General features: G+C 36.3%; 1 long non-coding RNA gene across 1 annotated transcript; it reads left to right on the forward strand.

Moving 5' to 3' along the window:
- Positions 1 to 31,769: 31,769 nt before the first annotated feature.
- Positions 31,770 to 45,713, forward strand: LOC309646676. The gene is made up of 2 exons (XR_014255509.1): positions 31,770 to 32,481; positions 32,541 to 45,713. It is a non-coding gene; the product is annotated as an uncharacterized lncRNA (long non-coding RNA).
- Positions 45,714 to 64,180: the final 18,467 nt, after the last annotated feature.

The raw sequence follows: 64,180 nt of genomic DNA on the forward strand, positions 1-64,180 counted from the left end.
TGTCTCTCCTTATCTTCAGCAATACGTCTTGACTTATAGTCTGATTTTTAAGATATGAATTTTCTATACCACATTTCTTTTAGTTTTATGTGTGTATAATGTTCTTTTACTTTAATACTTTCTGTGACCTCATTTTTAAAGTATGTCTCTTGTATCTGTATCTGTATCTGTATCTGTATCTCTGTCTCTATCATCTATATTTATATGTTGTTTTTTGTGTGTTTATACTGCTTAATAAATAAAGGGAAAGATTTCTCAGAGGAAATTACTGAGTTTTACTTATTTTTAATTAAAAAATTTTTTATTGAAATATAGTTGATTTACAATGTTTTGTTAGTTTCAGGTGTATAGCAAAGTGATTCAGTCATACACACACACACACACACACACACACACACACAATTATTTTTAGTAGTGTGTATATTTTAATCCCAAACTCTTAATTTAACCCTCCCCCCCCACCCCCATCCCCTCTGGTAAACATAAATTTCTTTTCTATGTCTGTTAGGCTGTTTCTGCTTTGTAAATATGTCCATTTGTATCATATTTTAGATTCCCCATATAAAATATGTTATCATATGCTACCTGTTTTTCTCTGTCTGATTTATTTCACTTAGTATGATAATCTCTAGGTCCATCCATGTTGCTAAAAATGACATTACTTCATTCTTCTTTATGACTGAGTAATATTCCATTGTGTATTATACCACATCTTCTTTACCCATTCATCTGTCAATGGACACTTAGGTTGCTTCCATGTCTTGACTATTATAAATAGTGCTGCTATGAACATTGGGGTGCATGTATCTTTTCAGATTAGAGTTTTAAAATAACCCATGTGGCACCCTAACACCTGCTTATTGCTCTGTAATCTCAACCACCATGATGACTCTTCCATTTTGGAAAGTATAGATAGGAAAGGAAGAGAAAATGGGGAGGAAAGTGAGTATGAGAAGAAAAAGCAAGATAAGAAGTGAAAGGAAGATGGGAAGAAAATGTGCCATTATTTTTTAAACACTGTTCTTCCTCTACTCTCTCTGCTTTCCTTCTGTAACTCCAATTACACATATTTGATCTTCCTATGAAGCCTTTGTTTCTCACCCTTTTTTATTCCATCTTTTTGTCTTCTCATGCTTCTTCTGGATATGTTCTGACATGTTTTCTAGTTCATTAAATTTCTCTCCTGTTATGTGTCATTTCGTATTAACCTTAGCCACTTTCTTAGTTTTAATTCTGTATTTTCAGTTTTTTTCCAAAGCCATATCTTCTTACAACACATAATTCTTCTTTTCCAAATATTTTTATATTAATTTCCTTTTATTTTACCTGACGAATAATTATAGCAATAGCCTTTAAATGATAATAACCAATACTTAATACAAAAATAATTTTGCATCTCAATTCTTTAGGTGTTTCTTCCCTTAAGCTAATGACTATGCCTAAATAGTGTCAAAACACCAGAGCAATTTGTCCACTTGGTTAAATCTGATTAAGAAAAAAAAAGAAAAGACATAGAAAAACAGAAAAAGGATTTAAGCTTTTCTTAAAAGAATACCAATATTTTCTTAGTCTGTAGATACCACATTATTATCCCTTCTAGAATAGATAGATAGCAATTACTTTGCCCCAAATTGCATCTTCTATATTTTCCAAGAAATGCTTCTACTCTGAGTCTCCCCACAGTCTGGAGGCCAGGAAGTTCAAGCAGATCCTACTTCTTTGGTATCAATTAGCTATTTAAGTGTTCATGCCTGCCTGAAGGTGGGCCAATCAGAGCTCTTCTCTGAGGTTTTAAAACTTTGGATTGGAGAGACGTTTCCTTTAATCTCAAGATTGAATCTCCAATTCTGAATAGGATGGAGATATACTCTGGCCTGGGGAAGAAGCTGATTCATAGCAGATACAGAGAAAACCAATAAACAGAAACGGAATCACCTAGAGGACTCCCTGTCCATCCTTTTGTTACCTGAGTCAATAAATCCTTCTTTACCTAAGTTTGGTTTCTGTCAGTCACAACCAGAAGAGTTCTGACTAAGCATTCTCTTTTTCTTTTCCTGAGGGCTGAAAGTTATAGGGTCGAATTTATAGTTTGAACCATTATGGCTTAATCCAAAGATCTTTCATATTTCAAAAGTGTGTCTAAATTTCACATCTATTACTTCAATAGAAGCAGCTTAGTATATTGGAAAGAACACAGGGAAGAAGTTTGAAGGTCCAGAAAGTTAATTTTCCTCTCTGAGCCTCTGATTTCTCACCTACATAATGGAGAGAATATTTGCGTATCACACAATGTGTGGCAAGGACTAATTGAATTGATACAACTGAAAAAAAAAAAAAATCCTAGAAACCACTAGATCCCAAAAGGAAGACAAGACACAGAAGACATTTTTTTTCAAAGAGAAAACAGCTTTAGAGAATCTAATAAATCCAATGTAGGATGGTGCTATGAACACAGCCAGTACTTACCTCAGTTGCACGCTGTGGGCTTCTCTGTGGGTTTCCAAAGCCCTTAGCTAAACCCTTAGCGCTCTTAGCTCTTGTGAATAGGAAAAGGTTGGAAATGAGAGAGGAGTTAATTTCCCTGGTGGCAACTCTCAAGCCATGAGGATGTGAGCAGGTGTATACATGCCCCATCTCCTTGTCCTTCTGTGAGATAAATCTGAGACAGGTTCTACACGGTTCCTCAGTGAGTCCCCAGTAGGATTGGAGCCCTGGTTATCCTAAGTGGTAACCAGCTAAATAAGACACACTTTATTGCCTTTTTCCCCTTCCTATGTTACTCTCCCTGCTCCCTTACTTCTGCTTGCTCCAATCTTGTCTCAAATAAGCTACTTGCAATTCAGATGACATCATCTCAGATGCTACTTCCAGGGGACTCAGGGACAAGATAACATAGTAAATGTTTAATTGCCTGAATCAACCAAAAGGAGAAAAGGCAATGACAATACTAATATTTGTTAATACTAATATTTGAGAACTCATTGGTCCCCCAGATATGACTATGAACCCCCAGGAAACAAAGGATTTTAGTTTGATAAACTCAATTATATTAAACTGGAATAATCAAAAATTTCTATTTGGTTTTAGAATGAAGATTGACATATATAAATACACATGTAAACAAACCCATACACACATTATCACACAGTCAGTGGGAAGTATTTCCAGATCATTCTTGTTTGTGGTATTAGTTCTTTGATCCTAGAGGGTAGCAGCAAGGAAGAAGTCTATTCACCTCAGATAAATTTATAAATTAGGTGAGTAGATGGACAGTTAAGAGAGGGACTATTTTTTGTCTGTTTATAAATAAAATATTTCTAATTTTATTAAAATACCATTACTAGACATACTAGAATTAAACAAGGAAGGAGGTCTGTATCTTTCTTTCAAGAAGTCAGCTCCTTTTTTCCACTGAGCACAAAACTATCCACTGTCTCCTCTTACTATCCTGCTTTAAAATAAACTATCAAATATTTTATGAAATAGAATCAATTCTGATGTCCATTCGGGATGAGTCTGCCATAATGTAAGTCTGATTGTGCTGTCAGAGAAAATAAAATATTTTCCAAAGGAAAACTACTTATAGTTTGTGTGGAAGGGTACTATTTTCTAATTACTAATAAATATTTTTCCCCTTACATTCCTTTTCCTCTTTGACCTTTCCCCCCTCAAGCAGGTAGGCTGTTTCATGGGGAAAATCTAGAACAACAAGTAGAAAAAATATCTCTTTCTTTTGCTCCTCAGAGGACTATGCTTATCATTCTGCTTATAAATAAAGTGATGTTTCTAACTTTTATTAAATGTTATAGAAGACAGTGAAATGGTATTAAACATATTTATACTTGAACTAAACATAGGAGGTTCAGATCTACTTTTAGAGAAGCCAGCTCTTTTTTTCCATTAAACCCTAAACTAAATGTATTGTATCCACTTCCTCTCCTCAGAGGAACAAAAGTTACTCATAATATTGATGAAACGTGTAAGAGAAAATATGAGCAAGAACAGCCCTCCCACCTCACACATCACCTAGGAAAGGTTCCCTGAGTGTGTGAGAGAGAAAAGGGTCAGGCGGAGCGATGAGTGCACTGTGAGTGGTGCAGGGTGAAAGGTCCCTCATCTTGCTTCCAGGACTGAGCCCCAGTGGGCAGGAAAACAAAACCCACTTAGCCTTGGGGGCCCCGAGAGGGGAAAACACATGTGTCTCCTTTCCTAGTTAAACCTCTGAGAAAGGGCAAGACCCCAGAAAACTGAATTGACTGAGCAGCCTACCTGAGCAGACAGGACCTTAAAAGAGACTAGCTATGATTTTCACACTCTGTGGGAAGAAAAATTGACAATGTATGTGCACCTAACAGGAACACGGAAGAAATGGCAAGAGTTGCTGGCTCTGATGGGGTTCTGTTGAGAAAAACCAGGAAAAGCTCAGGGATATGCAGGGGCCAATAGCTGAGACTCAAATGAGATGATGGCCATCTCTGTGGATTCCAGTGTCCACAGCAAACAACAGGCCAGATGCCTCCTCTCCACCTCCTCTCCGCCCCCAGTACCTTGGCACTATGTATGCTCTCTGGAGCTTCTGTTCAACTTAGAGGGAAAATGGAGGGGCCACTGAATTGGCTGAGATTAAATTTTCACCTCTCTGGAAAAGTTAGGACACAAAATAGAAATTAAGTTAGATTATAGAAAATAAAGGATTTTTCAGTATTCTTGAATGTGCATGAATATATTCAATATGATGTACACTCTAATCACAGTTGTATTTTTCATAGAAATTTTGTTTGGTTAAAGGATATATTTCTTCTTTCTTCTAGATTAAAAAAATAATTAAACAAGCTCCTTACAAAGAACATTAATGTGACTTTTTATTTTTTAAACTATTGTCAAACCAGAAAAAAAAAATGCAGAAAACCCAATCATGTTGAAGGTTTAAAAGAAACTGAACATTGCTTACTTTATTTGACTTTTGCCTCCCTTATCTGGGAACATGCTGTAATCATGACTGTTCTTTTTCTGTACACGTAGGCCTCAAACTCACATATTGTCTCCATATTACTAAAAGCTTTTGGTCTGATTCATTAATGTCACACTACAGAAAGATAGCTGTATTTTTGCTTGACTCTCACATACCACTGGACAGGCTCCCACTCAGAACTGGAAAGCTGGCTGGGTAGTTATTGTGCTCTGCAAAAAGAATTATTACAAGGAAATATTTGTTCAACAGGAAGGGAAAAATGAAACTCACAGATTTCAGCACAACATGAATTGATTTACTTCAGACAGTGAAAAATCTCCTGTTATGTAATTAAGAGCCTTCTCATTTAAATTCCTTTACACTTTAAGAAGTGAATTTTCTTTCATTAAGAAAATTAGAATAGTCTATCTCTCACTCCTCTATAACTATAACAAATTATGATAATTGTGCTTAAGAAATGTCAGCCCTGATTTATCCCCATATGGTGCCCCTCTCCCACTTCCATTTCCACTCACACATTCAGTTTGTAAATTGCTTTCTCAGGTACTCTAATGTGAATCAGTTGCATTGAAGCCCACAGCTGGCCTCTCTGTATCCTTGGTCTTTGCAATGTAACTTTGCAGATTCTTCCATCAAGAGGTAAGTCTATTTCTTTACCCATGAGTCTGGGCTGGCCTTGTGACTTGCTTTGGCCAATAGAATGTGGCAGAAGTGACACTGTACCACTTCTGAGCTTAGACCTCAGGGGTCATGCGTGCTTATGTTTTTTCTCCTGAAACCATACCACCACACCACTGACATGTGAATAAACCTGGATCACATTGAAGGTTAGGGCTTCAACATATGAATTTTAGAGGAACCCAGTTTAGTCTATAAAAGTGTCTCAAGAGGTCATACAGTTCAACCCCTAAGTAAGATGTGTCTACATGTAGATTTTCCTAACAAAGGGGATCAAAAAACCTATTTAAAATATTACTGGAATTGATGATTCGACAACCATTGTGGTAATAATTCATTTCTGTTAGTCAGCAGGTTCTTGCTTATGTATACTTATAAAGTTTCAATTTGTTAAAATTAACTCTTTTAATTCAATTCAACACTTGTACTCACCTCTGTACAATTAAGAAATGAATGATTAGTGTGTTATCAAAATTTCATTTCTTGAAGGAAGAATGGTCATATCATTGCTTCCTCTCCTCACTGTGTTTATTGATGTTTATGATTGCCAGCACTTTATCTAAAACCACTGGTAATACCAGTTAGAGTCTCTAGAAGTTCTTTCTTCTAGGCACCATTTGAAATTTTCTTAAATTAAATAACTGATTATACAAAGCATGCTGTTTCCATGGTACCCACAGAATACAATTCAGAACTACATAAACCTCTTCTTCCACAGGAGGAAAATGCACATACAAAAAAATTTTCTTTAGGATAAGAACCAAAAGTATGTTAATTTTAGTTGAAGTAATTGATCTTTACATTGGTATAGAAGCTGATCTATAGTGTATATATATATATATATATATATATATATATATATATACACATACACATATACACACATATATATGCACAAAATATCTCTGTATAGATATAGTATAGTCATCTTTGTATAATGGCTCTAGTCACTTTCTTAAGAGTACATTGTACTGATCTATGCCAGTTTTATAACATTCTTGGATTAATTTCATTGATTCACTTACTCTCTGAATTAACTAGTGAGATCCTATGATTTGTTAGGTTCTACTCTAAATTCCAGGTTTACGGTGGCAACAAAATGAGACAAAGACCCTGCTCCTGAATCTTACTATCTAGTGGGAAGAGGACAAGACAAAAATGAATGTAAAATACACTGTCTATATGTTCTGAAGGAAAATAACTCAAGATAAGTGTAGAGTGAAGGGGGACTATTTTAATAGAAGGGTCGGGGCTAGTCTCTCTGAGGATATGTGATTTGAGTAGAGATCTAACTGAACTAAGAGAACAAGTTATACATATTTTCTGGTGGAAGAAGGATGCAAGCAGAAGAAACAGCAAATGGCAAGGCCTAAAATAGTCACAACTTTGTTTTAAATCTTCTAGCTCAAGTAGTATTTCCTACTCCTTTATTGTTTTTTAAATCTTTAATTAGAGTTTTTTATTTTTATTTTTTATGTTATTTACTTATTGTTTTTTAAAGTGAAGTTCAAAATGTAGCAAGGGAAAGTTTTGCATAAAAAGACTGAAGAATGTTCTCCCTGGAGATTTCTAAGGTTAGGGTGCTTAAGTATTGAAAGGATTTGTCTGGCTTTTTCAGGCCCATAACATTGTCCCGGAGCTGAATTAAGTGATCTACTGGTCATGCACTGTTCCTCTGTCTATCATTAATTCATTAAATATTTATTGGCACCTAAGATATTTCAGGCACTGTGTTAGAAGCTGAGGGTACTCATTGACAAGTAAACCAGGGTCCCTGCCACCACAAAACTGTTTATTCCTACTTAAGGTCAGTTGTCATAGTGATAAGGACCTAGATTCTGGAGTCAGACTGTGAGGATTTATATTCTAGCTCTGCCATTTACCAAATTTAGACGTCACACAGTTTATGTTTATTTATGCTTCAAATTTCTGTTTGAAAAATAGGGATTTCACAAGCATTTATTGAGATATTTCTAGGTATTATAGGTGCTTTGGGATACAAGAGTCAATAAAAAAGACAAAAATGAAATAGTATTTAATTAATTGGAATGTTTAAGGATTATGTAAGATAATATATACGCTGCCTGAGGCACAGTAACTACTAAATAAATGTTAGACATAAATTTCTTATATTGGTAAATATAAAGCTCTAATTAAAGGTAGTTGAATTGAATTGAGTTATTCTATAGAGCAGGAAGCAACCTGGGTTACAGTCTGAAAACACAAAGGATGTTGTTAAAGTTATGGATAATCAAATCGAAATAGCTTAATGAAGAGAAATGAAAACACCTACATGTCTGAGGTCTATTTCTACCTTTTGAGGTTGACCCTGAGCAGCAGCCGTGCCCGTCCCCATTCTTCTCCCTGTCTGTGGCAAAGCTGCAAGTTGCTTGCCCAGTATCCATCCTCCTGCTTTCCTTTTCATTCCCAATTTTGTTTAGGTTATCATGCTTCATCTAAACAAATGTACTACAGTTCCCAGCATTCCTAGCAGCCAGGGATGGTCAATAAGATGAGATTAGAGGTGACGGTGTGAAGCTTCTAAGAAGGGTCTTTAAAAGAAGGAAGGACTCAGCTTGAACATGCCTTTTACCCTTCAGTGTTCACCCCTTCTCTTCTCCAGAACACAAATTCAATGCTGGATATGAAGCAGCCGTCTTATGATAATAAGGTAACCATCTAAAACAAGAACTCGGGGATGGTGAAATGGAAGGCTAGAGTGACCTTGGTTCCCCAGTGGCATTGTTGAGTTGTCAAATCTGCCCTAGATTTCCTACTCACATCCTCTTGTTATATATGCAAAACATACCTAAACTTGTTTAAGTCAATGTTACATTTGGGGGGGAAGTAAGGGGTAGTTTCAGTTATTCATACCTGAATGCATCTTATAACCAATATAAGGTTTCTGGATGCCACCACCTACTAGAAAGCTTGATGGACCTTCATGGTGGTGACTTTGGTTTTCTGGTATTCTTAGATATGTGGGCACTTGCCCACATTACAAACCCTGCTTTACTGACAAAATAAAACCTGTGGCTCTGTTTCTATCCTCAAATTCAGTCTTGTCATCCCTTATAGACCTTTTCCTCTGACAATTACATGGACCCCATTTTTCATTAACTTGAACCCTAGGTGTAAGCCTAATATGAGGGATGGCCAAACCTCTTCTCATGAGGGGTGGAAAAGCCTTTCCTCCTAAGGGATGCCCAGCATAGTGATGGATATTCAGTGGGTGCTCCAAGAACACACATAGCTGAGGCTGCCGACGTCATTCACACCAGAAACACCTTTCTGCCACTCTTTAGTGGCATCTGTGTGTCATTCAAATTAGCACTGTGGCTTCCTCACACCTGTGCATTTCCCAGTTTCAAGACGTCTTGGTTATCAAACCAGAAAAATCAGCTGGTTTTTTGCATAAATGAGTAAAACAGTTTTCATCTTCCAGTAGTTAAAAGAGAAACAATCTAGATGATTTTTTTTTATCCATACCTTTATTTTAGCTGTTTTAAAAAATGGATCTTTTATGTCTAGCTACATGAAAAAATTCTTTTGGTTGATTTTCTTCAAAGGTTTCCTCTCCCCACGCTTTTCTTTCTTTCATTTCTAAAATGTAACTTGAGAAGTACACATGGGCAAAAATATATTTTTACATACATTTGGTTGGAAATCAAATGCTGGGGGGAAAAGCACAGCCATATTTCAAATTTGGACTCAACTCGAGCATCATAGACTGGGAATATACCACTTCATTTACATTGGCTTGTTGTCTACAGGTGCCATTCTTAATTATCCATCACTCCTGGAAAAGATTTGTCAGAAATCCTGAGGCATCATCATTTCCCCTAACTTCTTCCAGCTCCTGTGCCTCAGTGTGCCAGCCAGCCTTTCCTCCTTTATCTTCTTTACTAGTACAGCATCCTTTAGGCATTTCTTATCAATTGCAGGGCTGAAGTCAGCACTTCCCTAGAGTGGCAATCTTAGGATTCCTTCCAAGGAGTTGCAGGAAAAACTGAAATAGTTATGGGCAGAGAATCAGTGCATACTGCATTTCTCCAGGTCAGCTGAAAAACTGCCCTTGAACCTTCACATTTCCTTTTGGGCTAATCAGTAAGTTTTCTTTCAGAGCTGAATGCATATGTACACTGTGATTATCCATAGATGTCTACTTAAGTAGTGTGTTGTAGTGGAATGGCACAGTCTTGGAGACACAAGACTCTGAATCCTACCAGTTCTTATTAACATGACTTCAAACAAATAGACCAAGTCCCAGAAGTCTGTTCCTCATCCGTGGAATGGGGTTAACAAGGCCTGCTCTATCTTATAGGATTGTTGGGAGGTTTGACAATGGGATGATATATAGGAGTATTTTGTACACTATAAAGCACTATAAGAATGTAATTATAAAATCTCATCATGGAACCAGAACTCATCACCTCTTTCTATAGGTATGCCTCATAGAAGGGAAATACTGAGATCTCCAACTTAGGATGGTTTGACTTACAATTTTTCAACTTCATGAAGGCTTAAAAGCAATATGCATTCAGTAGAAGAGGTACTTCATATTGTGAATTTTGATCTTTTTCCTGGTCTAGCAATATGCCCAGGTACTCTGTCTCACTGCAGCAAGTGAGCCTCAGCTCCCAGTCAGGCACATGGTCACAAGGGGAAACAACTTATAGATACACTTGCCACTGTTCTGTACCCATACAGCCATTCTGTTTCTCATTTTCAATACAGTAGTCAATAAATTAGATCAGATATTCAACACATTATAAAATAGGCTTTGTGTTAGGTAACTTCGTCCAACTGCAGGCTAATATAAATATTCTGAGCACTCTTAAGGTAGGCTAGGGGAAGCTATGTTTGGTAGGTTAGTTGTAATTAAATTCATTTTCAACTTACCATATTTTCAACTTAGGTTGAAAGATGGGTTTATTAGGACATAACACCACTGTAAGTTGAGGAAAATCTGTAATTTTACTTTCATGCCAGGTTCTTATAAATACCACCCATTGCTGCCAGGCCAGGGCAAACCTCAACCCTTCCCACCCTTCAGTCCTGAGGTATGGCACAGTGATAATGAGTTAGACCTGGGGGCTCAGATCCTGATTTGTTTTCTTACTGATCGTGGGATCTTGGATGAGCTACTTGACATTTCCAAGCCTCAGTTACCTCATCTGTAAAACTGGGATATGGATTGTATCACTACTTAAGCTTGATTTAGGGATCATACATGAGAAGCTCAGTAAAGAGGTTAGTACTGTGCCTGGTATACAATGAATTATGAATTTAGCTATTATTATTAATTTGCTATTATCATAGCCAAAATTATATCATATGATACTGAGAAGATGACTAATATGTTATTTTTCTTCCCTGTAAATGGCTAACAGTTTGCAGCAGGCCTGTGGTACTTTCTCTAAGAGCTCATGCCAACATTGGCAGCTGGGTAGGTTTTTTGTTCTTTAAATCTTTTTTGTTATTTAGCTTGAAGCCATTTTAATTTGAATTTGATCTCTTGGCCTCTACTGTCTCCACATTTCCCATTCTGACAGAAATAAGAACGATCAGTATTTCATAGATAATGTAAATTCATTTTCTGCCCAATGTCTGGCATTTTACATTTTAATTTATGCATTTATTTATATGAATAGTCTGATAAAGAAGAAATAATAAAATCACATTTAATTATACATTTATTTAACTTTAATTCTGGGGAAGAGGATAAAAAGATGTCAAGTATATATTATGTTCTGGAAAATCTCATGTATGTGGTCATGGTACTTATGGATTTATGATTCGGATTAATGTATCTGAATCATAAATCAGATTAATCAGGTTAGTGAAATTAACCCCACTAAGCTTTCAGAAACTATATCTAAAAACACTATATTTCCTAAAATACAACTGAGAAAATAGTTTTTAGATGATGAAGCTCAACACCTAAAAATCTTAGGGTGAAAAATCAGTTAAGAGAACTGAAATGGAGAGAAAGATTCATCAGAGAATCTATTTTTGTGGGAATTTCTGAGTGCACTTGTTGAAGGCTTATGTTTATTTTTTGCTGATATATTGATAGGGAAGCTATTGAGGGCCTGATGTGGATGGGCACAATGGGAATTTTTAGACCAAAGAATTTGGGGAGGGTGAAAGCTAATGAGAAAATAAATGTATTTATTGATAAAAGACTTGCTCATGCATGAGCTTAGAATGGGCTGACTAATAGGACAGGGCTCACATCTACATGTCTTCATTCCTGCTGTACTTGGAAGCACACACTCTACTGGGATGTCTAGTCCATCAACATGTGTCACACACAGGACCTCTAGGGTATTGTTTAATAATAATACTATTCACCCATCCCATTAAAAATTTCTGAATATTACTTTTGAATTTCATTCTAATCAACTGCTCCCTCTATTTCCACCCATGTCCAGTCTTTCTCTCCTCCTATCTGTGTTGGAGATCCCCAAACCACATCCAGCTTCGATGATTTACTAGGAGGGCTTGCAGGACTCGGGATATAATGGTACTCACAGCTAAGATTTATTACAATGCAAAATCAGCAAAGGGAAAAGGTACATGATGAAAGGTCCACATGAAACCAGGTAGTATTTATTTGCCTGGTGACCTCACCACAGTTCGGGATCAGACTCTTAGCCTTATGTGCTCAGAAACTAGCCTCAGCTATGTCTCAGTTCAATAAGAATGATTGGACACAAAGATGCTAACTCACACTAAGAGACCTCACAGAGGCCATTTTGTCAATTTAAAATGAGAAAAATCTGTGAGACCGACTTGACATTCACATTTGTCTAATAACTACATTTGCTCCCTGTAGAGAAACTATGCTGAAAGCCAGCTTATCAGAGAGATGCTTGATAAGCATGGAATCAGAACAAGGGGATTTATATACATTATATAATTTCAATATTTTATGACATTAGGCTCCCTTAACTGGACATAACAATCTCAGCAACAGGGATGTACCTTCAGGCAGAGCAGATAAACCTGTAAGCCTGATAAAACTCATCCTGGATACTATTTGTACAAGAATTACCAACATTTGCCTGCCTCTTTTTTCTCTATATATGACTCTATTTTTCTCTATATATTTAAGTGGCTGATCTACCCTGTGTCTAACTGGCACATCCTTTCTGATTTTATTATACTTAAATAAGATCGTAGTCTAAATTTTACTGGCCTGGAGACCAGTCTATTTCTTAAGATGCAATTTGCAAATCTCTGCTTTGATAGATTGTGTTGATTTCTGAGGGCAAAAATCAATCAATTTTCTTATTCTTATTTTGTTTTTGAGGTGATGAGAAGACCTTGGCATTGTAACTGCTTGTTTATTTTACACATTTGATTTACCCAGAAATGTGTAATCTCTTAGGTGTCAGGGACTTTGACTTATTAATTCTGGTGTCTCAATACCCAGCCCAGAATTTGATCACAAAAAAATATGTTGCATAAATGAAAGTTAAGAATTTTCTTTGGTAGTAAAGTGATGTTCACTTTATTTGATATTTTAAACTACCTTTAAATAAAAGTGTTATTTGGAATCTGTAGTAATTTTAACATTTTAGAATTTGTGATTTTTTTGGTGTTCTTTTTAGAAAGTGATATTCAATCAATTAATAATATATTGAGATAGAGGGGGGAAAAAGGTAGTTAAAAGCAAGGTTATTACCTTGTAATTCATTACATTAAAATACTCATATGTTGAAATTATACAGTATATTGTGATAAATAATATTTAGCTTATCAACAATATAGTATATATAATTATTTAGTGTATATAATTATTTATTAATTGCTGAAATTTGAAATAACCAGATGTATATGATATCAATGGGCCCCTAACTTTGACTTATTTTGGTTACCAAGGTTTCTGAAGGCCAGAAACATTTTTTGACAAAGGAGGTAGATTGATTATTCTAAAGAAAAGCTATCATTTTTATAAAGTTTAACTGGTTTATATGTAACAACTTTATTCCAGAATGTTCAGGTACTTGGGGCTGTAATTTGCAACCAGTTTATCTTGCAGTTTATATCAAAAGGTTGAGCTTGTCAGGTATTCATAAGGTTCCCTGTGTTTTATTGAGATCTTGTTTTTATAGTCAGAGCAGCCATGTTACTGCAGGTGTAATAGAACCATGGGCTAAAAAGTACCATATATATACAACAGAGTTATTATATGTCTTACCATCCACAAAGTAGTGGACTAAGTAAGCGTAGAAATGGGCAATGAAAACATGTGCTTACTAAATTGGGACATGATAAGAGAATGAATGGCTGGCTTGCAAGATTAAACAAATGTGTGTTAAAGCTCAATATATGTGAAAGTAAAGTGGATTTATTGTTTGTAGACTTTTTGATGATGGCCATTCTGACCAGTGTGAGGTGATACCTCACAGTAGTTTTGATTTGCATTTCTCTAATAATTAGTGATGGTAAGCATTTTTTCATGTGCTTTTTAACCATCTGTATGTTTTCTTTGGAGAAATGTCTGTTTAGATCTTCCACCCATTTTTTGATTGGATTTTTTGTTTTTTTGATATTGAGCTGCATGAGCTGTTTGTATATTTTGGAGATTAATCCCTTGTCAGTTGCTTCGTTTGCAAATGTTTTCTCTCATTCTGAGGGTTGTCGTTTTGTTTTGTTTATAGTTTCCTTTGCTGTGCAAAAGCTTTTAAGTTTAATTAGGTCTCATTTGTTTATTTTTGTTTTTATTTTCATTACTCTAGGAGGTGGATCAAAAAAGACCTTGCTGCGATTTATGTCAGAGAGTGTTCTGCCTATGTTTTCCTCTAAGAGTTTTATAATAAATGAACTTATCTACAAAACAGAAATAGAGTTACAGATGTAGAAAATAAACTTATGGTTACCAGGGGGTGAGGCAGGGGAGGGATAAATTGACAGATTGGGATTGACACATACACACTACTATATATAAAATAGATAACTAATAAGGACCTACTGTATAGCACAGGGAACTCTACTCAATACTCTGTAATGACCTATATGGGAAAAGAATCTAAAAAAGAATGGATATATGTATATGTATAACAGATTCACTTTGCTGTACACCTGAAACTAACACAACATTGTAAATCAACTATACTCCAATAAAAATTTAAAAACAACAACAACAACAACAAAAAGAAAGTAAAGAGGATTGCCATTGGATAGATTGTTGAGACATTTTGGAGAAGATAAGGAAGAGGGGTTGGGGGTGTGATACAAGAGCTTACATAAACCTCCTTTTTACTTTAAGTTTTTTTCTTTCTTTCTGGCTGATCATATAGTGCTGAGAACTGTATTGCATTTACAAGTTCCAGAGGAAGGATCAATTGCCAAACATGACACTGTGATACCATTTCTAAATACAACTATTCAAATCTGTAGAGGGATGGTGGCATGAGTGTTTCTTTCTCACCTGTCTAAGCTGGAATTAATGGTGTTTCCCTCTTTCCTACCTACTGGATGAAAGGGTCCTATAAGCATTACTTTCCCAACTTTATGAGTGGAACTGATGATGGATGAAGCATTGACTAGATTTAGATTGCTGCCAGTGTCATGGGTCATTCCCCTTGTTGAACCTGCTTGTCCTACCCCATGGCAGAGTACCTGGGTTAGAATTAACGACAAATGGAAAGAAGGGGAAATAATTGTTGATGGAAAGCGAGTCACAAATGGATAAACTACAATGAAAAGCTAACATTACCTTGTTATCTTGTGAGAGGCTGAGAGCAAGAGAATGAAATCATCTCTTAGCTGTATTTACACATGTACAAGGCAGATTACGTAATTTGCAGAGCACAGTACAAATTAAAGCTCAGAGCTCCTTGTTAAAAAGTAATAAGGATTTCCAGTCAGCCCAGCATTAAACCAAATGTGAGTCTCTTCCAAGCCCAGGGCCCTGAGTGACTACACAGTTTGTAAGTTCAGGAAGCTGGTTCTGAATCCTATAAGAGTGAAGCTATTTGCCTGCCAAAACACACTGCTTTAGCTGAAGCTGAAGGTCCAGGATGGGTCCTAGTAGATTTAAAAAGCATTTATGTGAAGTCCGTTATGTGATGGGTCTCATTGACATTTGTTAAGGCCTCCTGGATGAGCACTTGGAATAACTCTTATGTTGCTTTGTCTTTTGTTTTCCATTTCATGAGTTATATATAAACATTTTACAGAGGACTGTCTTCAGAAGGTAACGTGTGAATCGTTGCCTCCCGAATGCATGCAAAAAACTTCGTCCAGTAACAAAGCCACGGGCCACATGTAGCTGTTAACCTAAGTAATAATCTGTTGAAAAAGGTGTCTGGAATCAGTGGACATAAAACATCATGTTTTATCAGGTTCCTTCATGCCTGTAGACATGTATTTGCAAATGGAGACCAATGATCAAGGTAAAGAAAACTTAACAAACTGAAATCAATGTTAGTGTAAAGGTGCCTTGGTGGGTCTACATGCGTACTACTGAGAGCCCTGATTCCCACCAAAAACACCTGTGGAAAGCTCCATGGTCTACTCCAACCAAACATGTGACACTATCCTGAGTAATTCAACATTTTAGAGTCACATATATACTGAAATTGTACTCTAAGTCCTCAATGACAACAAAATATTTAGTGGGAAAACCAACACTGGCCGAAACATTCCAAAAGAAATTAAGAGAAATTGGTACATGTCCATGTCCTAGGACAAGTCACATTTACCTTTAATGAAGAGAGACATACTGAGGAAAATTTTTATTTGCCATATTGAGTGCTTTGAAGTGATGCTATTTCAGAAGGAAGTACAAAGATGGCATCTGGCTTGTAAAGATAATGCAGCTTTAGAGAAAAATGGATAAAACGAACTCAGTAGCTAGACAACTTGCTAGGGGACATAGATGGGAAGGAGTATGCATGCTTACTTAAGAGGGGCTATTCAGTATGTTTCTGCAGGTGGAAACAGAAGCAGCTCAAAGAAAATGTCCTAGGATCTTGTCAGCAAAAACCAAGGAATAAACTTGTGATATACTAATGGTCTCTCTAACTGCCAAAGCCCCATGCACAAACAAAATCCAGATGTCTTAGTCAGGGTTCTCCAAAGAAACAGGACCAGTGGGATGATATAGATTTATAACATAAGGATTTGGCTCACATGATTATAGAGGCTGACAAGTCCCGTGGTCTACATATGGTAAATCGGAGACTCAGGAGAGAGGGCAATCTGCTTTATTCAGTCTACTGATTCAAACACTAATCTCATCCAGAGCACCCTCACAGACACACCTAGAATAATGTTTTAACAAATGTCTGGTACATTTGAATTGACACATAAAAGTAATCATCATATCAGACCCACCTAAAAGTACAATTTGTTGGGATTGGAAACCTATTAAACATGCCTAGGATTTTACCGGTGGGGAAAGATCGATACTATATAAGGATAAATCTCATTGGGAATCCATGTCAGTACATTAATATGAAACAGGGCACATAATTCTGCTCACGAGAGATGTAGAATCCAGAATTAACCGGGACTAGACTTGTAATTTATACTCCAATCCATCATAACAAATATGCAAGGACTGATTTTGTTGAGAAGGTTGAGAAAATACTACTGTAATTCTAATGGATTAATTTTGTAAAGATCTTAGACTAACCCACAATGTAACTTCATTTTGGTATAATACTGGTGTAAGTGGTAAGGTTAATTTTATTTTACCATTATACTGATATTAGCGATCAAACTTATTGGGAGAATGAATTAAAACTACCACAAGCTCTTCTTCTAATGAAAACTCATTGGCCAGAGAGGAACAGATTTTGTTAATAAGTCACTTAACTGTTACATTAAATCAGTCTATTGACATTTTTCATAAAGTCCACATTTATTGGTGGAAGGAGGTAAAAGAGCTGTCAAGTTTGTAGGTGGTTATGAATAAGTCTGTGTTGGAATATTTGGTAATCTGAAATGTCTATTTAAAGCAATAACTACCCCTCATTGGAAAATACAAATGACTGTATTTTGGTATGTATCTTTCTACCTTTTTTGTTATATAAATATTGAATGATGCAGAAAGAACCATGATGAGTAGTTTATAATTCAGAATGCTTAACAGGGCCTAGAGTCTGTCATACAGGGTGAAGTAAGTCAGAAAGAGAAAAACAAATACCGTATGCTAACACATATATATAGAATCTTTAAAAAAATGGTTCTGAAGAACCTAGGGGCAGGACAGGAATAAAGATGCAGGCATAGAGAATGAACTTGAGGACACAGGGAGGGGGAAGGGTAAGCTGGGACGAAGTGAGAGAGTGGCATGGACATATATACACTACTAAATGTAAAATAGATAGCTAGTGGGAAGCAGCCGCATAGCACAGGGAGATCAGCTTGGTGCTTTGTGACCACCTAGAGGGGTGGAGTAGGGAGGGTGAGAGGGAGATGCAAGAGGGAGGAGATATGGGGATATATGTATATGTACAGCTGATCCACTTTGTTATAAAGCAGAAACGAACACACCATTATAAAGCAATTATACTCCAATAAAGATGTTTAAAAAAAAAAAGGGTACGGTTTTGTGCTGTGTAAGTACGTCTAATCTCAGTCGCTCTGTTTCAATGCTGTGCTTATCTTTGTGACAGCAGGGGCATGCTGACTCTTGGTCAAACCTGAATAAAATGTGCTAACTAGTGATTGATATAGATCTGTGCTAGGGTCTGCAAAACACCAGGGAGTAACCTCAACACCTGATCAGCACTGGTTTTAGAAAATGTACAGATTGATGGTTTACACCTGGTTTCAGTTATGTGCTTTCGTTTCTGCAGTAGAGACTGGTCATGCAACCTGCTTCTGGCCGTTGCTTTGATCAGAGCAATATTAAAAGCTCTACTTCAAAGGAGACTGTGGCTCCACTGAGACCAAGATGTCTCATGTAATCTTGGTGATTCATAATCTGAAGATGAAGTATGTTCTAGAGATTGAGAAAGAACCCTGGAAGCGACAACTGGAGGTCTCAGGTCTCTCTGATGTTGACCTGTGCTTTCTTTCTCCAGCTGCACCACATTCTGTACCCTTTTAAGTCTTCTGTGAGTACACTCTGTGGAGCATGATGGGTCCTTTCAATGATCAAACATGGTATCTCTACTGCTATATTATTTTTTCCTGAACCATATAAGTTGCAGAGAAAATTCCCCTTTATTTCTAAATATTTTAGTGTGTATTTCTCTTACACAGTACAATTATCAAAATCAAGAAATTAATATGAATACAATATGATTATGTTATATTGTATTTTTAATTATCTATTATTATCTATTATATTACATATTATATTTTATAAAAACTATACAATTTACTCAGATTCGTCTTTACTCAGATTTTATACAGTAATGTCCTATTCGGCCAAAAAACAAAACAAGACAAAACAAAAAACCAAAGCCATGTGTTGCATTTTGTGATCACATATCTAAAATCTTTAATTTGCAACTTCCTGAGTCTTTGTATCTCATGAAATTGATTGTTTTGAAGAATAAGATCAGTTGTCAAGTAGAATGTTTCACAGTTTGGGTTTGTGTTACCTCAGGATTAGATTCAGCTTATGCATTTTTGGTGGGAATACCACAGATCTGATCATGAGTTCTTCTCAGTGCCTTATATCAGGAGGCACATGCCATCAATTAGCCTCATTATTGGAGATATTAACTTTGATCATTTTGTTAAGGTGATGTCTGCCAGGTTTTTTTCTTTTTAAAATTACTATTTTACCTTTTGAATTAATGTGTATGTGTAATGTGTACTTTGATATTATGTAAATATCCTGTTAACCCCCTTAACTTTTATCTTGTAGTTTTAGCATCCATTGATAATTCTTTTTTCTTATTAAAATAAAGTTTCCACATTTTGATCACCTACATCCAAAGCCCCACCCCAATCCCTTGCCTCAGGTAACCACAAATATAATCTTTTTTTCTAAGAGTTTGTTTGTGTTTTGACCTATAACACTATGTTGGTTCCTGGTGTACAACATAGTGATTTGATATTTCTAAGCTTTACAAAATAATCACCATGAGAAGTCTAGTTATCACCTATCACCATACAAAGATATTACATTATTATTGACTATATCCCCACTCTGTACACTTCATCCTTAACATTTATCCCCATGAAATTTCATTTTTAACCCATTGTTTCAGTTTCATACCTTACTGAACATTCACCCTCACATTAAGCGTGTTAGTTCTCATTTTACAGTTTTATGTTTTGTGAATGTCATAAATAAACTTATATTGAAGCCACTGATAATACTGTTCATTTGTATAAACATTTTCTTGCTCCATATTACCACTAAATGGTTACTTAATTAATTGTCTTGGACAATTTTTTTTTTAAGTAGAATAATCTATTTTGTCTGAAAAGGAATTTTATTTATTTATGTTTCTCAGACCCATAGGAGCAAAGAACTGGGCTAAACCCCACTTAAAGACCTTTGTTGTAATGGGCAGGTTCTCTCCCACTGAGGTTGTTCTGACCAGCAGTCTGGCGACACTGAGTTTGCATTTGAGTCTGGGGAAGGTGCTAGCCTTTTAAATATCTGAATCAACAGGAGAATTTAGAAACCGGGTGATTTCTGTAGTGGCTGCATACAATTTTATTGCCTATATATACTAACCGAAGAGTTTGGTATGAGTTGGAGGAAAAAACATCCACAAAACCATAATAGTCCAATTTGCACTTATTATGGGATTAAGCTTTTTGTATCAGGAAAGACATCTTGCCCAAAACTGTGTCATATTGGGAGGGGGGTTAATTCAGGGAGTGAGAAATAGTTCCTGTTTCATTTGAAGTTACTGGGTTTCTTATTACAATGAAACTCATAAACCTGATTCTTGGAGCACCAGGCTTTGGACATTTGCTCCTCCCACCCCCATCCTCGCAAATATTCTGGTCCAAACCTGTCTAGTCAACCTTATTGGTATCATATGAACTCTTTGCTCCGTTTAATGCAGACGCCTGTAATTCCCACATGTGCTTATTCCCATCCATCTCCTAATCTTTGCTGTTTCTCTTCTACCTGAATGCAATTCATTCTTTAGGCCCTCTCTACCAATACAAATATTATGAGGGAGTAAGACAAAGGTAGCTGATTTACACAGGTGTGTCAGGGCAGGCTTCTGTAGCGAAGTGACATGCAAGCTGAAACCTGAAGAACAGATGAGTCTTAGCCAGATGAAGAATGAGGAAGAACATCCAGGCAGAGGGAACAGCATGTGCTAAAGCCCTGAGTGGACAAAAGAGCCTGGAGCATTTAGGAAAAGAAGGGAAGGCTGCAGCAGGCAGTAGTGATCAGGGGGCAATGTGGAGTTGCTGGGGCCGGATACAGGGACGCCTCTGGCTATTTTATTGAGTTTTAGATTTTTCCCAAGTGCACTTGGAAGTAGGTTTCAGCAGGAAGGTGAGAAGGTCTTACATACATTTTCAGAAGATATCTGGCTGCTTGGGTTGGACAGGTAAGGAAGAAATTCCCTGAAATAGTTAGTAGGCTGACTAAGAGGTCCGGGCAGTGGTGCCATGGAATAGCAGTAGAGGGGGCAAAACGTGGGCAGATTCAGATTTGACTTTGGAGGAATGCGAAACAGGATTTGCTGATGGATTTGATATGGGGAAGAGGAGGGAGAGGTCATTGATAGCTTAGATCTCAGGGCATGACCTAGTGAAGCCAGTTGGGAGCTAAAGACAGAGTTGCAGTGTGTATAACCAGGAGGCACTTGATTTCTTGACCTATGGAATGGTTATCTGTCCCCTGAAGCCTCACTTTACTTATTTTCAGATCCTTGGTGTTATCACCAAGGACTGAAGCTCCTAGAATTCTAGACATACGAGGGTCAAATTTGACAGCTTAATCTCTTTGATACCAGGGACCAAGTCTCACACTTCCAAATTGTCTTTAAGTGCTGTTCTTAGCACAGAGTAGGTGCTCATGAAGTTAATTTTAGGTTAACTTATTATTGTTTAATTAATGGCAAATGATTGCTTGATGATTTGCTTGGTGATAAGGATTATGTTTTTCACTCTTCTCCATGGTAGGCACATTGATAGGCCTATGAGAATACATAGACATCTAACAAAAGTTGCATGTTCAGTATTTGTCCTAATTGAATATTGAGGGTAGGATGGGAGAAAGAACATTCATAAACCTCAGTGTGCATCAGAGAAAAAGAAGTGCATGCACATTACGCTTGTTCCTGGCTCTCCTTTTGGGTTTTGCCTGACTACAGAAAGAGTATATTCTCATATTTTTTCCTCTGCCACTCTCTAAGTTGAGTGGGGCAGTGTTGAAGAAAGCAATTGTTCTGATCCTCTTTAAAACAGTCAGGAAGACTTTATTTAGAGCTATTGCGACAGGTGTCAAGACTGTCACAGTAGGAGAGAGAGAGATCAGGCTTATCTCTGAATTCAACAGGAACAGTTGGGGATTTACAGCCAAGAAGCAGGTGAAGGGGGTTGGTGGATTATGGATTGCTAACAGGAGACATCAAGGGTAGGGGAAGTTTCTTGCTAAATCTGTTCATTCCTGTTAGTAATCCTGATAGATTCTTGCTGAAGGCAGGCCAGGGGGTCAGATATCACCTGAGGGAGGGTGAAGGATGAGAAATTTGATCAGATATAGAGGGTGGTACGATATTGAGGGTGGTGATTCTCTCTAAACTGACTTAGAATTCTTGCTACAACTATAGGCTATGCAGTCCTGGCAAGGGCAGGGGCCAAAGTCCAGATCTAGTGGAGAAGAGGGCTCTGAGGAGCTTGACTCAAGTTTTGCCAGAGTCTTTGTCAGCAGGCTTTGCCTCTGGGGCCTGTGGTTGTCCTGCGGTCATCCACAGCTGCCAGACTGGCCATGGAAGTCCATGCAGGCAGATCTAAGCTGTTCTCCAAACGACTTCATCAGTAATAAAGCTGACATTTTTACCTGCAACTGTTTGACAGCTGTCTGTATCTCAAATGGCTAAGAACTCAGGTGGAGAACATGGACATTTATTCGTATTCATTGACTCGCTAAGAACCCCGATGCATATGTCTAGAAATGTTGATGCATTTACCTGATTTTTATAGTTTGTTGTTTGTTTTTTGTTTTTTGCAGCATAGGACAAGAGAGCTACAGAACTACAGTTGTAACTACATTACACCAGACCCTGTGTTAATTTCTTTAGACATGTTATCTCATTTATTCTCAAAATGATACTGAAGAGGTCAACATCACCATAAAAATCTATAGCAGTGCCAGAAACTTTATTCTAATTTTTAAAAAACGTGTCAGCTGATCCCAGGTATAAAAGGAGGGAACAGAAATTTCCATATGTTCTATTATTGCACTCATCACTGACATATTGTGTAAATGAATATGAGTTTGGGATGGTATATACTCAACTTGACATCTCAGGTAGAGTTTGGCTAAAGTGTAAGCTAAGCAAATGCAAATTAGAAACTCTGTGCCACCAGCAGTTCATTTTACTGATTCTGTGAAAAACAAGTGACCTACTGTATTCTACTTTTACTGCTCCAATTATTCTCATTTACGGCATATTTCAGATTTTCTTGAATATAACTTCTCTGAAAATAATGAAACTAAAACGAGGTTTCTTAGAATATCATATTGAGATGATTTAATATTTGACCAAACTAAAACATACCCAATGATCAGACAATTACTGTCTTAGAGGGAAAAATTAGCAATGATTTGGACTTCAAAAAACATTGCAATTTATTCCTACAATTTTATCTTTTCTCTGAGAGCTGCTGTCTTCTCTTCCACAATTGAAGGTGACTGGTTTCCCACTTTTATACATCCTTTCTGCCATATTTTGTTTGTGAACTTAAGACACTACACTCTCTTTAGCTGCCTGACATGTATTTCTGGGTTCTCAGAGTAGCAGTAGAGATCAGTCGTTTTTATGTATTGAAAGTATTAAAGTGAGCATAGTCTTTACACAGCAAATTCATGTCTAGGAATAAAGTCAGTTCTAACACAATCACTGTGTTCCTGTGCATTATTAAAAATCATAGTGTAAAAACTAGTGATTATAGAAATGGAGCTTGAAACCTGGACAGTTTCAGAATCACAATTACAAGATTATTTTTTTCAATGATACAGATATCTTAAAACCTAAGAGGTTAATTTATCTCAGTTTACAGATGAGAAAATGGAAGCTACAGAAATTACCCTAGAATTCAGTCAAGATTCATCCAACTCCCCAAACTGGTATTCTTTCCATTACACCACCCAGTCTTCCTGAAATACCTGATTCTCATATTACAATAAACAGTGAGACACATCCCAACACAGACCACTATCACCACCACCACCATCACCACATATCTCCAAATGCAGATAAAAACAAATGAAGGGAAATGAGACATGTACGTGAAAACTTTATAGACTGTACAGCCCTATTCACCATCTTTTATGTCATTGATACTGTGATGTGAATGTAGAGATTTGCTGCTTTGAAAGCCTTGATTTTTCCCTATTGTGGCCCTCAGCTGTCTGGATATGGCAGTATTTCTTGAGCTGGCAAAAAAAATCTCATTTTCTGCAGTATGTGAATCCACACAAAGGTATTTATCCCAAACAGCTACTTCCTCCTTTACAAAGGACTGATTTGGAATTCACTTTGGTTGTGATGCCACAGGTGTTTTAGATTTTGACGACAGCTTCCAAGTAGGGGTTTGATGAGCTCCCTGTGTTACCTGCCTGGTGAGCTTTTGCCAGGTTGAATAAACTCATTCATCCAGGAAATGGTCTTGCAGTTGAAAAGATGTGAAGCACGAATGCTTTGTCACTTGAGTTTGCCTGTTTTCCTTTTATCTTCTATGCTCCCTGCCATGAGCCTCCACAATGTCGTACTTCATAAGGAGAGATGAATGCCAAGACATTAAGATACAGATCCTGCTTCTTCAGTTGACTAGATTAACATATTAAACAGCCTATTCTGTTAAGATGTTTCCAGCTAAAATTAGTATTTCCTTTCTCATTATCCTAGTTGTGATTTCATGAGGTTATTTTTCTCCTGGCGGTGTTCCCTCCATCTTACTCTACCCCAGTCATCTATACACTGCTGATAGACTGATCTGTTGCAAATGAGAATCTCATCATTTCATCCCCCTGCTTAAAGCTGGTGCAACTAAACTTATCCTTCAATATTCAGGCAATGTTCACTCCCCAAGAGGATATGACCACTTCCTGGTTCACTGAACCCCACACGTACCTCTCACTTGATCTCTACCTACAGTATGTGCAGCTCTTTGTTTAATTGTCCATTGCTGTTTGAGTTCAGGCACTATGTCTTTTTCAATATTTAGTATCAGAATCTCATGTATGGCTGTCCCGTCATATGTGCAAAGAAAACACTAGCTGAAAATATTAAATAAATTAATAAAATATTAAATGAATGATTGAGAGTGGTGAAACATCAATAGAAGGTGAAGGTGCAGAAGTCAGAGAAGCAGCATATCTAACTGCCAACCATAGCCTCTGATGAGAGTTAATGAAATTGCTGGGATTTCCTTAAAATGATAGGTAGCTAGTAGTCTTTAATGCAGCCTTTCCTCGTTTGCAGACAGTCCTTGGTGTTTGAATTCATGGAATATCTCAGGGACTATCTCATGGAATATCTCTGCCTACAAGTGTGTAAAGAATGTTTTATGATGATAAAGACAATGAGTGTAGGATGTGACCTAATCCCTCTTTACCTGAGAGCTTTAGGGAAAGATCATCTTATTATGTAAATAATACTTAGGATTTAAAAAAAATTCATTTTTCTGAAGATAGCCCAAATGCTTGAAACTGCCTTTCCTCTGAGGCTCTTAAGAAGTAGTAAAAACTCGAGATAAACCAAAATTATTCAAGATTTTATAGATCTCTCTGAACTGCCTTTTCCTTTTTCTTCCCTAGAGGAATGTCTAAGAGAACATTTTTCATTCTTTTCTACCCAAATTGCGTTCAATTTGAATAATAGGGAAAATAGTATGGAGTAATCTAAAACTTTAATATAAATGGGAGATAGAATTTTCAAATTAATAATCTTAAAAGCTAATTTCAACTATTCAATTATAACAAATGCATTATCCTACTAATATGATATATATGTGTCATATATATATATACATTCATATATTAATATAGAGAGATATGAAAAGAGATTGGAAGATTGCTTAATAGATATTTTTAAAGTTACTGGTAAAAGAGAGTGTCATATAGCCCAATCATTTTTAAATGACACAATTATATCTGGGTAATGTTTTATGTTGGATGATAACTTTGTGTTAGGCCTTAAGTTACCCCAACATTCCTGAAATGAGAGAGAGAAACATGATGTTTAATAATTGGTACCTAAGTCTGAAAGTTTCCTTTAACCATAATTTGAATAATTCCTTTCTAATTTAAAGAAAATATTTCATATCTTGTTAGTGTCCCTTCATTCTTCAGCCAACTTTTTAGAACAAAGCAAGTTGAACTATTTATAACTTGAAGTTTACATGGACACTAAGGAGAAAGATTTATCTAAAGGCAATGGAGGTGATTCAGCAGAAAGAGACATGGGACCTGAACTAAATGCATCCCTGAAGGTCGTCAGTGAAGCCAACCTGAAAAAGATAGAATTCATTTTACATCAGACACATGAATAAATCTTTCTTTTTTCCAAAAAACTTGTGAAAGCATCAATATTCTAGCTTTGCATCCCAAGAAATTTCCCAAGAAATCATGGCTCATTATTTCTTTCCTTTTAGATGAAGTCTCATATGTCCAGCTTGCTCACTTGACCTCTCTTCTATGTCTCAATTTTAACACCCAAAACTAACAGTTTAACCCCCAAAGGAATCCTCTTCCACATCCCCCACCTTAAAAGGGACATAATCCCTTCTTACATTCCCCAAAACCACTCAGCAGACCTTACACACTTGGATTATATTTGGCTTATGTCAAGACATGTGAGGCTTGAAATATGTTTTTTGTCTACCTCAAATTATTAATTTCTCAGATTTGAAGGATAATTCTCATTGTATACATCACTGGGTACAATGGATTCATTAAAGGGAACCAGTCTGGCATGAGTTTGAGATTTAGAATCAGACCTATTTGGTTTGAATCCTAGCTCTGCTGTGTATATTTGGGCAAATGAGTTTATCTCTCTGAGCATTAGTCATGTTATCTGTAAAACTGGTTTTATAATACCTACCTCATAAGGTTATTTCATGGGTTATGAATTTAACGTATACAATTATTGATACAACTATTTCTATTAATATGTACTAAATAAAAGATCTTCAAATTATTCTTGCTCCCTGTACCTTCTTCGTAGGTAATCTGCACAGTTTGAAAGACATACCAATTATTCTCATCCCTTCTGCATATTCCATTTGAACGGAGAATAGACTTTAAAACTGAACTTTAACTGAAGGAAGCTAGAGAAAAAGGATAGAAGGAGGACAAATATGCCAACCAATCACCATGGGACACCCAGGTTCATACCATATAGATGAGCAGAAAGAAAAAGTAAACATCATTAGCCTTTGACGTAGTGGTTGCTTGATTTCTAATTGCTTTTAATTTGCTCAAGTTGTTCATAAAATATCTTCTTTGGGAGGAATTAGTTGCGTTTATCTGCTTCTTAGGGGGAAGGTGCTGGAGGAGGACATCCAGAGGATGTGACCACTGGTTGACCTGTGAGCTGGACCTGCGTGATAGGAGGCTCCTCTTCCCCTTCCCTGTCCTTGGAATGCACTTTGTGCCCACTGTTCCTGCACTTGGAGCACTTTTCAAGGATGCGACCTTGAGAGAACAATGTGTGGTTGAGAAAATCAGGATTGAGTACATGACTGAACCTAGTTAAGGCCTCTACATACCCTTTTAAGATTCTGGAGGGCAGTGCGGAGATCTATTCATCTTGTGGCAGCACAAGACGAGCCTCTTAGGTAAGTTCCTTTGCTCAATAAACCTGCCACCTGTCAATCTGGAGTGATCTACATCTTTCTTCTGTCTTTTCTTGCACTCCGCATATGCCAGTTTCAGACTTCACCCGGGAATCTCCCGAGTTTTCAAACCAACAGATGGATATCTTCATGTTTTGTGCCATAATTCTTTTCAGTATATCTTTTAACTTTACCTCATTCAGAAAGAAGATAAAATGGATACTGCAAACATAGTAGGTCAAATTAACTCATACTTTGTCTAAAATTACAAACATGGTGAATGACTGCATGAAGCTGATCTTAGATGGTGAGGAGACTGAGATATTCTTGAGGTTCCTCATTTTATTGACAAATTATAAAGCTAAAAATAATGCAACCAACCATTTGGCTGCCCTTACCTTCAGGCAAAACTGCTCCTAGATCACCTTGGCAGAAGGATTGTTGAGCTCATTGCTTCCAAAATATTGTATGTCAAAGGTACATTTGTAGACCAAAGTTTGGTGAGCTTTACCCTTCTTGTATTCTTTTTCTTTAAAGAATAACCATTGTCTTTTAATGCCTACTTTTTAACAAGTGACTATGAAATGTTGCAGATGAATTTATTTGTAAAGAGGGAGCATAAGACTATTCACCAACCAATCAAAAATATTACAAGAACTAAAGAAGTAATGCACCTCTGTCCTCAGAGAAGAGGTAATAAGTATGAAGTCAGCAGATGATAAAGGCATTACCCTTTGACCTCATATTACCCATCACACTATTTTATTATTACACATAGTTAAGGACTAGGTATAATTTTCAAATCCAAATAATATACATATCCACTTTAAAGATGCATCAATGGGCTGTAAAAATCTCTCTTCACAGGCATTAATTTCTACAAATTCTTCCTTGATTAATATACTACAATAATAATAATTTATATGGTTAACAATTATTTAGTGCTTATTACATGCCAGATACTCTGATAATTATTTTACATGCCTAATTCTCACAAAATTTTGTTAAGGTAGGTATTTCTAAGCTGTGTTTCCCAGATGAGGAAAGTGAGACTTGAAGAAGTTAGGTGACTTTCTCAAGATCTCTGCAGCTTAGTTTGTGATGAAGGTATGTTTTGAGTTCAGGTTTACTTGATTCTGAAACCTTTGATCTTGGCAACTAGTCAGAAATCAGCAGAGGAAAGCTGATGGGGGTCCAATGTAGGAGTGTTTTTAAGTAATACTATTCTTTATGTATTTCTGTAAGCATTTGATTAACAAAAGCAACATGAATTTAGTAAGCTATTTACCTGTATGTTTTCTTTGAATGCTTGTAGGTGTGACCCTTTCTGCTGGTGAGTGCCACTGGGAGAGAATAATAGCCGAGGAGATAACTTAAGTGCTTTACTGCTATGGAGCCAACAAGAAGGCCTAGACTAAGAGAAACTGGGATGTGTGAACACTGATGCTGCTACATAAATTAAATGTCACTCGTTAATTCAACAAAGCAGTAAAAAACTATTATAGTCCAAATAAGATTTTAGATTTAAAAAACACAAAAAAAGACAGCATAAATTCTCTGTCATTTACAAGTTCATATTCTAGTGTGTATGGCAAGAGAGGAATTAATAGGTATATAAATTAATAATTGCAATAATAAGATACATTCCATAGTAGAGGCATGGAAAAAAGTAATCTGTGCACACATAGAAGGGGTACACATAGAAGGGAGTGTTTGGTTAGAATTTCAAAAATTATTCTAGAGAAATTTATAGTTGAGTGTGAGATGGAGTCCTTCAGGTGACATGGAGAGGTGTGAGATGATGGGCATTCCAGAAAGAAGAAATAATGTGTGCAAAGGCATTGGTAGACTCTAAGTAGTTTGGTGTGGCTGAAATGTCAAGGGTCCCAGTACCCACTCATACACATCTTGGACTGTTGTAGCCAAAACACCACACCTGCCATGATTTGCCTCTCTCTCTCTCTCTCTCTCTCTCTCTCTCTCTCTGTCTCTCTCTCAGTTTACTTTATGGAATTGGCTCACCTGATTGTGGGATTGTGGGAGCTGGTGAGTGTGAAATCTGTAAGGCAGGTCAGCAGTCTAGAAATTCAGTTGAGAGTTGATGCTGCAGTATTTATCCAAAATCTGCAGCTGGGTTTCTATGTTGTGGTCTTGATGCCAAATTGCTTCTTCCTTGGGAAACCTCAGGTTTTTCTCTTAAGGCATTCAAATGATTGAATGAGGCTCACCCACATTATGGAGAGAAGAATCTGTCTATTGGTTACAAAGTCTATTGGTTACAAATCTTAATAACATCTAAAAACTATCTTCACAGTAACATCTAGACTGATGTTTGGCCAAACCCTGGGCACCATAGCCTAGCCAAGTTGACACAAAAAATTAACCATGATACTTGCTAAAGAAAAATCAGCTTCTTCCTCCTTTTTCTTACTAGTACCGAGTCCAAGTCTGGTATAGATACAGAGCATAGATCACTTACTTGAAGCCCAGATGGAAGGATTTCAAGTCTTCAGAGGACCAGGAGGGCAAACTAGACATGAGTTGGAACAGGTGTTAAATGAGTCAACTAAAAACTCATTTGGTTGCTCAGCAACCACTCAAACTCTTCCCACACTTAAACTTTCAAACAAGAACAGAACAATAAGAACAAGAACATGAAAGCAAGAACAATGCGCTTAACATAATTCAGCTATCCTTTGTGCAAATAAAAACCTACCTATTCTCTCCTCAAAAGGGAAGCTCCAAATCTCATCTGTTTCTGTATCTATTTCTGGGTAATGTTCATTTCTAAACTAGTGTAGTTACAATCACATCTTGGTATTTTGTAAGCTGTAGACTAAATTACATTGTTACCAGCAAGTAATTCATCCTACATAAATTAGCTGGAGAAAGGTATATAGGAAAAATAGAATCAATCTCTTTCTCTCTCAGAAGAAAGTAGGGTTGAGTACCTTAGTCCTCATTTCTGCAACTTTTTATGAGACTTTAGTTAATATTTGTAACTGGTCATAAGTTTATGCTATTACATGTAATGTTCTTCATCACTAGCCATTCTTAAATGAGATTACTACTCATGAATTTCTGGCCTTTTTTTTCTAATATTACCATTTTAATCTATAAAATCTTTTTTATACCACTTTTTTGAATCAAATAAATTATGCTATATAACATTTCCATTATTATTTATCCCAAAGTATTTTTTTTAATTCTATGATTTTTTTTCACTAATGAGATATTTAGAAGTAATTAAAAAAAAATTCTCCAGTGTCTTGGTAATGATTTTTTGAATATGACATCTAAAGCACAAGCAACAAAATTAAAAATAAGCAAGTGGCATTACATCAAATTAAAAAGCCTACACAAAGCAAAATAAACCATCAACAAAGTGAAAAGACAACCTATGGAATGGGAAAAATATTTGCAAACCATATGTCTGATAAGGGGTTAATATCCAAAATATATAAAGAACTCATAACACTCAATAGCAATAATAAGGACCTACTGTATAGCGCAGGGAACTCTACTCAATACTCTGTAATGACCTATATGGGAAAACAATTTAAAAAAGAGTGGATGTATAACTGATTCACTTGCTATGTGCCTGAAACTAACAAAACATTGTAAATCAACTATACTCCAATTTAAAAAAAAAGAACCAAAAAAAAGGATAAGTAAGTACTGGGGATATAATACACAACATGATGACTATAGCTAACACTGCTGTACTATATACAGAAAAGTTGTTAAGGGAGTAAACCTTAAGAGTTCTCATACAAGGAGAAATTGTTTTTCCTTTATTTTTCTTTCTTTTCTTTTTACTGTATCTTTATGAGAAAATGGATGTTAGCTGAACCTGTTGTGGTAATAATTTCACAATATATGTAAATCAAATCATCCAGCTATATGCCTTAAACTTACACAGTGATGTATGTCAGTTATTTCTCAATAAAGCTGGGGAAACTGCATATAATTAATGTACAAAATTTGGTGAATTTGGACATATGTATACACTTATGTTACCATGACCAACTTGAACATAAACATCACCTCCAAAAAAAAATTCTTCATGTACATGGGGATTTTCATTTACCTTTTTGAAACTGATTAACTGCATGTGGTTAAAGAATATGGTGGATGGTATATTTTTGAATTTTTATATTATATTATATTATAGATTATATCAGATAATTGAGAGGAACATGTTGAAAACTCTCCCTATGACCATGGATTTGTCAAATTTCCCTATAGCTCACCCAACTTTTGATTTACATATTTTGAAGTTATTTTCTTTTGATTATTATATCTTCTTAGTGAATTGAAACTTTCATCATTGTGCGGTGACCCTCTGTATTTATCTTAGTCTTCTGATGTTTTGCCTCCCTAACACCATTTCTATGTTCCTATGTAGAAAGAAGAATCCTTCTTTCTTGTGGGGAATCCATTCCATATGCTTTCGAGTGGGACAGCCTCTGCTTTCATCCTGTCCCCATTCTCAGGGATGACTTGTGTTTTCTTCCTAGATTCTTAAAAATCTCTGTACTCTTCACTATTCAGATTTGCCTTAGTGAGCTTATTGCTGTTTGCATTGCATTCATTTCCCTGTGGGTATTATTTTAGTCTTTAATTGGTTCTCTCAGTTCTGCAGTCTTACTAATTCTTTTGTTTCTTCATCTCATTTTTGAAGTCTTCTGTCACTGAATTCGTGTTGTTGTTCTTTTTAAATATTCTTCTAGTGTATAGGGCACTTGTAGGAAAAGTTCTATTTCTTTGGATATAATTGTTTCCATATAAGACTCTACATTCATTCTTTAAATAATACATTTCTTTATTTCTTTTTCTTTTGTGTGTGTGTTGACATTCTTAGAATTGAGGTTTGCCGTTTCTTTATTTCTTTTTCTTTTGTGTGTGTGTTGACATTCTTAGAATTGAGGTTTTGCCGTTTCTTTTTTCTCTTACTCATTTATAACACAAATAGTCTAATTAAGATATTCCTTCAGCTTTGATATAAAGTGGATATTTTTCCCTCTTCCAACAATTGTCTGTGACAGTTTGAGGTTCATAGCCACTTTCTCTGGCAGGAAGCATGAAGCTTCCTATCTTTTCCCAACGCAGAATGCAGCCCCAAAACTTAGCTTCTACAGAAAAAGTCAGGAAGAGGTCTATATTTTCACTCTTATTTCATCATCTCTCCCTAAAATCTGTTTCACTCCCTTACAATTCAGAGAGGGGAAAACATACTAAGTGACTTTCGTCTGTCTTATTTGTGGAGTTCCCGGGGAGAGGGGTGTAGCAGGGAGACACTTTCCTTGGAGATCTTTGTATTCCACTCCTCATAATCCTCTGCTCACCTACCAGAATTTTACTTCCTGTTAAGATTTTCTCATGCTTATTTTTTTCTTTTGCTTTGTTAATTGTCTTTTTTCTTGAGTTTTTCTCTCATTTAATATGGTCAGTATGACAGCCCCTGATGGATTTTGGTGCCTTATTAAGGGAAGATTTAATAAAATTAAGTTGTAGATGAGTATGAGAAAAATTCTGGAAGGTTCTTTGGACATATTACATACACACATATTTACAAATCACAACCTTTTCTCACAAATCTTTTCATCTGCTTTTTTTGCAGAGTGGTTGGGGGTGTGTTTTCAATGAGGTTTTCTTTAAGGTATGGCTTATTTATCTTCTTTCTTTGTTTATAATTTTTTCTCTGACGGGAGGTAAGGTTAGGAGCCTGCTGAGTCATACTGATCTTTCTGGCTGTACTGAGCTGGTACACCTTTCTTTAAACATTTGGAGCTGACATGTCAGTTTCCTCCTTGCAGGGTTTGTTGTTGCTGTGTCCCTAAGATTTGGGAGAAATGGAAAAATTAATATCCAGCTTCACCTTCTTTCTTACCCATGATTTTTAAACATGGTGTGGTTTTGACATTTATCCCAATTAAAAAATACTAACAATCTGGCACAAGAGCAAGTGGCCATTTATCTAAAGTATGCAAGTTGCAACTCTACTTAGTAGCAAAGAAAAGGAGATGAGCTTGAGGTAATGATGTGTGGCTGTTTTTCCTACTAGCACCAGGATGCTATTGGGAACAAATTGCATGTCTGAGTAAAAAGACAATTTATTAACATTCGACATTAACTTTGCTTTAAGAGAAATGCACATAGGTTTATCATGTCATTTCAGTGAGCAACCTAGTAACTGGAAGAAAAAATAGTTACCAGAACATCAAGAAAAAAAAGTAATCTGAGGATTTTTAAACAACATCTAGTAAGCATGACTATAGAGATATTCAAGCACCGAAAAGATAGTAAAATTCTCATCAAATTATACAGAATAAAACTCAGAGAAATGAAGCATACATGAAATCTTGAGAGGGTTCCAACTAGAAGAGCTAGCATTGATTTTTTTTCTAGGTGTTAGATTCACTGTCCGTATATTATTGTTCTACTTGCGAGTAATCTATTTCTCGTCTTTATTCATGTATGTACTATACTTCTCTGTGCAAACCAGTGATACAGCTTTATAAGATTCCAGTCACTCTATTTGAAATAAGAATGGAAGCAAGTAAAAAAGATAAGTTGAAGGGCAAAAGAAATATAAATAAGTTTAAGAACTCTTTAAGGTCTCAGGTATAAATACAATTCCTTTTCCATGTTCTAAAAATAAAAAGTCTTGAAAATAGGATAAACATGGGAAAATTCAAATGGATAATTATTTGCAGTAAAGGAAAATGAGTTAAAATAACTGGGAGTATTAAAGTTTATATTCTTATGTTCTCTGGATTTCTCTTGATTCTTTAATGTCTACTTTCCCACCCCCTGCCTAATCTTAGAAGAGATAGATGGGTAAGAGGAAAAAAAAAAGTGTGAGGTTTTTTCTGCCTTAATGGTAGCTAAGGAAGCAGGCCCCTATATACTACAGCCTCTGCCTGGTAGAACCCTACAAATTCACCTCGTGAGAAACTCAGTCCCCCTTCTGACTCTTTCCCTCTCTTAAACCAGAAACAAACATATTCCAAATTCTCAGTGCCATCTGGTACCCTGGCCATATCACATTGTAGATCATATTTCTGTCTCTACCATCTTCACCTGAGTTTATTTAAAATATAAAATATCATAAAGTAAACATTCAAGGCAGCCTGGAAGTGACAAAGTAAGGAACATAATGTCATATATTATATCAATATTTTCTACACTCCTATGGACCACACTCAACAGAAGAAGCTCAGACTTTCTCAAATCTTACTCTGTAAGCTTTGCCCATCATCTTATGACTCACAGTTTCACCCCTCCCAACCCCAACCTACCAGTTCCTTCCCCTGTGTTCTTTGGAGCTCATGGTCTGTCATTAGCAAAATCTGTACCCTCAGCCTCTTCTCTCAACATTCCCTTCAGCAGGGTGAGATAGCAGAACCTCTCAGTTCCCTGAGGACACGACTTCCATCACAACCTTCTCACTGGGTGATTGTTTTCTCCTGCACTGGCCCTGGCTAGAGGCAAGGTAGGCACTCTTGTTCCTCTTCTTCTAGGTCATTTCTCCTTCTCTCCACCTGAAGAATCCCAACCTCTTTAAACACAGACCAGCAGACAACAAAAACTTTGCTTGGCCAAATGTCCCTCTCCAGCTTCTGCCTCATATCTTTGTTCTCTTTTAATAAATGTTTGGGGAGACTAGTGTCTACATTTCCTGCTTCCACTACTTCACTTCTCACTCACTGAGTGTCCATCACAATCAGGCCTTTACTGCCAGCCTTTTACTGAAGTTGCTATTGTCAAAGTCAATCTCCCCGTTGACTTTACTTAGCCAACTCAATAGTCAAGTCCAATTTCTCATCTTGCTCTACCTTCTGCTTCATTCAACACAGTTGATCATTCCCTTCTTCTTGAAATCCTTTCTTCACTCAGCTTACAGGACACTAAACTCTTCTGGTTCTCACTAGATAGGCTTTTCCAATCTCCTTCTCTAGCTCCTGTTCTCTTCCTGAATTCTAGGTTTTGGAGTGACCCAAGATTTGAAATTTTTCTTCTTTCTATCTTCACTGTCTAGTTGACCACATCCAGACACCCAGCTTTGAATACCATCCATCTGCCAAAATTTTCCACCTTCATATTTCCAGACAGTCCTCTTCTCTGAATTTCTGACTAATATATCTAACTATCTACTCCATATCAACACTTATCTAAAAACCAGAACTCTTGATTCTGTCCTAAAACTCCCTTAGTCTTTCCATCTTTGTAAATGTCATTTCTCTTCCTCCATTTGCTCAGGCCTCTCCTACATTTCTTCCAATCCGTCAGCAAGTCCTGTTGGCTCTACCTTCAATCTATATCCCAAATTACCTCCATGACTACTATCATTCTTCAAGCCATTATCATTTCTCTCCTGGACTGTTGGAATAGGTTCCTAACTCACTCCCCTGCTTTTGACTTTGTCACCCTGATGTATCTTCTTCACATGAGATCCAGAGTGATAATTCTAACGTGGAAATCACACAACTTCACGGCTGAATCTTCAGTGCCTGCAGCACTTTCTGGTACATAGTCGGCACTCAAGAAATACTTGTTGAATGAATGAAAAAGAAATGTTTTTTAGGGAAAGGGGTTAAATACAATTGTTCTAGTATGTATGTATATGTTAGTTCCTTTAGTGGCCCAGTCTCCTTATCACTCATAAACTGCCTTCTTAAATTTTGGGGAAATTATTCACTCTCTGTCATTCTTCCTTACCAGATTAGTAACAGATTAGTGCCCCTGAATGTGTCATTGAGAGTAGCCTTGTGAGTTTACCACAGTGGAGAGCATGGGTGTTGATGTTCTCCCTGTTGCTGTCCACCATCCAATAAGGGAATTCACTGACATGAACCAATCCATTAATTTAAGAGGCTATACCTTCACGATACTTAAAATCACTTTTCAGGAAACAACATATTTGTGCTGCAACTCAAAGAGTCAGGCATTTAGAGCCTATAATATAAATCTAACTATAATATGCAAGGTTGGAGAGGGCTGGCAGAGGGGATTTATAGACTGGTAAGAGAACGTGTGCTGCTCCTGAAATCACACTATATACTTAACCCACCAATATACAGCATCAGTCCTAACCTTGACATTCATTATTTAGAATGTAGATATCTTAGGAGATTAGCATTCAGATTGGGTTCAGTAGTTTATCAATTTTTCTAAAGTGCACATATGACAAAATGGGAAAAACCAGAAGTCTCTCTTTTTCCTGGTAAAACTAAAGTTCTTGTCATCAATCCACTGACTAGTTAATTAACAAGAGCTGAATTAAGCTCCCAGGCCATGAAGCATTTTATTTGTCTTGGAATCCTAATCCAGTTAAATGCCAAGTCTCTGGGGAGAGACGCTATCTTGCTACACTATACTCTAGGTAAACTGTTGGGAATTAGAAAGAACAAGGGAAGCCCAGAAAGAAGAAGTAGCTTTTGGCCCAAGCACCACTTTGGCAATACTGAGCTCGATGTCTAAGCTTGTCAATCTCCATTAAGTACTAAGAAAAAGAAAGGTTGAGGAAAAAGCAATTTATGTCTCTGAAAACCCTCTTATATGTAACATAAGGCAAACCAAATTGGTATAACAATACAGGTTAGTCTTGCTCTGTTCCTTTGACCTTGCTGGAACGAATGGGAAAAAATAACAGAAAGCTGCGGCCTTTTCACTAAATGTATTTTAAGATCATGAACTACTTCAGTATGTAAGAGAAAAGCATAACACTTTTCAGTGTGAAACAACAGGTGCCAAGATTTTATGGCTTCAGGGTCAGCATCCTGAAGAAAATTTAGTCACAAAAAAGAGCAGAAAATTTAGTCTATAATTAGCGCTCTAACTTCTAATATTTTTGGCTTTATCTGATGCCAGGAGGCCCCTGGTTAACTATGGCAGGTCTAGTATTCAGAAAGAAGCAGAGCCAAGGCTGGTGTTCTGTGCAGTACTAATAGCTGTTCCCATTAAATAGCTTTGGGATGTTTCATTGGGGATGCCAACGTTAATTGCTGCTGAACTTGATGCCAATCTAGTGATATTTAAAAGGCTCAAGAACACTAATCATTAGAAAAATGCAAATCAAAACCACAATGAGGTATCACCTCACACTGTTCAGAATGGCCATCATCAAAAATCTACAAACAATAAATGCTGGAGAGGGTGTGGAGAAAAGGGAGCCCTCTTGCACTGTTGGTGGGAATGTAAATTGATACAGCCACTATGGAGAACAGTATGGAGGTTCCTTAAAAAACTAAAAATAGAACTCCCATACAACCCAGCAATCCCACTACTGGGCATATACACTGAGAAAACCATAATTCAAAAAGAGACATGTACCACAATGTTCATTGCAGCACTATTTACAATAGCCAGGACATGGAAGCAACCTAAGTGTCCATCAACAGATGAATGGGTAAAGAAGATGTGGTACATATATACAGTGGAATATTACTCAACCATAAAAGGAAACAAAATTGAGTTATTTGTAGAATTGTAGTTATTTGTAGGTGGATGGACCTAGAGTCCGTCATAGAGAATGAAGTAAGTCAGAAAGAGAAAAGCAAATACTGTGTGTTAACACATATATATGGAATCTAAAAAAAAAAAAAAATGGCTCTGATGAACTTAGGGGCAGGACAGGAATAAAGACACAGACGTAGAGAATAGACTTGAGGACGTGGGGGCGGGGGTTAGGGGAAGCTGGGACAAAGTGAGAGAGTGGCACTGACATATATACACTACCAAATGTAAAATAGATAGCTAGTGGGAAGCAGCTTCATAGCACAGGGAGATCAGCTCGGTGCTTTGTGACCACTTAGAGGGGTGGGATAAGGAGGGTGGGAGGGAGGGGATATGGGGATATATGTATACATATAGCTGATTCACTTTGTTATACATCAGAAATCAACACAACATTGGGAAGCAACTATACTCCAATAAAGATGTAAAAATAAATAAATAAATAAATACCAAAAAAAAAAAAAAAAAACACCACCAACAACAAAACTGAATCACTGTGCTGTACACCTGACACTAATTGTAAATCAATTCTACTTCATTTTAAAAATAAATAAATAAAATAAAAATAAAAAGTTAAAAAAATTAATAAATAAAAGGCTTGCTTTGCTTCAATACCTTTCACCTTCCTTGAGTCACAGTTAAGGATGACACATTTGTGTATCAGGTGCAGGTGAGTGGAGGTTTATGCTAGTTAGGAATTTATTGAGGGAATTTAAAGTCTTTCAAAATCTACACTCTTTGCTTAAAGAGATTCATGTTCAATCCAGTGGCAGAAATCATGAATATAATCAATTATTGAAAAGAGAAGGTAGCGTGTTGCTGAAAAATGAAAAGAGAAATAATAAAATCAGGGGAGTCCTGTGATAAGGCAAAGGACTGCTCCCAGGGCCCAGACCCAGCAATGAAAGGGATTATTATTAGTGAGCGTGAGACCAGGCCAAAGGCTCTTTGCTCACGATCTGGCAGAGGTAGAGAAAGACTGGGACAAAGACTGAGGCAGCAGAGGATGCATTGGACTTAGTAAGGGTGACATGTAAATGTAAGTTAAGCCACATGCTTGTTTGTGCAGAAAGTAAAGCACAGATAAAACTATGGAAACAAAACTTAGTATTTTGCCCCAAACAGAAAGTTAATATTAGATTTATCCTTGCCAAGTGCAAGATAGCAGAGGACAGCTCAAAAACAGACTGAAACATATAATTTGATTAAAGGAAGTGAACACAGGATCCTTTCTTTGAGCTTAGACCCTACACATGCCAAGGAAAACGATATCCCCAATTCCATGACTCATATTGAAGAGGACTCAGAGGGTTGTATTTGTACGCTGGCTTTGAATCTGCAAATGAAATTTTCTTTTAAGTAAAGAATAAACAAACCATTTCAAAGAGCATTTTGTCTGTTTCCCTGAAGTGTGTTAAAGATTCCAAGTATAAAAAGAATGGAAGATTTTTGTTTCCTAATTTAAGGAGTCAGAACAGCTTCACTGATCTTTGCATGTGAATCTTTGAAGTAGACAGTAATCTTATGATATTCTTTCCATCTTTCACATGGGAAATCTCTGGCAATGAGTTAACGGGCCTCTGAACCTCAACAATAGTCTAATATTTATAGCACTACAAGGATCTACTGACATAAACTTAGGGATCTTGTTAGCTAAGGCATGTGGCACTTAAAATACATTTTAAAGATGCAGATGATGAAAGCATTTGGTTCTTTTGCTGGGCATATGTCTTGAAAGACTGAAATAGGAATTAATTTTAATATTTGAGAGATGACTTAATTTTATCTGGGCTTTCCCCCAAACAAACAACTTCTAGCAATGATGTTATAAATATGCACAAAGTCTTCAGCCTGAATAAAAGATTACCATCTTCTGTCCCATGGGAAAAGTAAAAACTTTTCTGGATACCACTATAAATAGTGCTATGCTTAGGAATATATTGATGTATATTCTACATGCCTAAGAGTATACTGAAGAAGGAATGCATTTATCTTGACAATATTACGTTAGTGCTGAAGAAGATGAAACTATACTGTATCCACACATTTGCTAAAAGTCTTAGTCAATTCTTGCTTTGGATATTTTCTAGTTAATAATTTTGATAATACTGACACCAGATAGATGGTATCTTTCTTTTCCCCACTTTGAAATGCAAATGTACGTCTTCCCATTACTAAGTGTGCTGTTTTAGACAAGTCAATGTATCTTGGCATCTTCATTCTTAAACAAGGATATCACTTATCCCATAGTGTTGTTGTGAGGGTTAATTGAAAAAATGTGCATATAGCAGGGATTGAAGCTGAGACTCACATGGGATTTTATGTGCTTAGACAACTCCACTTCATTAGATCTTAGATCCATCTTAACTCCACCTTAGATCTTCTTTGCATTCTACAGAGTCAGTCTATTTTAATAGTCTGAGAACATCCCAGATTTGGTTTTAACCTGTCTTTGGTGTAAGACCACTCAGACTGCTGGGAAAGAACTTAAACTTATCCATTGCTACAATTTGGCTTTGGGCATATGTAGACACAACTGATTTATTCATCGGGGTGGGGAAAAGGAGATAAAGGCATGGTGCCTAGTTAACAGGCAGAGATAGCACAGCCTTTTAGAGAAGGTTCTTATGAATGAAGAAGTTCAATGGGTAAGATCCCCCGGCCTTCTGGGGTACCCTGAATGTGGCTGAGCAAGCTCTACCTTGGTCCCAGAGAAAGTCCTAAGGCAGTGGCCAGAAAAATGTGGATACTTGATGTAGAAAGCTGTCAGAATACAGGGAAATGTCAAAGAACAGGAAATGCAACTGCAAGTGAACTTAGAGGTGGATCTAGAGGATATGGGAAGAGAGTCTTTGATTCCAAGGGTACCATAGATTCACCAGCAAGCAAGTACCAAATTGTGGGAACACTCCATCCTCTAGAGGACTCTGACAGCTTACTTGGCTGCAGACAACGGTGTAGAAGGTTGACGAGGACAGCAGTGAATGCAGAGCCACAAGCAATGCTTACCTGTCCTCTTCAGAGACTCCAGGAGGGATATAAGAATAAGGAGTGACAGCTGTAATATATCATTAAGTGGACCCAAGTTCAAACTATTTAAAATGACTGGGCCTAGAATCCTACAGTAGGTTACATTTGGATTACTTGTGTAAGGGCCAGTGGGAATTCCTGGTGATAACTGTGGAAAGAGCTCTTAGAAAAAGTCTAGATTCTTTTAGTATCATAGCTTAGTGTTTCCTTATAAATGTGATTACCCAAGGCAATCTTCAGATTCAATGCAATCCCTATCAAAATTCCAATGGCACTTTTCACAGACCTAGAACAAAGAATTTTAAAATTGTATGGAAACACAAAATACCCTGAATAGCCAAAACAGTCTTGATAAAGAAGAACAGAGCTGGAGGAATCACACTCCCTGACTTCATACTATACTATAGTACAAAGCTACAGTAATCAAAACTGTATAGTGTCTATGTCAATCCCAATCTCCCAGTTTATCCCTCCCCCCCCATCCCCTGGTAACCATAAGTTTGTTTTCTACATCCGTGACTCTATTTCTGCTTTGTAAATAAGTTTATTTGTACCCGTTTTTTTAGATTCCACATATAAGTGATATCATATGATATTTGTCTTTCTGTGTCTGACTTACTTCACTCAGTATGATAATCTCTAGGTCCATCCATGTGGCTGCAAATGGCATTATTTTGTTCTTTTTTGTGGCTGAGTAATATTTCATTGTATATACGTACCACACCTTCTTTATCATCTACACACTACCGTATATAAAATAGATAACTAAGAAGAACCTGCTGTATAGCACAGGGAACTTTACTCAATACTCTGTAATGGCCTATATGGGAAAAGAGTCTAAAAAAAAAAGAGCGGATATATGTATATGTACAACAGATTTACTTTGCTATACACCTGAAACTAATACAACATTGTAAATCAACTATACTCCAATAAAAATTTAAAAAATAAAAATAAAATATTCTTGATGTTTATGTATGGATCTCAAGGTAAGATTCCGTATTATAGGTCTATTTAGAAATAGAGACTTTGTGAGAATAAAAAAGTATACCTCTCTTCAAAAAACAAACAAACAAACAAACAAAAAGAAAACCAAATGGTACTGGCATGAAAACAGACACTCAGATCAATGGAAGAGAATAGAGAGCCCAGAAGTAAACCCACACATTTATGGTCAATTAATCTACAACAAAGGAGGCAAGAATATACAAGGGAGAAAAGACAGTCTCTTCAATAAGTGCTTCTGGGAAAACTGGACAGCTACATGTAAAAGAATGAAATTAGAACATTCTCTAACACCACACACAAAAATAAACTCAAAATGGATTAACAATCTAAATGTAAGACCAGATACTATAAAGCTCCTAGAGGAAAACATAGGCAGAACACTCTGACATAAATTGCAGCAAAATTTTTTGGATCTGTCTCCTAAAATAAAGGAGATAAAAACAAAAATAAAGAAATGGGACCTAATTGAACTTAAAAGCTTTTGCACAGCAAAGGAAACCGTTGACAGAATGAAAAGACAACCTACTGAATGGGAGGAAATACTTGTAAATGATATGACTGATAAGGGGTTAATATAGAACGTATATAAACAGCTCATACAACTTAACCTCAAAAAAACAACCAACCTGAATAAAAAATGGGCAGAAGAACTGAATAGATATTTTTCCAAAGCGGAAATGCAGATGACCAACAGGCACATGAAAGGATGTTCAATATCACTAATCATCAGGGAAATGCAAATCAAAACTATGAGATATCATCTCATACCTGTCCAAATAGCTATCATCAAAAAGAACACAAATAACAAATGTCGGTGAAGATGTGGAGAAAAGGGAACCCTCGTACACTGTTGTTGGGAATGTAAATTGGTGCAGCCACTGTGGAAAACGGTATGGAGGTTTCTCAAAAACTGAAAATAGAACTACCATATGACCCAGCAATTCCACACCTGGGTATAAATCTGAAAAAAAACAAAACACGAATTCAAAAGGATACATGTACCCTAATGTTCATAGCAGCACTATTTACAATTGTCAAGCTATGATAGCAACACAAATGTCCATCAGCAGATGAATGGATAAAGAAGATCTGGTATATATATACACACACACACAATGGAAAACTACTCAGCCATAAAAAAAAGGAAATTTTGCCATTTGCAGGAACATGGATGGACTTGGAGGGCATTATGCCACGTGAAATAAGTCAGACAGAGAAAAACAAATACTGTATGAAATCAAAAATATGTGGAATCTAAAAAATACAAAAACTAGTGAATATAACAAAAAAAGAAGCAGACTCACATATATAGAGAACAAACTAGTGGTTCCCAGTGTGTGTGTGGAGGGATATCGGGATGGGGGAGAGGGAGGTTCAAACTATTGCGTGTAAGATAGGCTGCAAGGATATATTGTACAACACAGGGAATATGGCCAATATTTTGTAATAACTGTAAATGGAGTGTAACCTTTAAAAATTGTATTTAAAAAATAAAAATAAACACACAATGAAATGAACAGTAGCACAGGAGGTAGTGGGGGTATGAAACCCAAACAGCTCTGGGGTGCTGAGGGCAGCTAAGAAATGGAGCAATTCTTTACTTGATTACCAGAATAGTAGCAACCTTACCTGTGTATATATTTCTTCTGAGGAATGCCAAGCATTTTAAAAAAGAGAATCCTGACTCATCACGCAGAAGCACAAGAACACACACTAAAAGTAGTGGTGTGGCTCTGCAGTGGGTGACAGTGGGGTTTGCTTTTCAAATAGAACATTAATCTACGGAGAGAATACCATTATCTTCTCGCTAGAGGACGCTGTCAGCTCAGGAGGATCTTCCTTTCAGGTGATTGATAGGTAACAGAGGAGACAAAAGGCAGGGAAGGAGAAGGACGTGGATTTGGAGGGAGGTGGTACTGTTTCTGTAAACATTTCTCCTCACTTTTATTAATGGAAATTAACATACACTCTGGTTTCCTCAAGGTCTAGATCACATTGACTTTAGCCAAGGAGCAAACCCATAAGATATCTTTACAAAGTCCTCAGTCTTATTTGGGCTTTGATTTGAGGAAAGCTGTTCTCCACATCAGCCTGGATTTGCCTAACCTCCTGTTGCCATGGCCTCAGAGGAAGGTCAATTGCTGAGAAAGTTCACTAAGGACAGTAAGACACCTTCTGCAGAGTGCGATGTTTGGGATCTTGATACTCCCCACAGCTGGATTCACTGGCTGTTTCTGCACAAGTGACCATAGTGAAACTGAGTGTCTCTCCTGGCCTGAGCTGCAAAGACTGGACCATCTCTCTGTTTCCATGCACAATGGCTCCTTCAGAAGACAGAGGGAGAGGATGCATCTCCCCACCACAATGAATTCTGGTCAACTCCAAGTGAACCTACATACCCCATTAAAATAAAGTTGATTGAACAAATCATTGCTGGATGGCAATTGAAACTATAATCATTAAATGCTATGATTTAACATTTTTGTAAAAAATAATGTGAAAGTAAAAGGAGAAAAGAAGATTTAAAAAAACCCTGGGCATATGTAATATTTATAAGATTGTAAAATTTAGTCTGACTAATATTTTCATTATATTCTAACATATATTCTAACATATATTCATGTTACAAAAATATTCCTAATATATTCTGATTAAGAAATTTTTCTATTATTTTTGACTCAACTTTCCAGCTTCAAAAGGAGATTTCTAAAACCTTTGATTCTACTTTTGATGTTTTGATAGTTTCTGCAACCTCTGTTGGTCCTATTATCTATGACACTTTACTGAAAATAGCATTGTTGAATTTTTTAATAGCAGCAGGTGTGCATAATGCTTACTTTAATGTTCTTGCCTTGTGTCTTTACATGTTACCCCAAATCTTCAATGGCTTGATTATTGTAAAATGTACAGTAACAACTCTTAGAAACACCTAAACATTTTGGCACTATGTTTTTTGTTTTTTATTTTAAGTCTTTAAAGTTTTAATGAAGTTGATATTCTTGAACAGAATTAGAAAAACAATTTGCAGGAAATGAGGCAGTCTGTATTTGAGGAAGCAATAGGAATATTTTAGAAGATCTTTAGACACTAAAGCTTTGTCTCATACAATTAGTAAAAAACTATTGCTTTTAGTCTTGTTGAGAGCATATTTTTACATAGGTATTACAGTGTTGATTTGGTTTGAAAAATTTGTTAATAGTAATTAGTCTTTTCTTGTCTCTTTCTTGAGTACTTTGTCATAATGTATATTCTCTATGACTTCTTTCTAGAATTATTATAGATTTTATGAGAGCTCTCATAAACAGTCTCATAAAACATAGGAGAGCAAGTTAATATACTACATTTCGAATTCTATCTGATGGCCTACCCATCAAGCTATAGAGCTTTACTTGTTTTTTGTTTTTTTTAACATCTTTATTGGAGTATAATTTTTTACAATGTTGTGTTAGTTTCTGCTTTATAACAAAGTGAATCAGTTATACATATACATATATCCACATATCTCTTCTCTCTTGCGTCTCCCTCCCTCCCACCCTCCCTATCCCACCTCTCTAGGTGGTCACAAAGCAACGAGCTGATCTCCCTGTGCTATGTGGCTGCTTCCCACTAGCTATCTATTTTACATTTGGTACTGTATATATGTCCATGCCATTTTCTCACTTTGTCCCAGCTTACACTTCCCCCTCCCTGTATCCTCAAGTCCATTCTCCAGTAGGTCTGAGTCTTTATTCCCATCTTGCCCCTAGGTTCTTCATGACCTTTTTTTTTTTTTTTTAAAGATTCCATATATATGTGTTAGCATATGGTATTTTTCTCTTTCTGACTTACTTCAGTCTGTATGACAGACTCTAGGTCCATCCACTTCACTACAAATAACTCAATTTCGTTTCTTTTTATGGCTGAGTAATATTCCATTGTATATATGTGCCACATCTTCTTTACCCATTCATCTGTCGATGGACACTTAGGTTACTTCCATGTCCTGGCTATTGTAAGTAGTGCTGCAATGAACTTTGGGGTGCATGTGTCTTTTTAAATTATGGTTTTCTCAGGGTATATGCCCAGTAGTGGGATTGCTGGGTCGTATGGGAGTTCTATTTTTAGTTTTTTAAGGAACCTCCATACTGTTCTCCATAGTGGCTGTATCAATTTACATTCCCACCAACAGTGCAAGAGGGTTCCCTTTTCTCCACACCCTCTCCAGCATTTATTGTTTGTAAATATTTTGATGATGGCCATTCTGACTGGTGTGAGATCATATCTCATTGTAGTTTTGATTTGCATTTCTCTAATGATTAATGATGTTGAGCATTCTTTCATGTGTTTGTTGGCAATCTGTATATCTTCTTTGGAGAAATGTCTATTTAGGTCTTCTGCCCATTTTTGGATTGGGTTGTTTGTTTTTTTGATATTGAGCTGCATGAGCTGCTTGTAAATTTTGGAGATTAACCCTTTGTCAGTTGCTTCATTTGCAAATATTTTCTCCCATTCTGAAGGTTGTCTTTTGGTCTTGTTTATGGTTTCCTTTGCTGTGCAAAAGCTTTTAAGTTTCTTTAGGTCCCATTTGTTTATTTTTGTTTTTCTTTCCATTTCTCTAGGAGGTGGGTCAAAAAGGATCTTGCTGTGATTTATGTCATAGAGTGTTCTGCCTATGTTTTCCTCTAAGAGTTTTATAGTGTCTGGCCTTACATTTAGGTCTTTAATCCATTTGGAGTTTATTTTTGTGTATGGTGTTAGGGAGGATTCTAATTTCATTCTTTTACATGTAGCTGTCCAGTTTTCCCAGCACCACTTATTGAAGAGACTCTCTTTTCTCCATTGTATATCCTTGCCTCCTCTATTATAAATTAGTTTACCATAAGTGCATGGGTTTATCTTTGGGCTTTCTATTCTGTTCCATTGATCTATATTTCTGTTTTTGTGGCACTATGTTTTATCTCGAGTGAGCAAGAGCCATGGTAATCAGTCTCACTGTGACTACTGTCACGGATTCTACCCTGAGGCACTGGTAAGTGCAGAAGCAGTCTTGTTTACTGTGAAGTTTCTCTCGCCTGTCTATTCTATAGACATGACTGAATATTAAAAGAAAAAAAAGTCTGTGGGTTCTTTAAATAATCTTTAAGCTTCAATATATATAAATTTATTGGGTAGTCATTTCAGTATCAGTTTCTGTGAAAAGACATTTTCAAAGATGAAGCATGTAAAATTCCATTTCAGATCAGCTTTAATAAATAAACATTTGCAATCATTTTGATGTTAGAGAACACTAATTTAAATCCCAATTAAGAGAATGTTATCCCCTTCCCAATAACTACTTTCCTTTCATTAGTGTACCTGTATTTTCAATTGGTTTTCAATTATCAATATATTTTGAATTCTGTCAGTAAAAATTTTGTGAAATTTTGTCATCTCTCTTGTTATAAAAGTTCCTACATAATATCCTTGATTTTGCCTCTAGTCCTGCAAAACCTAAAATATTTACTATCTGACACTTTACAGAAAAAATTGTGCTGACCTCTGTTTTAAGGAAATTGTCCTAATTGTAGGAGGGAGAATGGATTGTAGGATGGTGAGGGGTTGGGTGAGCGTGCTATTGCAGGTGTCCAGGTAAGAGAAGATGGTGTTTAGAAATGGGCAGGAGTGTCAGAGTGGTCCTCTGCCTTAAAGGAGAGTGTTGAACCTTTTCAACGTACCCTTGACAAGAGTGGTCAGGGATGGAAGTCACATTCCCCTGATCCCCAAATGCAGTTTCAAAACAACCACTACTAGAAACTGGGGTTGATGATTGACAACACATATTGATTGATACTTTTATCAGGTACTATTATCAGAGTAGTACATGTATCAATTTATTCAGTCGTCATAATGACTCTATGTGTTAGGAGCTATTTTATCTCTGTTTTGCAGACGCAGTCTGAGTTACAGAGAAATTTTAAAACTTGCCCAGTGTCACAGGACTGGTAAATAGAGGCACTGGGATTTGAACTGAAGCAGTCTGGCACATGTGCTTCTTTCTTTTACTACTACACTGCCTCATCCATAAGGAAGGGAAGCAGCTAGCTCAGCTCATGGCTGCATATCTGCTGAGACAGTACATATGCTTGTTGTTCTGCCCCCCATACCTAGTAGAACGGGGGAAAGGAGTAGGGAGGAGATGGCAGGGTGGATTCTCAATGCTTCGTGTGGCAAGGATGGAGGGGTTAGGTAGACCCTGTGGAAGGAAGTCGGGCTGCAGCTATTGTGTGAGTACCTGATGGCAGAGAGCTGCCTGCTGAGATAGAGCTCCAAAAAGCAAGAGGTGGGGAGAGAAGATGGGGGAGGTGAAGCTGCAGAGTATCCTTTATATCAGCCAACTGTACCTTGTGGAGACTTTTATACATTTATCTGAAGAACCTACACATGCACCCCTTGGTGTGTGTGGGGCGGTGGAGCAATGCTAGGACACCTGCTACACAGAAGACAGTGACAGCCAAGAGATGTGTTTAGTAACAGAGGTATATTTTAAAGGATCTCCTTTTCTCTAATGTTTCCTACTTTAGCCCAGCCCTAACATTGCTAGAGATGTAATAAAAGCGAAATTGTATGTATGTGGGGGGAAGTGGCAAACTGGAGGGGAGCAGAGACAGAATGAGGGCAAGAGAAGACGGGACAGATAAGTCCAGCCTACTCCTCACCTTAGTTGCTTCACATTGTCCTGAGCCTGCTTAAGCTGAGAGAAAGTTCAAGTTTCTCTCCTACATAGGCATCACATACTTAGAGAATGTGAATCAGTTTTACTGTGGAATAATGCCAGAAAATAGATCTGATTATACAGAGATGCTAAAAAAGCATTTCATTAAACAAGTTGGGCAGAACATGTTTTGTGGTAGTATTGACTACATGTCATGTTATATAAATTCCTTTGCAAATAAATTTACCTTAATTTTAAAAACTCTTCTTTGAAAACTGGTGGTTCTATTCACTGTATACAATGTAGTTTCCCATTTCACCCTCAATTTCAATCTGTGATGAACCCCAAGTCATGCAGACAAAGGTAAAGTGAAATGAAACAGCCTGATTCATGATAAAGAACTGTTCGTCTTAGAATCTGAGAGAACTGTCTGTGTCCGTGTAGGACTTGAAGATTATTATATTATTATTATGCCGTTTAATTTATTTGCCAAAGCAATTACATCATCAATAAAATAGGGAAAATTGGAGGTGTCCTCTTAATATTCAAAAAGCCAAACTCTCTCAGTCTCAAATTTCATCCATTCAAGCAATGTAAGAATAGCATAAAGAGTATATTCATTCACTTATTCAACAACATTTTATTAAGTGCCTATTATGTACCAGGCTCTGTTTTAGGCACTGGCAATTCAATAGTGAAGAAAATAAACAAAATTCCTTTCTCTCATAGAGCTTATATTTAGTATATATGAAAGTGGGTGGTTAGGCAGAGGAAGATAGAGAAGAGACAGACAATAAAAAAAGTAAGTAAATGATATGCTAGAAGATGACAGGTGTTATGGGGAAAAATAAAGAAAGGTTGGGAGATGAGAGCTATGTAGAAAAGTGGTTTGCAATTTTAAAAAGGGTTCTTCCAATTAATATATGTGTAAGATTACTTTTTATATGGCAAAACATCATACAAAGGCTAGGGTATTTTTTAGTGGTTTAAACACAACATAGGCATCTGTTTTTCAAGGTGGGAATATGTAATTTTGTAATGAAGAATGTACAAAGGGACAGAATAACCTGCTTAAGCATTGTGTACTCATCAAGCATCTCTGAACCCTGGTCCATAATGTCTTCTAGTGAAGCAATAAAACTCTTGCATTGGAAGCGGATGCCTTTATGGTTCTTGTAAAAGATTTAAGGAACAGTTCAGAATGGAAGACTAAAGTAAGATATATTTATCTCTATACCGGTTTTCAAAAGCATCCTGGTACCAAGTCATCTGTTTATCCATTCATCCATCCATCCATCAACCCATTCTTACTTATTGAGTATGTATCACAGCCCAGGAATTTTGAAAAAGTGCTGGAACTATAAAAGTGTTGTAAAAGTGTTTATGTTCTAGGGTGAGAAAAGAGTTAATAGGATTAATTAGGAATTATGTTCTAGAGATTTAATTTAGTGCTCACTATACTATTTAAGGAAAATATCTAAAAATTTCATTTGACATCAAACAAAACACAAATGATCCCTTGAAAAGTGGAGTAATATACCTTCTAATATATAGTGTGCAGAAGATCTTTAGTTTGATAATAAAGGCAATGAGCCAGGACAGAAGTCTAGAAAACTTCATAGTGCGAGAAGCATTATAAAAATAAAAATTAAATGGAAAGTAAGAAAAGTTAGCTATTGAAATATCTTCTAAATAGTATTATTAGTAGAAAGAATTCTAATTATTGGCATAATAAAAGCCATATTTGAGTAGAAATAGTTTTATTTCATTTAGTGGAATAAAATCATTCCAAAGATGAATTTCAAGATGACCCTGACAGCTTCATATTAATATACCATTTTCAAATTCCTGTGTTTATAATCATTTTAATATTTTAAAAATTATGTATTTTAATTATAGAAATATTAAATAAATGCATTTTCATAAATATTTTTTAAATTCAGATAAAGTAATAGTTTATTTTGTCATTGTTTTCTATGTACTTATTACATATATATGTACATAAAAAATATATAGTTTTGTGTACATAAATAATATATAAAAATATATAGTTTTGTGTAACTAGTTTATAAAATAAACACTACTGTAATGTGACTATTGGTCTACAACATTTTTACTTTATAATACACCTTGGAGATCATTCCACATTGTGTAAATCGTTTGTTTTTTTTTTTTCAGAACCCTCCATAATGTTTTCAATAGTGGCTGCACTGATTTACATTATTTTTCCTTTTTTAATTTTTGAATTTTATTTTATTAATTTTTTTATACAGCAGGTTCTTATTAGTCATCCATTTTATACACATCAGTGTATACATGTCAATCCCAATCTCCTAATTCATCACACCACCACCCCATCGCCCACCACTTTCCCCCCTTGGTGTCCATAGGTTTGTTCTCTACATCTGTGTCTCAATTTCTGCCCTGCAAACCGGTTCATCTGTACCATTTTTCTAGGTTCCACATATATGCGTTAATATACGATATTTATTTTTCTCTTTCTGACTTACTTCACTCTGTATGACAGTCTCTAGATCCATCCACGTCTCAACAAATGACCCAATTTCGTTTCTTTTTATGGCTGAGTAATATTCCATTGTATATATATACCACATCTTCTTTATCCATTCATCTGTCGATGGGCATTTAGGTTGCTTCCATGACCTGGCTATTGTAAATAGTGCGACAATGAACATTGGGGTGCATGTATCTTTTTGAATTATGGTTTTCTCTGGGTATATGCCCAGTAAGGGGATTGCTGGATCATATGGTAATTCTATTTTTAGTTTTTTAAGGAACCTCCATACTGTTCTCCATAGTCGCGGCATCAATTTACATTCCCACTAACAGTGCAAGAGGGCTCCCTTTTCTCCACACCCTCTCCAGCATTTGTTGTTTGTAGATTTTCTGAAGATGCCCATTCTAACTGGTGTGAAGTGATACCTCAATGTAGTTTTGATTTGCATTTCTCTAATAGAGAGTTGAGCAGCTTTTCATGTGCCTCTTGGCCATCTGTATGTCATCCTTGGAGAAATGTCTATTTAGGTCTTCTGTCCATTTTTGGATTGGGTTGTTTGTTTTTTTAATATTGAGCTGCATGAGCTGTTTATATATTTTGGAGATTAATCGTTTGTCTGTTGATTCATTTGAAAATATTTTCTCCCATTCAGAGGGTCGTCTTTTCGTCTTGTTTATGGTTTCCTTTGCTGTGCAAAAGCTTTTAAGTTTCACTAGGTCCTATTTGTTTATTTTTGTTTTTATTTCCATTACTCTAGGAGGTGGATCAAAAAAAAGATCTTGCTGTGATTTATGTCATAGAGTGTTCTTCCTATGTTTCCCTCTAAGAGTTTTATAGTGTCTGGTCTTACATTTAGGTCTCTAATCCATTTTGAGTTTATTTTTGTATATGGTGTTAGGGAGAGTTCTAATTTCATTCTTTTACACATAGCTGTCCAGTTTTCCCAGCATCACTTATTGAAAAGACTGTCTTTTCTCCATTGTATATCCTTGCCTCCTTTGTCATAGATTAGTTGACCATAGGTACGTGGGTCTATCTCTGGGCCTTCTATCTTGTTCCATTGATATATGTTTCTGTTTCTGTGCCAGTACCATATTGTCTTGATTACTGTAGCTTTATAGTATAGTCTTAAGTCAGGGAGTCTGATTCCTCCAGCTCCGTTTTTTTCCCTCAAGACTACTTTGACTATTCGAGGTCTTTTGTGTCTCCCTACAAATTATAAGATTTTTTGTTCTAGTTCAGTAAAAAATGCCATTGGTAATTTGATAGGGATTGCATTGAATCTGTAGATTGCTTTGGGTAGTATAGTCATTTTCACAATATTGATTCTTCCAATCCAAGAACATAGTATATCTCTCCATCTGTTGGTATCATCTTTAATTTCTTTCATCAATGTCTTGTAGTTTTCTGCATAAAGGTCTTTTGTTTCCCTAGGTGGGTTTATTCCTAAGTATTTTATTATTTTTGTTGCAGTGGTAAATGGGAGTGTTTCCTTAATTTCTCCTCCAGATTTTTCATCATTAGTGTATAGGAATGCAAGAGATTTCTGTGCATTAATTTTGTATCCTGTAACTTTACCAAATTCATTGATTAGCTCTAGTAGTTTTCTGGTGGCATCTTTAGGATTCTCTATGTATACTATCATGTCATATGCAAACAGTGACAGTTTTACTTCCTCTTTTCCAATTTGTATTCCTTTTATTTCTTTTTCTTTTCTGATTGCCGTGGCTAGGACTTCCAAAACTATGTTGAATAATAGTGGTGAGAGTGGACATCCTTGTCTTGTTCCTGATCTTAGAGGAGATGCTTTCAGTTTTTCACCATTGAGAATGATGTTTGCTGTGGGTTTGTCATATATGGCCTTTATTATGTTGAGGTAGGTTCCCTCTATGCCCACTTTCTGGAGAGTTTTTATCCTAAATGGGTGTTGAATTTTGTCAAAAGATTTCTCTGCATCTATTGAGATGATCATATGGTTTTTATTCTTCAATTTGTTAATATGGTGTATCACATTGATTGATTTGCATATATTGAAGAATCCCTGCATCCCTGGGATAAATCCCACTTGATCATGGTGTATGATCCTTTTAATGTGTTGTTGGATTCTGTTTGCTAGTATTTTGTTGAGGATTTTTGCATCTATATTCATCAGTGATATTGGTCTGTAACTTTCTGTTTTTGTAGGATCTTTGTCTGGTTTTGGTATCAGGGAGATGGTGGCCTCATAGAATGAGTTTGGGAGTGTTCCTTCCTCTGCAGTTTTTTGGAAGAGTTTGAGAAGGATGGGTGTTAGCTCTTCTCTAAATGTTTGATAGAATTCACCTGTGAAGCCATCTGGTTCTGGACTTTTGTTTGTTGGAAGATTTTTCATCAAAGTTCCAATTTCCTTACTTGTGATTTGTCTGTTCATATTTCCTACTTTTTCCTTGTTCAGTCTTGGAAGGTTATACCTTCCTAAGAATTTGTCCATTTCTTCCAGGTTGTCCATTTTATTGGCATAGAGTTGCTTGTAGTAGTCATTTAGGATGCTTTGTATTTCTGCAGTGTCTCTTGTAGCTTCTCCTTTTTCATTTCTAATTTTATTGGTTTGAGTCTTCTCCCTCTTTTTCTTGATGAGTCTGGCTAATGGTTTATCGATTTTGTTTATCTTCTCAAAGAACCAGCTTTTAGTTTTATTGATGTTTGCTATTGCTTTCTTTGTTTCTATTTCATTTATTTCTGCTCTGATCTTGATGATTTCTTTCCTTCTGCTAACTTTGGGTTTTGTTTGTTCTTCTTTCTCTAGTTTCTTTAGGTGTAAGGTTAGATTGTTTATTTGAGATTTTTCTAGTATCTTGAGGTAGGCTTGTGTAGCTATAAACTTCCCTCTTAGAACTGCGTTTGCTGCATCCCATAGGTTTTGGATCATCATGTTTTCATTGTCATTTGTCTCTAGGTATTTTTTGATTTCCTCTTTGATTTCTTCAGTGATCTCTTGGTTATTTAGTAACGTATTGTTTAACCTCCATATGTTTGTGTTTTTTAAGTTTTTTTCCCCTGTAATTCATTTCTAATCTCATAGCATTGCGGTCAGAAAAGATGCTTGATATGATTTCAATTTTTTTAAATTTACTGAGGCTTGATTTGTGACCCAAGATGTAATCTATCTTGGAGAATGTTCCGTTTGCACTTGAGAAGAAAGTGTAATCTGCTGTTTTTGGATGGAATGTCCTACAAATATCATTTAAATCTATCTGGTCTATTGTGTCATTTAAAGCTTCTGTTTCCTTATTTATTTTCATTTTGGATGATCTGTCCATTGGTGTAAGTGAGGTGTTAAAGTCCCCCACTATGATTGTGTTACTGTCAATTTCCTCTTTTATAGCTGCTAGCAGTTGCCTTATGTATTGAGGTGCTCCTATGTTGGGTGCATAAATATTTATAATTGTTATATCTTCTTCTCAGATGATCCCTTGATCATTATGTAGTGTCCTTCCTTGTCTCTTGTAGCATTCTTTATGTTAAAGTCTATTTTATCTGATATGAGTATTGCTACTCCAGCTTTCTTTTGATTTCCATTTGCATGGAATATCTTTTTACATCCCCTCACTTTCAGACTGAACGTGTCCCTAGGTCTGAAGTGGGTTTCTTGTAGACAGCATATAGATGGGTCTTGTTTTTGTATCCATTCAGCAAGACTGTGTCTTTTGTTTGGAGCATTTAATCCATTCACGTTTAAGGTAATTATCGATATGTATGTTCCTATGACCATTTTCTTAATTGTTTTGGGTTTGTTTTTGTAGGTCCTTTTCTTCTCTTGTGTTTTCCAGTTAGAGAAGTTCCTTTAGCATTTGCTGTAGAGCTGGTTTGGTGGTGCTGAATTCTCTTAGCTTTTGCTTGTCTGTAAAGCTTTTGATTTCTCCATCGAATCTGAATGAGATCCTTGCCAGGTAGAGTAATCTTGGTTGTAGGTTCTTCCCTTTCATCACTTTAAGTATATCATGCCACTCCCTTCTGGCTTGTAGAGTTTCTGCTGAGAAATCAGCTGTTAACCTTATGGGAGTTCCTTTGTATGTTATTTGTCGTTTTCCCCTTGCTGCTTTCAATAATTTTTCTTTGTCTTTAATTTTTGCCAATTTGATTACTTTGTGTCTCGGCGTCTTTCTCCTTGGGTTTATCCTGTATTGGACTCTCTGCGCTTCCTGGACTTGGGTGGCTATTTCCTTTCCCATGTTAGGGAAGTTTTCAACTATAATTTCTTCAAATATTTTCTCTGGTCCTTTCTCACTCTCTTCTCCTTCTGGGACCCCTATAATGCAAATGTTGTTGCATTTAATGTTGTCCCAGAGGTCTCTTAGGCTGTCTTCATTTCTTTTCATTCTTTTTTCTTTAGTCTGTTCCACAGCAGTGAATTCCACCATTCTGTCTTCCAGGTCACTTATCCATTCTTTTGTCTCAGTTATTCTGCTATTGATTCCTTCTAGTGTAGTTTTCATTTCAGTTATTGTATTGTTCATCTCTGTTTGTTTGTTCTTTAATTCTTCTAGGTCTTTTTTAAACATTTCTTGCATCTTCTCGATCTTTGCCTCCATTCTTTTTTCTGAGGTCCTGGATCATCTTCACTATCACTATTCTGAATTCTTTTTCTGGAAGGTTGCCAATCTCCACTTCATTTAGTTGTTTTTCTGGGGTTTTATCTTGTTCCTTCATCTGATACATAGCCCTCTGCCTTTTCATCTTGTCTGTCTTTCTGTGAATGTGGTTTTTGTTCTACAGGCTGCAGGATTGTAGTTCTTCTTTCTTCTGCTGTCTGCCCTCTCCACATTGTGTAAATATTGATATATCTTATCCTTTTCAAGAGCTACATTGAATGATTTTACATAATCATTCTTTTGTTGATAGGACTTAGTTTGTTTTCAATTTTCAGTGTCACAGACAATGTCACAAAGAATGTTATTGTATATGCCTTCTACACACAGATAGGTATTTCTTTAGAGAATATATCGAAGAGTACAATTGCTGAGTGATAGCGTAGGACAGTTAAAAGTATATTTTGACTTCTAATGGTACTTATGAATTATTTCCTAAAAAGCTGTGCCAACATACGCTCCTACCAGTAGTGTATGACAATAGCAAATATCCCACAAACCCAATATGTGATAGTATCAAACTTTAAAGTGTTTTTCTAATTTTTGTGTTATTTTAAAATTGATTTGTATGAGCTCTGTATCTGTTGTGGGAAATAATCCTTTCCCCATTATAAAGATTGAAAAATGTATTATTCTCATCTTTAGCTTTTCTATTCTGGATATTAATCCCCTCTTTGTTATATAGGTTGACAGTACATTTTCCCAATCTGTTGCTTTTTATTATCTATCTACGTATCTATCTCTTTTTCTATCTATCTATCTATCTATCTATCTATCTATCTATCTTCATCTATCACATCTTCTTTATCCATTCGTCTGTTGATGGATACTTTTGGTTGTTTCCATACCTTGACTATTGCAAATAATGCATCATTTAACAGGGGAGTGCAGTTATATCTCCAATATCATGTTCTCATTTCCATTGTATATATTCCCTGAAGTAGGATTGCTGGATCATGTGGTAGTACTATTTTTAATTTTTTGAGGAATCTTCATACTCTTTTTCCTAGTGGTTACACTAATTTACATTCCTACAAACAGTGCACAAGTGTTCCCTTTTCTCCACATCCTCACCAGCACTTGTTATCTCTTGTCTTTTTGAAGATGGCCATTCTAACAGGTGTGAGGTGCTATCTCATGGTGGTTTTAATTTGCATTGCTCTAATGATTAGTGATGTTGACACTCTTTTCATGTATCTGTTGGAATGGTATTGTATTTTTAAATTTCAAATCCCTTTTGTTCATTCCTGGTATATAGGAAAGCCTTTGACTTTTCTATGTTAACCTTATGTCCTGAAAACTTGCTTATAGTTGCTTATTAGTTTCAGGAGGTTTTTTCTTCGTTAATCCTTGTATGTTTTCTACATGGGTCTTCATATCATCTGTGAACAAAGTCTTCTATCTTTCTTCCCTATCTATATGCCTTTTATATCCTTTTCTTGTCCTTTTACATTAGCTAGTATCTCCAGTACGATGTTAAAAGGGAGTGGTGAAAGGAGACATCCTTGCTTTGTTCCTGATCTTAGTGTGAAAGCTTCAAGTTTCTCCTCATTGAGTATGATGTTAGCTATAGTTTTTTAATAGAGATTCTTGATCAAGTTGAGGAAGCCCAATCAGTGACTTTGTTTTCTTACTTTTTGAAGTTTAAATTTTGGTGTAGTCAAAATTTCAGATGTTTTCTTTATGGCTTCTGTGGTTCTATATTGTTTTTAAAAGCTTCTTCTATCTAAATGTATAAGCATAAGTTTCTATAATGCACAATATAATTTTTCTTCTAATGTGTTTAAGGGTTTTTTTTACCTTTATAGCTTTAATCCATGTGGAATTTATTTTTTGCCAATGGTGTGAAATAGACATTCAACTTAATTTTTTCTCTAAATTTGAGAAAAAATTCAGTACATGTCTATCCTCTCCCCAGTGAGTTGTTTTACTGCTATTATCAATTATTGCACATTTATCCATATGTGGGCCCATTTCTGGACTCTATGCCATTACAATAATCCATTGGTCTCTTCCTGCAACAATACCATGATGTTTTAATTCCTACTTCCTTCTGACTTTACAGTACCTGCCACTTGCATGTTAATATTACCAAACTAAATACCATGTTTCCCAGAAAGGATCCTGGCACAGAGTAGGAGTTAAATTGACATTTATTGAATTTTTTTCTTTAGACTTTGAATTGCCTTTGGCAGACTAAAAAAGTAATGTACTTGAGAATAAGATAAATTGGCTTTTCTATTCTGTTTTCCATCCTCCCATCTTAGAAATTTTGGATTCAAGTAAACCCATTTTATTAATCCCCACCCATGGGAGAAGCTGGTAAGTCACAACTCTTGTATTTATAAATAGTTGTGTTTACAGAAAGATGTTATGGGCTGGAACCTCCAGTAGCCCTTATCGTCAAGGGTTTAAAGAAATTGCAGTTCTTCCTTTTGATTGTTATTACGTACCTTTAAAGAAAACGGCATGATTTGGACATGTTAACTAACTGAGAAAAATATATTCCACAAACATTGCTTTCAAAATGTTTTATTGATGATTTTAAAATTTAAGTCCATGTCAACAAAACAGCAGAATACACAACATGAAAGAATCAAAAGTTAAATAATTGGAAAATTTTGCTAAAAGGGTGAATTAGATTAATAACAATATTGTGAAAAGAAGTCCTGAATATGGTAAAAAAGGCAAATAAACCTAAGGAGGATAAGGACTGAAATAAAATAACCCTAGAGACGATTACCCTGTTTGTCAATTAAGTCATTTCTCATTGCTGGGTGGGAAGTAATTTTATTTTTAATTTTATTAACTATAATCCCTTTTCAAAGTCATTTGGATTTCAGTCAGAATAAAGAGCAATATACTTTTAAGTGTTTCTAAAATGTACATTAGAATAACTTACTGCTTAAATGAACTAATTAATGCATTCTTATGAACTTTTCCTTTTATTTTTTTTTATAAATTTATTTATTCATTTATTTATTTATATTTATATTTGGCTGTGTTGGGTCTTCGTTTCTGTGCGAGGGCTTTCTCCAGTTGCGGCGAGCGGGGGCCTCTCTTCATCGCGGTGCGCGGGCCTCTCACTGTCGTGGCCTCTCCCGTTGCGGAGCACAAGCTCCAGACGCGCAAGCTCAGTAGTTGTGGCTCACGGGCTTGGTTGCTCCGCGGCATGTGGGATCTTCCCAGACCAGGGCTCGAACCCGTGTCCCCTGCATTGGCAGGCAGATTCTTAACCACTGCGCCACCAGGGAAGCCCTGAACTTTTCCTTTTATTATTCATCATGGAACTGTTTTGCATTTATGACCCTTATCCTTTCTGAATGTTTGTGCTAAAGCAGTAAATTTAATGTATTTGATATTGTTACCTTGAGAAACTATGGCTACAAATAAAAAAATCATTGGTCATTATAATTCATCAGACACCGTAGACAGTAGGACGTAGAATAGGAATGGCACCTATGTATGCCTTACTAAAGAGCTGACGGAGACCAGGGTTGGGTTTTGGGGAAAAGGAAAAGTAGGTCTTGCTCTTTCTGCCGACAAGGTCTTTCTTTTGCTAAAGTCTTTAGGTTATTGATTCTTAATCATGTGCCAGGCCTAAGAAGAAAAGCACTTTGCAGCAGTTGGGAATCTAAGTGTGATTCTGTGTGGCACCGATAAACCACCTTTTCTTTGGTCCTACTAGACTTTCACTCATATTCTATAAGATATCTAGCTATTGTTGGATATTTTAAAAATAATGAGAAGAAATTTAATTGCAATTTAGTTCCTATGATAAAAATTACTTCTTGAAAATCAAATTGTTTCAAAATATGTTCATATCTTAAATTGATCCTATTTAGTGTTTAGGGGTAGGGTGAAAAATCTTATTTTTTATTTGCATATGTTGATGTACGCTACTGCCATTTAAATAATTTTAATCCCATAGTGCTTTGCATTGCTATTAGATATTATTGAAGCTTTTAAAAGTTCATTATCAGATTTCCTAAAATAAAGGAAATAAAAGCAAAAAAATCAAATAGGATCTAATTAAACTTAAAAGCTTTTGCACAGCAAAGGAAACCATCAACAAAATGCAAAGACAACCTAATGAATGGGAGAAAATATTGCAAATGGTATGACTGATAAAGGACTAATATCTAACATATAAAAACAACTCATTTCAAATATTAATTAAAGGTAGAATATGACAAGGGTATACCTCTTAGTCCTAGTTACAAATATTTTTTCTTGTCTGAGTTTTTATATAGATTTGGCAAAATTAATGATGCATCAAAGCCTTTCCAAGACATTAAAGGTAAGAAAATATTTGTAGATTTGAAACATTAAACTTACTAGGGAATCAAGCATATTATCAATTAATTGGAATTAGACAGAGACCAGTACAGGAAGAAATAGTGGATAAATAACCTCTTTCATCTTATAAATAATAACCGGTCTGAGAAACCCCTTGATCTTCCTTATCTGGTAGTTTAGACTCATATTAATACTTCAGTTACAGCCTAAACAACTTTCAAACACAGCTGTAAAGAGAAATGTAAAAAAATATGGATAAATGTCCTACAATTCTATACTTTATTGGAAATTCCTACCCAAGTGACAAATTTATTAGAAATTTTACCATCTTAGTACTTTGATGCCTTTAACCACTTAATAACATAATCCATTAGGGGATATTTGTTGATTGATTGTGCTTAATGTAACCACATTCCCTCATTTCAAATGAATAAATGAATACGAAATGTGGTTGTTTATACATTAGTCTAAGTATATGTAGGATTAAGTTCAAAGTATAGGGAATAAGTTCCCTCCATGAACACAATCACTCAAATATGTTCAAGTTAAAATACAATATTTTTGGTATTCATTTACCTATGGGAGGAATCCACATTTCCAAAGAAAGAAACAATTTTCTGAGTGCATTTCAGAAAAAGGTCACTTGGGTGACAAGCTCTGGCTGGCTATGAACTAATTGCATAACTGAAGGAACAGCACTGGAGGTAGATTCTTAAATATAAAAAGCTGTTTGAGGGACTTCCCTGGTGTCACAGAGGTTAAGAATCCACCTGCCAATGCAGGGGTTTCAGGGGACATGGGTTCGAGCCCTGGTCGGGGAAGATCCCACATGCCACGGAGCAACTAAGCCAGTGAGCCACAACTACTGAGCCCGCATGCCACAACTACTGAAGCCCGTGCGCCTAGAGCCCGTGCTCGGCAACAAGAGAAGCCACTGCAATGAGAAGCCCGCGCACCGCAATGAAGAGTAGCCCCCGCTCGCCGCACCTAGAGAAAACTCACATGTAGCAACGAAGACCCAATGCAGCCATAAATAAATAAATAAATAAATAAATAAATAAATAAAACTGTTTGACTTTGAAAAACACCCCATAAATACATAACTCTGGATTTGACCTAAGCACATTGGCCCTTACAATCTTGGGGTAATTGGGTGGATTTAGACTCATCCCTGAAATCCATTCATCAGAAAGAATACTAAACCCGGTACACATATAGTAGAAGTTCTCTATTGTAAGTTATAATTTATAATTGTAGTTTATCAGTTAGTCACTTAATTTGGCTTGTGTAGGTTCTCGATCACCTTTAAATGAGCTGACTAAAGCTCAGGTTTTCTCACTGGCTGTTAAGATAAGGAGGAAGGTGATAAAAGACCCAAATAGGTGTTTCTACTGACTGCTGAGTAGTTCTCTTAAAGAGGAATGAGGGTCATTTAGCTCAGTGTGGACCAGGACAGAGATTACGTACATAGTTCCCTCATTACTCTATTTTGGAACAAAAAATTGCTGAACTCTCTAGAGGAGAATGTGAAAGGCTATATTTTAAACCAGGCAAAGACAATATATAATCAAATAATGAAGAGAGACCAAAATGAGAGAATCATTAGCAAATTAATTGGACATTTTTAGTCAATTCTAAATATATTGTTTAACTTTGCTTTAGCACTGCTGCTTAAATAACAAAACAACAATTTAGCCACAGGGAAAGAAAGATGCAAAATAGAGAATCAATTAACTTCATTATTGTGACACTAAGAAAATTAATCTCTTGGTTATTTGACCTAAGAAAAAAATTCAATAAATCATGTATTCACAGGGCTATATACCTAACACAACGTTTTCTGTGTTTTCCTTCCAGTCCCTGGCAAAGTAGCAAAAAACATGACTTTGAAGTTCAGGTCCCTGGATTTACCTGCTACTTAGTACCAGAGTGGCTTTGGTCAAGACACTGAGCCTGTCTGAGTTCTGTTTTCTCTTGCTTAAAGAGTGGCAAATGTTTCCTTCCTCACAGACCTGTTGAGAGAACAATCAAATAGATCTGTGCATAAAAGCACACAGTAAACTAGGGAAGTGTATATTTAACTAGTTAAGCAAATAATAGGCATTCCTTATGCACAAGTGCTTATAGAGTCCATGTAGAAGTTCGCTTAGTTCTAAGCATCCTTTGATCTATACCAATATTTCACTTGCCTCTGCGTTGGGTCCTACCAAAGGTTTTCCTGCAATTATATTACAGCTAGGCAACCTCCTGTTACAATTGTGAGGTCAGAGAAGGTTGTCTCCATTCTTCCTCAAACCATTTTCCAGTCCATTTTTCCTTTTCAGATCCTACAAGATGAACATAGGACATAGGACTTCCTGTGAAAATTCTTGTAAGGATGTCATGAGAAATATGAAACTCCTTTTAAAAAGTGCTTCAGACATAGAAAGAGATATTATTATTCTTTGTTTCAAAGTCTCTCATTTGTGCAGGTGAAAAAGCCTTGAACACCCACACTCAAAAAATACCTGTACAGTAATTTAGGACTGTCTCACACCTCCTACTTGATGAGGGTTGGAAGCAGATTTACCTTATTTTGTTTGCTTTTTGTGAACCTCTTGCCCAGTAGGTTTTCTCTCTTTTCTTTGGATTGTAATTTGTATTGTTTTTAGACTCTCCTGTTGTGTTTACAGATTATTATCATTACTGGAGCCTTCTGATGCAGGCAGGTTCTGATTTTCCCTTATATGTAATTCACTTCAGTGCTCCTAGAGGCTTGCACAATATGCAGATTCAGATTAAACAGTAGCTCAAAATTAAGTAAAATCAGATACAATTTTAGATTATACATTTATAGACAAAGTTTGCATGTAAGTTCTGCCTCTTCCATACAATCTAAAAATAGTTTACCCCCAGACTCTTCTGGATGAACATGAATGGTTCACCAATCTCAAGTTTCAGTCCTTGAGTACATGATAGTCATACTTTAAAAAGAAAGAAAATTATTGGTTCACATCTCTCCATTCCCTTCTGTTACACGGATCCTTCAAACATGCATAAACTGGACTTCAGAATGCTTTGGAGGAAACACAAGTTTTGCAAAGTCTGCTTCTTGAACCAGGGACCATGTCTTTGTATTAAGCACATTCCAGGTACATAGTAAGTTGCTCAGTGAACACTTGTTGATTTTAAGTGAATAGAAAGAACGGGAAAAGACTCTGGAGTTGGGGGTAGGAGAGCATACCAGAAATAAAAGAAATACACAGGTTGGAAAGTAAGTCTTAAAAACCAGAGGTGTATGAGCCATGTGAAGAAGTCTAAAGTAGAACTTAGAATGAGTCAGAGTTCATACGATGTAACCAGTGCTGTATTCCATGGGGAAACTGGGGTCTGAAAGATGTGTTCAGCCAAGTTAGCTGAGTCTACATGTTGGCAGAAGCAGAATCCAGGGTTCTCAACCAGAGTTAAAAGATCTCTCTTTTAGAGAAGGCTGGGGAACATGTTGAGAGAAGGGAGCAGTCAGAGGATCCTAACTACAAAGGTAGTGGGTGAGTGAGAACCCGTGTGAGTACTGTGATAGGAATAAGTAATGCAGAGCAGGAGGACACATAATGGCAAATTGTACGGGTCAGGGTGGAGGGTGGAGACTGACCTAGTAGCCTCTCTTCTGTACTTCCTACTTGGACATCAAAAGGTCAAAAGTCACCTGTATTGTAGGATGGTCAAGATGCAAAAGCTGTCCTGTAAGGAAGAATGCTAGGGTGGGGTTGAGAGAACTGAGGCTGAGACTGGAATACAAATCCTGGAACTGAAGTTTGGCCTTAGGACAAAGACAAATAGGATAAGGTATATTAAAGCTATTTAAGAAAAATGCTGTAAGCTTTCTAAGACCTCTAAGCCTTATCAGAGGTCAATCA

The sequence above is a fragment of the Balaenoptera physalus genome (assembly GCF_965194825.1).
Source record: "Balaenoptera physalus genome assembly, chromosome: 1".
NCBI lineage: Eukaryota > Metazoa > Chordata > Mammalia > Artiodactyla > Balaenopteridae > Balaenoptera > Balaenoptera physalus.